Genomic DNA, 58,987 nt, shown 5'->3' with positions numbered 1-58,987 from the left:
GATGAAAAACGGAAGTGTTTTAAAGTACATGTACATAAATATTTACGAAAATCTGCGAATTCTGTATTTGTAGCTTTTTTGTTTTAATTTCTTACATTATGGGACATATCTTTCATTCGTAATCCACAATTTTTAATTAAAAAAAAAATTAATATAATTTTATAATGAACATTTTTTGAATATCGTACGTGACACATCGTATGTGACAGATTTTTCTCCTGAATTTTTTTAGGTTATAACATATATACTTTAATGGCTTTAATGATTTAATTAAGAAACTTTATTGCTTAAGCTATAAAATTCTTTATTCATAGTTTGGTCAATAATTAATCTAAGCCCATAAGTCTATAATTGATCTAAGGTGACTGGTTGTTTGGGGCTAGGTTAAATAATGTACCAATAATGTTCATGATTCAATAGAAGATCATGTACCAAAATTAATTATAATATCATTAAAATTGGGATATCATCGCTCTAAAGATTGACTTATGAAAATATTACTTTTTTCATAATGTATAAAATTAATGATGTATGTATTTTTTGAGCTTACAAGTTCAAATTTGTACAACATTTACAAAAGTTAGCAAAAATTAAAAATGTTACCCAATAAGAATGAATTACCAATTGTTTTTAACTCTAGCCAAGCCACACACCAGAAATTGTGTTGCCAACTCCGAAACATACAAAAAAAAAAAAATAAAATTATACAGTAAACGTTAGTATAGTTTTACGCGGAGTTTATGCGAAATGCATATAAAACTTAAATAAAAACAATTCCATTAAAATTTGTAAGTTATTATTCGAATTAAAGTTAAAGTGAATTTTAAATAAATATAGGGGAATAAAATTTAAGTTTGAGAACCGAAAGTAATCAAAAATATTTTGATTTTTTAATTAAAAAAAAACGTCTTTTTCAATTTTTTCAGAAAGTTACCGAAAAAATTTAAACATATTTGCTAGTTTTTATAGCATTACCCTAGTAAGTTTCTCTTGTAATTCCCCTTTTAAGCGGGATACTACCCTTTACCACAGTTATTATTGTCATTGGATTTTCAAACATTTTGTATAAAATTGTTTTTGGAAAATTTTTTTAAACGGACGATATTTTGGACGTATTTATGTAATACTAGAATACCCTGGGTGCTTCGCTACCCTAACTTAAATTAAATACATTCAAAATTTTGTTTACTTTTATAGAAAATTAAAATTGATTAAACATTTTTTTAATGTTTCAGTTTTATACGTTCAATATCACGTGATTAAATTCGCATTCATTAAGAAGGTTGTATTTTTAGTTTCATTCATTTAGCTTCCACATTATAGAAAATTTTGAAAGTAATGTTTGAAAAAAAGTACCATAAAATACCTCTAATAGATCATCATTTAATAAAAAATTTTTTGTTTCTGTGTTCAATATTATATACAATTCAAAAAATATAATTTTAATGAATGAAAAAGTACCAAATGTCCCTTTCAGTAGATTCATTTTAAATTTTATTTTCAATATATAAGTTCAATATCGTAAAAATTTCAAAAGGTACCATCGGAAAAACGAAAAAGTACAAAAATCTCTCTCAATAAATTCTCATTTAATAAGGACCGTGTGTTCCGGTTAACCATTATAAAGAATCTAAAAGGTACCATTTGAAGAATAGAAAAGTACCAAATAGTTCCCACTTACAGAATATTATTCAGTCAAGACCATGTATGTTAAAATTAATGTTTCTAGGTTGAATATTTTAGAAAATTAAAAAAGTACAATTTATGAGATAAAAAGTACTAAAAAGTTGTCTCTTAAAGAATCTTATGCAATGAGGACCGTGTAGTTTAATAATCATGTGATTTGAGTTCATATTAAAGAACATACAAAGAGTATCATTTGAAGGAAGAAAAAGTACCAAAGTGGAATAAATTTTACCTAAGTGGAAAGTACTAATAAAAAGATTACAATGTTTCCCTTTTTCGCTTAGAAAATATACTTTTTCGAGAATTAAGTTTACAAAATGTTCCGTATTTAAATCTATATATCACAGATAAAACTCAAACGATTCAAATCTGCATTCATTTGTTCCAGAAAAATAGTGCTTTCAAAAAGTACCAAACAATTTATTCGAATTTGGTCCTATATAGGCCTTAGTACTCGAATTCCAAAATAATTTGAATAAAATTAAATTTCCCGTTTTTTCACTTTTTGGTACTTTTTTCCCCAGTGAAACAGCAAAAATTTTATTACAATAAATATTACAGAGTTAGTCCGTAATTTAATAGGAATAATTCAATAAACCGAAAAAGTTTTCTTAATGTTTTAAAAAAAAGTACCATAAATACAGTTTTCTCCCTTTTACACCCAAAAAGGACTGAATTTTAAAAAAGTACGAAACAGGTGTCTCATAACTTTGGGAGATGTATCTAAAATATTTATAAAAATTTCATTATGTTAATTATTTCAAAAGTTATAATGGACCAAAAAAGGTACCAAAATCACCTTTGTTACACATTTTTACCCCTTATAAGTACGAATTTCAAAAAAGTACCAGACACCCATCTGCTCATTTTAAGAGTAGATAAAGGTGTATTTAAAATTTTTCTTGTATCACTAATATTGTGTAAGATAATTAAGAAAACCTGTTTTACCCGTTTTTTCCCCTTTCTACCCGTACAAATGTACAAATTTCCAAAAATCCCTCCTTAGTGGATCTACATAACCGTAAGCACATCTACTGTCAAAATTTCATGATTCTAGGTTCAGCCGTTCGGGCTCTGCGATGATGAATCAGTCAGTCAGTAACGCTACTCTTTTATATTTATATAGATGAACTAAAAAAGGTAATTGACTGACCTTTTAATTCTGGAAATATTACAAATTTGTTATCGGTCCTATTATTCTCCTAAAAATTACATTTGATTAATTTAATTTTTGGTATAGTTGTGTTTATTGGGTAATTTTCTACAAATTAATTTTCAAATTTAAATTTTTACAACGATTAAAAATTTCATACAGACTTTTAAATATCTATAGCAATAACGCAATTCTTTAAATTATATCTTACAAATATCATAATGAGTGATGATGCTAAAGATATAAGCAATATTTTTAAAACCCATCAAATAATCCCCGATGTTATAGCAATACCACCAACAGAACTTTTAAAGGTAACTAATAATGGCGAATAACACAAGAAAAGTTCTATTTAAAAATGTCCATTTACTTTAAGGTAACTTATCCAAACGGTGTTATTGTCGATAAAGGCAATAAACTAACACCCACCCAAGTTAAAGAAACGCCCACTGTAGAATGGACCCACGAAAGTAATCAGTTTTATACACTAACATTTACTGATCCTGATGCGCCTAGTCGCAAAAATCCACAATTTCGTGAATATCAACATTGGATTGTTGTCAATATACCGGGTAATGATCTTAATAAAGGTGAAATTTTAACGGCATATGTTGGATCTGGACCTCCTCAAGGTACGGGTTTACATCGTTATGTATTTTTACTTTTTAAACAAACGGGAAAAATACAATTTAAAGAAAATCATATACCCAAGAATAGTGGTATAAATCGTGGAAAATTTTGTGTAATGAAATTTGCAAAAAAATATAAATTGGGTGAGCCGTTGGCAGGAAATTTCTATCAGGCTGAGTGGGATGATTATGTGCCAACAGTGCATCGTCAGTTGTCGGGAAAAAAGGGTTGAAGATATACATATGTATGTACCAAAATTTTTACATCGGAATTTGTTACCATCGGAACAGTTTGTGTAGAAGAGTTCTTGAGTCGGTGCTAGTTCTATGGAACTGTTTGGAACCAGTTCTTTCATCAAAAAATTCATTTTGAAAAAAATAGGGTAAAACAAGTTATAGTGCTATATTCGGCTGTGCCGAATCTTAAATACCCTCCACCAGCAAGCTATTTTTAATTAAACCCCATTTAACTATCTAATTTTTAGATAACTTGGCAAAATTGTTCTTTCCGTATTGATATGCATATGTCAATCTAATTTTAATTAAGTCCAGAAAAATTTATATTAATAGACCAGTTCGAAAACATTTTAATATATTGATTTATCTATACATAGAACATATTCATGTCGAATTTTATCCGGATATAATCATTTAATAACGAATTAAGTAGCATTAAGTGATTTTCAGAAGTAAACCTTATATGATAGCTAAGACAACTTATGGACCGATCCGGAAAAAAATTCCATAGAATGATTTGTATGCTCACAAAACATATTCAATTCGTACTTTATTATTCAAAGAAATATATGCGTTTAAGTGATTTTCGTAAGTGGACCTTATATGGGAGCCTATCCGGAAAAAATTCGTAGAGTGATTCATATAAAGACAAAACATATTTGTGCATTTAAGTGATTTTCGGAAATAAGCCTTATATGGGAACTATGACCAATAATTTACCGATCGGGGAAAAAAGTGGTAGATTGATTTATATGTACACAAAACATATTCAAGTTGAATTTTATCCTTATAGCTTTAGAATTTTATGAAATATATGCGTTTAAGTGATTTTCGGAAATGGACCTTATATGGGAGCTATGACCCATTATGGGTCTATCCGGAAAAAATTTCGTAGAGTGACAAAACATAATTGTGTAGAATTTTGCCTTTAAGTGATTTTCGGAAGTAGGTCTTATATGGGAGCTATAACCAATAATTGACCGATCCGTAAAAAATTTGATAGAATGATTTGTATGTATATAAAACATATTTGTGTTGAATTTTATCCCTACAGCTTTTGAATTCAATGAAATATATGCGTTTAAGTGATTTTCGGAAGTGGATCTTAATGGGATCTATGACCAATTATGGGCGTATCCGGAAAAAAATTTCATAGAGTGATTAATATTTAGACAAACCTTATTTGTGTCGAATTTTATCAAGATAACTTTATTTGACAATGATATATGTATGTGCTTTTAAAAAATCGGTAAAAAATTTTGTAGAATGATTTGTATGTACACAAAACATATTTAACTCGAATTTTATCACAATAGCTTTATTTATCAATGAAATATGTGCGTTTAGGCGATTTTCCGAAGTGGACCTTATATGGGAGCTATGACCAATTGTGGACCGACTGAGATCTACGTTGATATTATGATTTCTTTTCATATTATATTTGCATGTACACAATTTTGTGTTGATACCGATATATTTGAGGGAGTTATTAACGATAAACTAATATCCGGGAATATATACCTTTGTATGGGGGCTATGGGAAATATTGAATCGATTGTAAAGATTTTGAACATAATTAATCACTGCTTTAAAAAAATAATGTGTGACAAAATTCATCGAAATATCTTTGGCAGTTTCTGAGAAAACTTATTAAGAATTAGGAAAAAAACAAAATTTTTTTCAAGGTAGTCTGAAATTTTTACTCAGAACTTTTTACGTTGTGAACCGATTTTGCTGATTTTCAATACCAAACTGCTTAGGATAATAGTAAATATTTTGGGTGAATTTTGTTGATTTCCTTTGCTTAGCTTTAACGTGAGCGTGTTTTAGGCAGACGGACAGAAATGAATATTTCTTGTTGTTCCACATGGAACAAACTTATATATACCCTCTATCACCACTGATGTGTTAGAAATATACTTTATAAACAAAACACTTTTCATATTCAACATATATATTTTAGTTAACTTTGAAATAATTTTTATATTGTTTTCTGGGAACTTCAAAAATTTTCTTCACACAACTTTTAGAACTTGTTCAATATAGTTTATTGTTAAATAAAATATTATTATTTTATATAAAAAGAAAATCTGTCTTAAATTTATTAAGAGGATTTCCATCAGGTTATGGGCCCAGACAGAACGTTTGGGAAAAACTACTATTGAAATATTATAATAAAACAAAATTTTGTGCAAGAATCTCAAGATGGCATCGTCGTCTCTGTATCAGATAGAAAAGCTCGACGAGAAGAATTATGAGGCGTGGAAAATTCACATGAGAAGTATCCTGATTCATGCTGGAACATGGAAATATGTAAATGGTGATGAACAAATTGATACAAAATGGGGTCCAGATAAAATACTGGAATGGGGAACCAATGATGAAAAGGCATTGGCAACCATCATGTTAAGTGTGAAGTCTTCGCAACTTAATTATATTAAAAATATAACAAAATCTAAAGATGCTTGGGATAAACTTAAAGAAGTTTATGAACCTAGTGGCCCAATGCAGAAAGTTTCCTTATACAAAAAGCTGCTAAATGTAAACATGAAGGACAGTAAAGATATGGCCGAATACTTAAATAATTTTTGCGATATTACGGAAAAATTAGCTGATGTTGGAATCCGTATACAAGATGAATTACTTGTCATCATTCTACTATCAAGTCTACCCAAAGAATACGAAAATTTTGTTGTAGCAATGGAAACGAGAGATTCTCTACCAGCATTAGGCACACTAAAACTCAAACTATTGGAAGAACATGAACGCCGAAATCAACAAAATGGTCAATCAACAGTACAGCAAGCTTTCAGTGCAACTAAAAGCGAAGGTGGAAACAAGAATTGGAAAAACAAAGAAGCTGCAAAGGTAACAAAAGGAAATTGTTTTATATGTGGTAAAAAGGGTCACTACGCAAACAAATGTAAAACAAAACGTGATCAACAAAAGTCTTACAGCCTTATTGCAATGGCGAAATCTGAACAAGTAAGTAGTCCAAAGTCCTGGTACATTGATAGTGGAGCTACAAGTCACATGTGTGCAAATCGAAACTTATTTACAAAATTAGATGAATGTAATGACAACATTATGTTAGCAAATAATAAATCAGTTGTTGCCAAAGGAATTGGAACTGTCAATATTTTTGTTAATAATAGTATAATTGAACTAAAAGATGTTTTGTATTCTCCAGATTTGAATGGTAATTTTTTATCTGTCAGCAAAGTGGTTAAGTATGGTGGTAAAATCAAGTTTAATCAACATGGTGCAGTTTTTACTGATGAAAACAATGATTATATTTTGAAAGCCAGAATAGAAGACAACCTATTTGTATTTAATGTTGAAAAACCTGAGGAGAAAGCATGTGCATTAAATTCAAGCAATGAAGTTTGGCATCGAAGGTATGGACATCTTAACTATCAAAGTCTCTATGATTTATCCAAGAAAAATATGATAAATGGTATGGATATAAATAAAGAATCGGGTGAACCATGTAAAACCTGTATGGTAAGCAAAATTCATGCAGCTAAATTTCCAAAACACTCGGAGAGTAAATCTGGTGAGTTATTAGAGTTGATACACTCGGACGTTTGTGGTCCTATGAATATAGATTCAATTGGGGGATCAAAATATTTCCTGACATTCATAGATGACAAATCCAGGAAAATTTTTGTATATTTTCTCAAATACAAAAGCGAAGTTTTTGAAAAATTTAAATTATTTAAAGAAATGGCAGAGCGACAAACTAATCGTAAAATAAAATTCCTCCGCAGTGACAATGGTGGAGAATACCTTAGCAAAGAATTTAGCCAGTATTTAGAACAATGTGGAATACAACGACAGCTCACTGTACCCTATACGCCGCAGCAAAATGGTGTGGCTGAAAGAGCTAATCGAACTATAGTAGAAATGGCTCGATGTATGTTAGTTGAGTCGGGACTTAGTCAAAATCTTTGGGCTGAAGCAGTAGCAACAGCAGTATATTTACGTAACAGATCTCCCTCAAAAAGTCTAAATGACAAAACTCCATATGAAATTTGGAGCGGTCGTAAACCAAACGTCAAACATTTAAAAGTTTTTGGTTCTAATGTGGTTGTTTTAAATAAAAAGAAGGGTAAATTTGATCCCAAAGGTTCACATATGGTGATGGTTGGATATTCTCGTGTATCTAAAGCATACCGATTATATGATATGGAAAATCGTGAAGTTATTGAACGTCGCAACATTTTGTTTGATGAGCAAAATCTATCTGGTGAAATAATCAATAACAACAATGAAAGTTTTATGAATTTTGAAGAAATTTTAAATAGTAAAAATAATGATACTAATAAAGAAGTGCGACAAACGAATAATGAAGAAATGCAACAAACGCAGAATATAGAAGAGCCAGAAATTAATGTCAGTTCTGATGAAGAAGACTTGTTATATTTTGAAGCGGAAAATAGCGACAGTTCTTCTATTGAAGAAGTTATAACAACAAACGATTCACTTAAACGTGGCCCTGGTAGACCAAAAATTTCTCGAAATGGTAAACCAGGAAGGCCAAGGAAGATTCCTCAAGTACTGAATAATGTGGTGGAGGATGTAGTTCCAAGTACATACCAAGATGCATTATCCAGTCCAAATAATAAAAAATGGATAGAAGCTATGGAAAAGGAAATTCATTCATTACAACAAAAGGGAACTTGGTCGTTAGAAGATTTGCCAAAAGGTCAAAAAGCAATTAAGAACAAATGGGTATATACGTTGAAGAAAAATAGTGAAGGTAAAATCGAACGATATAAAGCAAGATTAGTGGCTAAAGGATGTAGCCAAAAGTATGGATTAAACTACAAAGAAACGTTTTCCCCTGTTATAAGACATGAAACAATAAGAATGGTTTTGGCATTAGCAGTTGAACACAATATGCACCTACACCAATTAGATGTTGTTACAGCATACTTAAATGGAGACTTACACGATGTTATTTACATGCAACAACCAGAGGGTTTTGAAGATAAGAATTCACCGAATAAAGTTTTACATTTGCATAAGTCTTTATACGGCTTAAAGCAAGCTGGTAGAGAATGGAACTTTAAATTAAATGATGTTTTATGCAAAATCGGATTTAATAGTTGCAAAAACGAGCCCTGTTTATATAAAAAGATAACTAATAATAATCTAATTATTGTTGCAGTTTATGTGGACGATATTATTGTTGGATGTACGGATCAAAATGAAATCTTAACTTTTAAATCAGAAATAGCCAAAGAATTTGATGTCACCGATAAAGGATTATTGGAACATTTTTTGGGCATCAAGTTCAAACGAGATGGTGAAACCGGAAATATTGAGATCAGCCAAGAAATATATATTAAAGATTTGCTGAAGGAGTACAATATGGAAAACTGTAAGCCATCATCAGTACCATTAGATCCCAATTATCAAATTAAATGTGATGAAAATACTGAAAAAGTTGATAGTACTTTATACCAATCACTTATTGGAGCTTTATTATATCTAGGACTAACTACAAGGCCAGATATATTACATTCCGTATCAAAGTTAGCTCAAAGAAACGCAAATCCACATGTAGAACATTTTAAAGCGGCGAAAAATATACTACGTTATTTGAAAGGTACGCAAAGTCTAAAATTGAAATTTTGTAAAAGTGGCAGCAAATTGGTTGGATATGCAGATGCGGATTGGGGTGGATGCACCACTGATAGAAAATCATATTCGGGATACATATTCTACTTAGGAAATTGTCCAATATCCTGGGAATCTAAAAAGCAATCAACAACAGCCTTAAGCAGCACTGAAGCTGAATACATGTCAGTATCAAATGCGTCGAAAGAAGCAGTATACTTGAGAAGGTTGCTACAAGAACTTGGTTTTTCAAATGAAGAAAGTGTCGAATTAAACGTCGATAATCAAGGGGCCTTAAAATTAGCAACAAATCCAGTATTTCATAATCGTAGCAAGCATATAGATATCAAACATCATCACATTAGAGAAGTTGTCAATAATAATGAAGTTAGTTTGAAATATTGTCCAACAGAAGATATGGTTGCAGATATTTTTACGAAAAATTTGGTCAAAGCAAAACATAATAAATTTGTTGAATTGTTAAATTTGAAATATTAATTTTAATTTGTAAAAATATACATGTTGAGGAGGAGTGTTAGAAATATACTTTATAAACAAAACACTTTTCATATTCAACATATATATTTTAGTTAACTTTGAAATAATTTTTATATTGTTTTCTGGGAACTTCAAAAATTTTCTTCACACAACTTTTAGAACTTGTTCAATATAGTTTATTGTTAAATAAAATATTATTATTTTATATAAAAAGAAAATCTGTCTTAAATTTATTAAGAGGATTTCCATCATGATGCTCCACCACCATATAAAAATTGGAAAGATTGGAGGTCTTAGTTCTTTTCTTGGCGATATTTGTTTAAAGTTGTAAATATTGTGGACAATTTTGAGATAGAATTGATGAATTATAATTGCCTAAATTATATATAGAAATGTTACCATTCAATATTTTGAATCTCTCTCGATATTAAATATTTTTCAACTAAGATTTTCTGTTATAAGATTTTTCACAAACGATATATATAAATTATTAATCTTTTAATTTTACATTGTAACACATCAAACACTTAGTAAATACGGAATATATAGTTTGTATTCTTAGAAATTTTAATTATTAGTAATTTATTTTAAATTTAACATTCTGGTTTTAGTATAAGGCATATATTATTTAAATAAATCGTTTTAATTCTTAATTTAAACCCAATCTAGCCAATAGTACATCTGAGAAAGCGTCATATTGTGCCAAATAAAAATTACCAGCCACAGGCGCACCTAAGCCATATTTTGTGGAAAAAATTTTAGTAGAAAAATTAGGCCTACCCTCAAGACTGTTGGCGTCGACATATTTTTCATCAAATTTCAAACTTCTCGGCTGTTTAAATAATAAATAAACATAACGATGAAAACCTGAACCTTTACTTGGCCCAGAACCTTGATAGCCATATAGTAAATCTCCTTCGCCAACATTATTCTCTGGTATATTAACAATTAACCAATGACGCCATTCCTTTAAAGAAGTATCCTCACGTGATGGTGCGTCCACTTCGGTAAATAGTAGTGTGTAAAAAGAACCCTTTTCAGCAGACCATTCTACCAGGGGTGGATTTTGTACTTGTGTGGGTGTTAACTCTTCACCCATATTTGCCATAACACCACAGTCAAAGGAGACCTAATGAATTTTAATTAAAAATTTATTGATTGTATATTTTTTAAGTTTAAAATTTGTACCTTTAATAATTCTTGGGGTCCTTCATCTAAAAGATCTGGTATGACTTCATGCCTTTTCATTGCCTTTATTATTTCGGAATCCTCTGCTAATACTAATTTTAGAATGTAAAATAATTTTAGTAAGATAACAGATTTCATGGTTTTAATGTTGTTGTTGCTAATATTTTCAAACTTGAAATGATTAATAACGTTTCATATTCTTGATTTAAATATATTTTGAGCAAGCTTTTTAAAACTTAAGTTAGCTAAAGCTTATTGGTTTCATAGGCAGAATTTTGAAAGTTTTATAATTGATAAGATAAATTAATATTAATTTGTCTAAGGTATGTAGATGACCGTTAACATTTTGAAATCTTAATAGATAAAAATGTTTACAATCTTTGAACAGTCTTAGTTAGTTAGTTAGTTAGTTAGTTAGTTAGTAGTTAGTTAGTTAGTTAGTTAGTTAGTAGTTAGTTAGTTAGTTAGTTAGTTAGTTAGTTAGTTAGTTAGTTAGTTAGTTAGTTAGGTAGTTAGTTAGTAGTTTTAGTTAGTTAGTTAGTTAGTTAGTTAGTTAGTTAGTTAGTTAGTTAGTTAGTTAGTTAGTTAGTTAGTTAGTTAGTTAGTAGTTAGTTAGTTAGTTAGTTAGTAGTAGTTAGTTAGTTAGTTAGTTAGTTAGTTAGTTAGTTAGTTAGTTAGTTAGTTAGTTAGTTAGTTAGTTAGTTAGTTAGTTAGTTAGTTAGTAGTTAGTTAGTTAGTTAGTTAGTTAGTTAGTTAGTTAGTTAGTTAGTTAGTTAGTTAGTTAGTTAGTTAGTTAGTTAGTTAGTTAGTTAGTTAGTTAGTTAGTTAGTTAGTTAGTTAGTTAGTTAGTTAGTTAGTTAGTTAGTTAGTAGTTAGTTAGTTAGTTAGTTAGTTAGTTAGTTAGTTAGTTAGTTAGTTAGTTAGTTAGTTAGTTAGTTAGTTAGTTAGTTAGTTAGTTAGTTAGTTAGTTAGTTAGTTAGTTAGTTAGTTAGTTAGTTAGTTAGTTAGTTAGTTAGTTAGTTAGTTAGTTAGTTAGTTAGTTAGTTAGTTAGTTAGTTAGTTAGTTAGTAGTTAGTTAGTTAGTAGTTAGTTAGTTAGTTAGTTAGTTAGTTAGTTAGTTAGTTAGTTAGTTAGTTAGTTAGTTAGTTAGTAGTTAGTTAGTTAGTTAGTTAGTTAGTTAGTTAGTTAGTTAGTTAGTTAGTTAGTTAGTAGTTAGTTAGTTAGTTAGTTAGTTAGTTAGTTAGTTAGTTAGTTAGTTAGTTAGTTAGTTAGTTAGTTAGTTAGTTAGTTAGTTAGTTAGTTAGTTAGTTAGTTAGTTAGTTAGTTAGTTAGTTAGTTAGTTAGTTAGTTAGTTAGTTAGTTAGTTAGTAGTTAGTTAGTTAGTTAGTTAGTTAGTTAGTTAGTTAGTTAGTTAGTTAGTTAGTTAGTTAGTTAGTTAGTTAGTTAGTTAGTTAGTTAGTTAGTTAGTTAGTTAGTTAGTTAGTTAGTTAGTTAGTTAGTTAGTTAGTTAGTTAGTTAGTTAGTTAGTTAGTTAGTTAGTTAGTTAGTTAGTTAGTTAGTTAGTTAGTTAGTTAGTTAGTTAGTTAGTTAGTTAGTTAGTTAGTTAGTTAGTTAGTTAGTTAGTTAGTAGTTAGTTAGTTAGTTAGTTAGTTAGTTAGTTAGTTAGTTAGTTAGTTAGTTAGTTAGTTAGTTAGTAGTTAGTTAGTTAGTTAGTTAGTTAGTTAGTTAGTTAGTTAGTTAGTTAGTTAGTTAGTTAGTTAGTTAGTTAGTTAGTTAGTTAGTTAGTTAGTTAGTTAGTTAGTTAGTTAGTTAGTTAGTTAGTTAGTTAGTTAGTTAGTTAGTTAGTTAGTAGTTAGTTAGTTAGTTAGTTAGTTAGTTAGTTAGTTAGTTAGTTAGTTAGTTAGTTAGTAGTTAGTTAGTTAGTTAGTTAGTTAGTTAGTTAGTTAGTTAGTTAGTTAGTTAGTTAGTTAGTTAGTTAGTTAGTTAGTTAGTTAGTTAGTAGTTAGTTAGTTAGTTAGTTAGTTAGTTAGTTAGTTAGTTAGTTAGTTAGTAGTTAGTTAGTTAGTTAGTTAGTTAGTTAGTTAGTTAGTTAGTTAGTTAGTTAGTTAGTTAGTTAGTTAGTTAGTTAGTTAGTTAGTTAGTTAGTTAGTAGTTAGTTAGTTAGTTAGTAGTTAGTAGTTAGTTAGTTAGTTAGTTAGTTAGTTAGTTAGTTAGTAGTTAGTTAGTTAGTTAGTAGTTAGTTAGTTAGTTAGTTAGTTAGTTAGTTAGTTAGTTAGTAGTAGTTAGTTAGTTAGTTAGTTAGTTAGTAGTTAGTTAGTTAGTTAGAAATACGCATAGGCCTATATCGTTGCTGTTGTGCGCTCCTTAACCAGTGCGTCATGTGGGAATCCAACCCACCACCTTTGGTCTACCAGACTAGAACAGTAACAACTAAACTACCGGAGGCCACTTGTGAATAAAAACGTTTGGAAATTAAAATTAAAAATTTGGACAAACAAAATTACATTCTTTGGTTTAATGTCTTCCTATAAAGGCCAATTTCCAAAAAAATCCTCCCTCCATAAAAGAAAAATTCCTAGCATACACGATAAGAGTAAGATTTTTTGATTTCTTATTATTTGATATATTGTCAACCGCAAAAATTCCACTCCCATTTTAAAATTTAATCAATTTAAAAACGAAATTATATGTGCCCAATACAATTTTAAATAGTAACTCTTCAAAGCATTCAAGTAGAAAGAAAATGTCTATAATTGAAAAGAGTTCTATGATGTGTGCATTAAAAAATTGCATTTATCGTCTTGTTGAGTGTTATTTGGGCAAAACTGAATGTTTAATCACTATTATCAAGCAAATTTACAACGATAATGAAGTCATTTTCTCAAATAAGTTTAACCACTAGCACGAACATGAGCGGCCAGAGGTGGGCAAGTCAAAAATGACCATACGCATATATTATAAAAATGAAAATATATGTTTTGTATCAAATAATCTTATAAGTACTAGATAGACTCATTATCAGTAAAGTTTATTTTATTTTCTTTTAATTTATAAAATTAAATTTGAACAATTTTATTTATACACCAGAAAAATTAGGCAAAAAAAAAAAAATGAGCAATCTGGGGAATTTCAGATAGCTAAATAAAAATTGGCACATAGCTTCTCCTTAGCATAATTAGTAAGCGATTAAAAGACACCGAAAATAACTTGTGCGCTAAGCGATATATTGGAGGTCAAAGGTTACAAAAATCACTATTTGGCTTGCTTAACTCTTTCACGTATACGGGACACCGGTGTCCCAAGATATTTCTTTTTTCTATTTTTCTCGATTTAGAGTGTAATTTTGAGTTCACACTTATAGTGAATGGTTATTTCCAAAGAAAAATAAGTTATTTTTTAGAATTTTATGTTGCTACATGCTAAAATGGATAATATCCTGCGATATCCTTCGAAAACACTTTTCCCATTTTTCATCAAAAATTATCAATACACGTCAAAATAAAGCGTGTGTTGAAGTCATATCCGTAAAAAGTCGGTTTAGTTTTGTGCGTGAAAGGGTTAATATGCGTCGTACGCATTATAATGTTATTATAATTTCTATAGAGAATATAATTTTCTACATTTAGGTTGAAGAATACCTTTGCGTATTATTAGTCGTTTTTGAGCTATAGTGCATTCCATTGCACTAATATTTTTTAATCTTAATATAGATTGTACTAATAACAAATTTGTCATAATTTTTACGCTATTCATAACCAGTTAATATATGCTTATACGCTGTTACACGTTTTATCTCAAACTCGCACTCTGACCCATAGTGCAATTTCCGCCTGTGGTAAGGGATGTAACAGAAATGTATATTTTACTAATACTAGAAAAAAATATACTTAATAACTATTCTAAGGAGAAGCTATGTACCAATTTTCATTTAGCTATCTAAAATTCCGCGGCAAAACCATTATTTTCCTGGGGTATTAGTACATTGCCGAAAGTCTTCGTGGTCCCCAATTTTAATTGAGTTGTGTAGTAAGTACCTTATTTTAAATAATTAATACCGTTGATATTTTATTTACATGGTTTTTGTTCTGAAAAACGTATTGTATTTCTTAACAATGTAAATCATTTTGCACTTAAACATGCAATATTTGCTGCATATATCGCTCATTTACTACAAGATTGGCCTAACTCTGTTTTTTTTTAACTAAATACTAAAAAATATGAGCCTTTCTAAAGTATTTCATATGCATATGTATGTAGTTTTATTTATATATCCACTATTTCTCCCAGCACCCATATAACCGGACACTTTGAATGGTGAATTGGTACTAAATAAACTACTATATTTACAAAAAAAACCCTATGTGGTTTTCAAAACGATCGTTTCCAATACAAAATGACTTAAACCTACATAATTGACTTACAAACAATAATATCACGATTACATTCTGCATAAACAACCGTTAAATAAATATAAACAGCACCATTATAAATTGGCCTATATTTGAACTAAAACTAAATCCCACAATTTTTCAAATCTCATGATTTGTTTAAAAGTTTTTTTTTTTTTAATAAATACTATAACGTACCCTGAGCGCTTCTCAATATTTAGATTACAAATATATAAAAGACTAGCTATACCCAGTGTAATTCGCTACCCTCATCGTAATGGAATAAAATAAATATTATTATTGTAAATGTATATACATATACAAATCTGCAATATCAAAAAGTCTCCTTTTATATAAGTTTGATTTAATGATTCTAGTCTCAATATTACAGACAATTTAAAAAAAAAACAGCTGAAGAACGAAAAAGTACCAGGCAGTGCCTTTTTATAGATTTTAATTAAATCAGGATGATGCATTTTTGATTTTCAACCAGAAATTCCTCTCAATCAGGAAGCATGTCCAACTTTATGCTTTTAGGTTCAATATTATAGAAAATTCGAAAAGTATTAGTAAAAGAAAAAAGTACTAGAAAGTAACCTTTTTAAATTTTCGTTCAATCAGGATACTGCGTGTTTAATTTTATGTTTATATATTCAATATTTTAGAAAACTCAAAAAATTCCAGATGAAGTACCAAAAGACCTCTATTATTTAATTTCATGTTTCTAAGTTCAATATTATAGAAAATTCAGTCCCTGATTGTTTAGTTTTATGTTTTTAGGTTCATTATAATAGAAAATTCAAATAGTACCAGTTGAAGAACGAAAAAGCACCAAAAATACCGTTTTATATGTTCTCACTTACTCCGGGCCCTACATGTTTAATTTCATGTCTATAGGTTCAATATTATAGAATATTCAAAAAGTACCTTTTAAAGAACGAAAAATTCTCGTTTTATATTTTATCACTTACTCAGGGCCCTACATGCTTAATTTTCTGTTTCTAGGTTCAATAAAGTCCCCTTTTATAGGTTATCACTTAATCCAGGCTGTACATGCTTAATTTAATGTTTCTAGGTTCAATATTATAAAAATTCAAAAAATACCAGTCGAAGAACGAAAAAGTACTAAAAAGTCCCCTTTTATAGATTATAATTTACTCCGGGCTCTACATGTTTATTTTAATATTTTTAGGTTTAATTTTATAGAAAATTCAAAAAGTACCAGTCGAATTACTATAAAGTTTCAAAAAGTCCCCTTTTATAGATTCTCATTTTCTCCAGGCTCTAAGTGCTTAATTGCATGTTTCTAGGTTCAAATTTTGTAGAAAACTCAAAAAGTAGCAGTCAAAGAACGAAAAAGTCCAAAAAGTGTCCTTTTATAGATTCTTATTTACTCCAGGCTCTACGTGCATAATTTCTTGTTTCTAGGTTCAATTTAATAGAAAACTCAAAAAGTACCTCTTGAAGATCGAAAAAATACCAAAAAGTCTCCTTTTACAGTTCCTCACTTAATCCGGGCTCTACATGCTTAATTTCACGTTTCTAGGTTCAATAATATTCAAAAACTTAAAATGTACCTTTTGAAGAACCAAAAAGTACCAAAAAGTCACCTTTTATAGGTTCTCACTTAATCCGGGCTCTACATGCTTAATTTCATATTTCTACGTTAAATTTTATAGAAAACTCAAAAAGTACCAGTCGAAGGACGAAAAAGTACCAAAAAGTGTCCTTTTATAGATTCTTATTTACTCCGGGCTTTACATGCTTAATTTCATGTTTCTAGGTTTAATTTTAAAGAAAACTCAAAAAAGTACCTTTGTAGAATGAAAAAGTACCAAAAAGTCCCTTTATTATTAATTTCATGTTTCGATTTTAATATCATAGAAAACTCAAAAAGTACCAGTTGGAGAATGAAAAAGTACCAAAAAATATCACTTGGTACCGGTGTTCCAAATAACACCCCATTAGCATATTTAATGTTTATAGATCTAAAAATGTTATATATAAATTGGATCGTTGTGTTTGAATAAAATCAAATTTCCCGTTTATAACCCACTTGGTACTTTTTCCTCCCAATTAACGAAATAAAAATTCTGTTCCATAAAGTTGCAACATCGTATTAGGAGCCCGTTATTATGTATTCATATGTATAAGTTAATAAACCAAAAACAATGTTTTATGAAAAAAGTACCAAAAATAGGTACAATTTTCACCCAGTAACGTTAGAATTTTATATATATAGATAAAAATATGTAAATACTTTATAGAAAATTTAAATTTATTACATATTTGTGTTTTGTGTGGCTTTTAAAGAAAAATTAATGAAGTATTACTTGTGGAATAGAAAAAGTACTAAATATCTCTTTTTATAGATTCCTATTAACCAAGGCCATGTATGCTAAATTTTAAATTTCTTGGTTCAATATTATAGAAATTTAAAAAAGTATCATTTATAGAACCAATAAGTTGCTTCTTAGATATTTTAATTCACACAATACCTTACATGCTAAATTATATGTTTCAAGGTTCAAAATTACAGAAAATACAAATGAGAGGAAAAAAAGTAGGCTCTTATAGATTCAAATTCAATTGCTACATTTTGTTACACATTTTCAGAACTTATGAAAACCGGTTTTTTACCGTTTTTTCCTTTATACACCAAAATATTCGATATTCTAAAAATCTCTCCTTAGTGGACCTGTAATTCTAGGTTATGCGATAATGATGAATCAGTCAATAACGCATTTCTTTTAAACATACATCTGTTTAATACGAATATGTAGGTAGATTAAAATCGTCGTAAAATATTCTTTGTCGTTTTTCTTAAAACGATCTGCTTTAAGTTGTGACAGTCTTGTAGTAAATGAGCGAAATGTATTTCGTTCTTTTAAAATATTTAAAAATGTGTTTTTTCTATTAATTAATGTAATTAACATCAAATCTATTTCTACTCTTTTTCAATTAATTAATGAACTGCTAAATTTGTTTGACAAAAAGTTGCCGCATTTCCAATTATAAACTAATTTGTGAAAAAAACAAATAAATGGAATGAAATTTTTTGACCAAAATCGTAACAAATTCGTTCGAAATCAAATCTATCGAAATTGTTATATTTTTATCATTCTTTTAGATATCTTAACCTAAAGCGGAAACAACCATTAATTTAGAAAAACTAATTTTTTAAATACACACATTTCGAATTTATTTTACGACTAAATATTGTCCTTCGAAGTTTTTGCCGTAAAATAATGGCGACATCGCTCTTTTTATTTATTAGTATTTTCAAGATTTAGACTAAGATATCTTGAAGAAGTAAGCAGATAAGTACTTATGAGGAATTTCATGTCAAGTGACCCAACTTTTAAAACCGATGTCTTTCGATCGGTAAGAAATTTTCAGCAATGTTAGTCCTTTTAGACAGTAGTTTAGACACAAGATGGGTCGAGAACTCTCTAAGTTAAAAATTTAAAATCAAAGTTTTAAATTTTTGCAAAACATGTGTTTCTTCTCTATTATGTAACTTATTGCCTATTGTTCATAGCAAAATTTGTTCCAAATACTTTAGATAGCTATTTCTTAAATCTTAAGGAAAAAATATTTAAAAACATTTTTTTTTAAATTAAAATTAGTTTTGAATTTTATTCCCTTTTTTATTTTTGGCTCAAAAGATAGCATAGATCATTTCCTTTAAGATATGTACCAAATTTAAAGTTTTGCAAATCGAAAGATACGAGAAAAATATATATATTTTTTTTGAAAAACGGCCTCAGTTCCCTACCATCTAGTGAAAATCTTTTGAGCTTATCACTCGAAAAACAATTAAAATTAAATTTTTATTAGATTATTTCTGGTCCGCAAAACGACATTTAGTGCATATAAATTCCAAAATAATCTAGAAAATTCGAAAATGGACCAAACCAAATGCCAAAAAATTGGCAAATTGTAAACTAATGCAAATTTGTTCCAAATATGTTTTGGAATTAGTATGAAGCATTGAAGCAGTGCCAAAGATCTAGTTTCTTGAATAATCCTAAAGAAGTACTTCGGAATCACAATACTATATCACAGAATGGGTTTTAGAATTTGGTTGCCATTTTAAGAACCTCAAGTGGTTCTGTTTAGGCCTGTTCCAGTGTTAATTTTCTAATCTTAATAATCTAAGATTTATGACAGGGTTGTTTCAAATCAGGCATGGGGGGTAATGACTACGTAAAGGAATTCATTATATAGTCAATTACAATTACTTGTTATGTGTAATTGACCAAATAGCCAATAACAATTACTTGTAATTGTAATTGAAGTTTTGCCCATTACAAATAGCCAATAACAATTACTTGTAATTGTAATTAGAGTTTTGCCAATTACAATTACTTGTAAATATAATTGAAGTTTCCAATTAAAATTACTTGTAATTGTAATTTAGGTATTACTAATTACAAATTACATGTAATTATAAAGAACAAAATTCACAATTACAAGTAATTGTAATTGGAAATACTTCAATTACAATTGCAAGTAACTGTAATTGGCAAAACTTCAATTACAAGTTGTAATTGGCAAAACATAAATTACAATTACAAGTAACTGCAATTGGTAAAGCTTCAATTACAATTACTACTTAATTGTAATTAAAAATGTAGTCATTACCCCCAAAGCCTGTTTCAAATACATTTCCATACTACAGTTTTCAAAACATATTGGTGTAGCGGATTGTATAGCCGGGCTCAACGAATTATACTTTCTTAACTGTTTTAATTCTATATTCTTACTGATATAAACCAGACTGCAAATAACTGTTATTTATATGAATAAACGTTATAGTTTCCTATTTAACGTATGCTAATTATAATAACAATGTTTATGATATAATAAAAATAATATATTCGCATTAATAAAGTTATATTTTGTTTATAACAATTATTTATGTCCAACTAGTGTATTTTTGCATAGCCAATATCAGCATGTTCATAAATTAATTGTAATATTGAAAAATATCTTTAATTTCTAGCCACTTTAATAGCAACTTTATGTGAACTTGCTTCTCTGGTTTTAAGAACTAGTAAGGAATAGTATGGATATTTAGTATTTAAACGTGTATGTATGCAAATAAATGTTTGTCATATTAAAAATAACCTTGATTATAAAAATCATAAAAAAACAAGCAAATGTCGACCCATTTTTACTTTCATCTTTTACTCGACTCATTAAAAAATCATTAAGACATATATCCAAGTCTACACAAATAATAGATCTACTCTGTATACAAGATAAATTGTTTAAATTTAAATATATTTATTTATTTAATAAAATTTGTTTCTTTCGGGTTTGGTTTTATGCACAACTTAAAGTTGTTGGTATTTATTTTTTTGTTTATTGATTTGTTTTTTTTTTCTGTTAATCATAAGATTTATTAACATTACAATAAATTTTAATCTACCGGTTGTTTGTTGGTGCAAAGATGGTGTCAACTATTAAAAAAAACAAAAAAACTAGTTTAATTTGTGAAGACTTATAATAAATACATGGGATTACGAAAACGAATTTTCACAAAACAAGTCATTTAAAGACCCAATTGTTTGTACAATTCCAAAACGTAGTCATCATATTGGGCCTGATAGAAATTGCCCGCGATCGGTGCTCCCAAATTATATTTCTTAATAAAATTCTTAGTAGAGAATTTCTCTCGTCCAGCTGCTTGGGTTTTTGTTAAATGTTTCTCATCAAATTCCAATTTTTTGGGTTGTTTGAACAACAAAAATGTATAACGGTGCAAACCAGAATCTTTTGGTGGTCCCGAGCCCACATATTCGGATAAAACCTCACCTTTACTCAAATTATCACCGGGTATATTGCCCACTAACCAGTGATGCCATTCACGAATAGTGGGTTCTTTACGTGAAGGAGCATCAGGATCGGTCATAATTAATGTGTAATAGGTGCCTGCCTCTGCTTGCCATTCAATTTTTGGTTGATTTTTCACTTGGGTGGGTGTTAACTCAACACCCTTATCGGCCTGTATGCCATTATCATAAGTAATCTGCAAGTAATATTTCTATTAGTTTCAAACAACTTTCAAACTTTGTATAAACTCATACCTTAAGAAAATCTTTTGGTCCTTCCTCAATAACATCAGGTATAACTTCTAAATGTTTCATGAATTTGGTAATTTCCGAATCTTTTGCCTTAACGGCGACCAAGCCAAGTAGGCATAATACTAATACCACTTTAAAGGTCATGTTTTATTACAGTTTCTTGTTTTTTATGCAATAGCTGTTTTATTATTGTTTATATTAATTTGTATGAGATCTTTATTGTTTAAATGTTAAATATTGACTGAAATCTTAATTGATTAAAATCTCAGTTTTAATATATAAATGACAACTATAAAGGTATTTATCTGCATAATTATCTCAATTTTAGTTTAAGCTTATAATAAAGCTTTGAATTTTGTATTATAGCAACTTGATATTAAGTTGGACTTTATAAATAATATTTTTACCAATAGCTTTTTGATTTGAGCTATATCCGGTTTAAAGTAAAGTTTTTGATTTTGGATAGGAGCTTTTAAATAAAACTTTATTTTTTTGTTTTAAAATAAATTGAATAAAAAGACAAAGATATTTTTTTAAATATTTCGTATTTATTATTTGTTTTTTTTTTTATTATTTTTTAATTGCATTTTTAATAAATTAAATAAATATTAACTTAACTTTGTTTTTGATTTTTTTTTTGGTTTTTGGGATGTCATTTGGTCGCGATGAAATAAAATTAGAAAAAGGAAATCGTAAAGAATAGAATACAGAAAGATAGTCTTAGAGATAGAAATAAAAAGAGAAAGAAATAGATAGAAAAAAGATAGAATAGTATAGAAGAGAATAAAAGAAAGGATTTTGGTAAAGGGGTAGACTAGAAAAACTGAAAATAATGACTTGTATGGCCTCTCCTTTTCAAAGAGATTTGAGGTGAAAATATATAAATAATTAAATTAATTTTTTCTTTTTTTTTAACAACTAATGAAAAAAATAAATAAGCATTTAAATGTTACTACTTTTTTCTCAGAATTTTGAATGTCCTTGCTGAGCACGTTTTGGTTTCTAGAATTGTCCTGGTTTGTTTAACTATCGTAAGGGCACAAAGTGTTTTCTTTTCAACCACTTAGTGATTAAACTAAAAGAAAAGAAAGCTGGATAGAGATTTACGATAAAACTCTAACCTTCGCTTTCCCACTTGATATGTTGTAGGGTAGGTGATGATAGAGGGAGGAGGATATTTAAGAGGAGCTGCTGTAGCTGCCGGAAGAACCAGTGCTGCTGGAGCCAGAGTAGGAAGAGCTGCTGCTGGGATGATAAGAACTGTAGGCCATGTATTGGGCATCAGAACGGGCATAAGGACCGCCGCTCATGGGTTCCCAGCTGCTGGGATCGTAAGAGGAGGCAGTAGAGCTGGGTACACCGTATTCAGCAGCGGGCATGGGTGGCATCATTGGCATCATGGTCATTTTCATACCGCCCAATTTTTGGATCAAATTGTAGATGAGGAAACCCAAAACCAATTTAATAGCGATTTTAGACAAGATCAAAGCCTTGAAAGCTTTAAGTCCAATCAAAGACATTAAGATGGGCATAACAACCTTCAATTTGAGTTTCATGAGCAACAACAAGGGCAAGAAGAGTTTGTCCTTCTTCTTATCACCACGGGCTTAAAAAGAGAAAAAGTAAAAGTTAGAGAGTAAGACTTAAAATCATTGTCTTAATTTTAACTCACCTTCAGATTGGGGAATTTCCAAATCGAAACCACGATCAGCACGGTAGGACAATACGGAGTTGGCGAATACAGTTTCGGGCAATGTTACACGGATTTCATTGGTGTTCAAGATGCGGGCAACACGATCGGTAATAACTTTGTCGATAACATCATCATTGAAGGCACGGCCGCTAACATCTTCTTCAACACCGGTAACAGTATCCAAATAGGTCAATACCTTCTCCTTCAAGCAATGCATGGCATTGCTATTGAAACAATTATCCACAATATTCGAGATGAGTTCGTCGGAGGTGTGAATGCGTGGCTCGGCCACAGAGTTATCAATGGCGGCAGCATTGAGGGGAGCAGAAGCGGCCAGCAATAAACAGCCTACGGCCAAAAAGGATGTAAAACGAAAAGCCATTTTTAACAAATATTTTTTAGTTTAATTAATTATAAAACCAGGTTTATTCCTTAAACTGTATTGTGCTACTGGTGTTCACAATGGAATTGATATGAAAACAATGATATCAATTTCAACAAATACTGATGATTTTATACTGCCGCTCCCCCATACAATAAAACGCCACCACATACCCCATGCACACAAAACGACCTAAAAGAAGCGAAAACAATAACAACAACTGTTAGTACACTTTGCTCAAGAGCGTCAAAACCAAAAAGACCATACGGGAAATTACAAATACTTATTTTCCTATCACAAAATGAATGACCCAAGTCTCAGTATATTTGACTCTATAGTTAATAGAGTCTAGTCTGTAGTATTATTTTGTGTTCATATTGGGAGTATTATGATCAACAACAACAATTTCTATAAAAATTAATAATTTTTAAAATTTAATAACAAAAAAAAAAAAAAAAAACTAATTTTTGGTAATGGCCTAAACTGTAGTAAGCTTTCTTTCGTACCTAAACTCAATTGTATGCCAAATATTGAAATTACTACCAACCAACTAACTAAGTAAGCAAGCCAATTCAAATCAATCGATTTCATCATAACCAACGATCGACCAACCGACAATGTTTTACGACAACTTCCCTCCCCAGCAATTGCATTTCAATCCAAAAAAAGGCAAAGCAAAAACACTCTCACGCATGCGTTGAATGTCGACTTTTTCCACTATGAACCGCTATTCATTCAATTCAACTTTTGATTTTACAATGTTGAGGTTTTTGTTATTGTGTCCATTGTTAAAGTATTAATTAGTATGCAAAACTCAATACTCTTACGATGTTCAATTACAAGTGACAATAATAAACACAATAAACTAAAATATAGTAAATAAAACAAATACACATAAATATGTTTAAAGACAGACGGACAGACAGACATACATACATACATATATTCATACGTAAAAGACACTCTGCCAAACTGCAACTAAACAACAATTTCATATTTGAACGTTAAAAAATTTCATTTTAATTTGTTTTTGTTATAGGTGCCAAAAATTAAAACAAAAAAACTTTTTCTCTTTCACCTCCTCCCCCTCCTAACTTGATAAAAATAACCAAAAATTTGTTTTTATTTCGTAAAAGAATTTTACAACAAATATTTAACAATATTTACCAAGTAAATTCAAATTTTAATATCCGTTTTAGGTTTTTTGGTAAAATTAGTAGACAACCAGACACGTTATTCGATCGTAATTCATGTTGGCAAATCCATAATTTCCTCCTCTTCGACCGCCACCTTCTTTCATTTATTCTTTTTAACCATATTTGTTATACAACTTTCATTACTTTATGTAGTTAAAACATTTATTTTAATTTTTTTATTAATATTTTTAGCTTTTTTAAATTCCTAACCGTTTTCAGACTTACACATATATATACATACATAAATTATTATACATACATATGTATATGAACGTGTTTCAGTGTTCAGCAGACACCTTACGGTCGCTATACTTAATATAAAAATCGATTTGTATTACACAAAGATAGTGTAGGCAAATCTGTTTACATGTAAAACACAAGGTCGTTGTTCCAAAAATAGATTTATTTCGTATTGCATTGATGTCGTACTATTTATTTGAGCCTTGACATATCTGTTATAAGGCAAGTAATAAGTTATTTAAAATAGTTTCAGGACTTTTATATTTCTTTCTAACGAGTTTTTTTTACAAATGGGCCCAAACCCATTTACCCATTTACTGACTAGAATTTCCGGTTCAAAGATAGTACTCTGCTAATAGCAGACTGCTATAAATGGTGGTATTCTACAGGAACTGGCTAGCAGTGAATTCAATGGGCATCTTTCCAATTTTGAGATGACATCTTTAGAACCATAATTATGTTATTGTCAAGGCTGGTCTTGGAGTTCTGATAGGTACAATAAGATTGTGATCTACACAATCGCTTCCAAGGAAAAAAAAACAATAGAGTGCATGAGAAGGAGTTCTGCAATTTTTTTCACCAGTACTAGCTTACTGCCGTCCCAGGGACGAGGAAAACTTTACATTACGTTCTTTAGAATGTAATGCCAATATCTAGAGCACCACACCTCCGCAGAACTCTTTCTTAGGGACTCGTGCTCATGCTTGCCTTGGAGTCCATGTCGTTACCTAAAAGAATTGGAAATATTGGTCATAGGCCCACCAAAGTATATATATAAATATATATATATATATATATATATATATATATATATATATATATATATATATATATATATATATATATATATATATATATATATATATATATATATATAAACAGTTTAGCGGGCATATCTGCTTTTAAAGTTCGAGTATAGCGATGAAATTCGACATAAATAAGTTTCATTTGAGCAAAAAACCCCCTATTGAATTTTATGTGTATCGGTCCATAATTGACCCTACCCCTCATGCAAGGTCCCCTCCAGAAAATTACTTTAACGCTCATTATTGGCGTAAATATACTAGTATAGCAAAGAAATTTGACATAATCTAGTTTCTTACGATCCAAAACCTTGCTATAAAATTTTGTGTGTATCGGTCCATAATTGACCCTATCCCCGCCATATAAGGTCCCCTTCAGCAAATGACTATAATGCCCATTATTGGCTTAACAATACGAATATAGCAATGAAAATCGACACACACATAAGTTTCATGATTTCCAAAATCTGTTTACCAAATTTTATATGGATCGCTCTATAATTGATCCTACCCCCCATATAAGGTCCCCTTCAGAAAATTACTTTAACGTTCATTACTGGCTTAAAAGTACGAATATAGCGAAGAAATTCGACTCAAGTACGCAAAAATCTCTTAACCAAATTTAATGAAGATCGGTCCATAATTGACCATAGGATCGGTCCCCTTTAGAAAATTACTTTAACGATATATGCTGGCTTGCAAATACGTTTACAGTTATGACATTTTATATAAGAAATATTTATAGTAACGAAAATCTTTCTTTAAAAATGTTTATACTTAGCAACAAAATTATTCCGAATTTGATGAGGATTGATTTAAAACTGACCCTACCCGGCATATAAGATCCCTTTCAGAAAGTTTCTTTTACGCTCATGACTGAATTAAAAATACAAGTAGAGCGATGAGATTCGAAACGATCCGAAGCTTTTTATAAAATTTTACGACAATCGGTCCATAATTGACCCAACTACCCATATATGTACATTAGGATGTCCCGTTGACCACTTTTTTGAAGGAATACCTTTCAAACTATGCGTATAAATGTACTAAATACTATATAAAAAACTATTTTTTTCAAAATGATGGAATTTTTGAGACCCAAACTGATATCAAGATTTTCATTCCTTTTAATTATAATTATAAAGTTCATCAGGGTCATCAAGGCTAGTATAGAACTTGGTTTTGCAGCTTTTTGTCGAGATACGAGTATATTAAACATAATTATGAACTTAAAAGCCCTATTTGGCGGCTTCAGTTGTATGGGGCCTAGATGAAATAATGGACCGATGTTAACTATTTTCAATAGGCTTCGTCTACAGTACCATAAAAGATCATGTGTCAAATTTCATTAGATTATCTCCAAAATTGCGACTTGTAGTGTGATTACAAGGCTTACAAGCTCTATTCGGGGGTTCAGTTGTATGGGGGCTAGGTGAAATAATGGACCGATGTTAACCATTTTTAATAGGCTTCGTCTACGGTACAATAGAAGATCATGTGCAAATTTCATTGAATTATCTGCAAAATTGCGACCTGTAGTTTGATTACAATGTTTACAAGCCCTATTCGGGGGTACAGTTGTATGGGGGCCAGGTGAAATAATGGACCGATCTTAACCGATCAATAGGCTTCGTCCCTGGGGCAATAGAATATCATGTACCAAATTTCATTGAATTATCTTCAAAATTGCGACCTGCAGTCTGATTACAAGGTTTACATGGACGGACAGACGGACGGACGGACATAGCTAAATCGACTCAGAAAATGATTCTGGGTATAGGACAAATATTTTTGTGAGTTACAAACATCAGCACAAACCCAATATACCCTCCCCACTAAAGTGGTGTAGGGTATAAATAGGAACAAGCTAAGAAAGCTACAGATTTCTCACTAACAGATATTTTTGTTGATGTATATAAATAAATTCATGTATGTATAATACACACTAGTATATACATACATACATAGTTGTAACACTTTTCAAATATATACATAGTAGCATGCATTATAATTCTTGATTGCCCAATAATTTCTTTGAAATATATTTGTATGAATGTCGAGTATTGCTCAGACACCATATTTGTCAACGTATATGTTAATAGAATACGGGTAAATGGGTTATGATTGAAACAATTTGTCGTTTATTAAAAATTGTGTTAAAACATGAAAGTGAAATTATTTGCAAAGTGTTAATAGAACATGAAAATGTCAGAAGTGGAATTAATTAAATTATGTTTAAATATTCTGTAAATTGATGGGGAAAATGATTAGTGCCTGATGTTTTATTTAAGAAATATAAAAATTAAAAAAAAAACTGAAATTAAAAATTTTAGAGATTATTAAGTATTTTTCCATGCTTATGATTTAAACATCTATAAAGAGATGGGTTTCATTTCACATTTTATATTGGTTCGATAAAGTCATAATTAGGACTATTGGAGTCAATTTCTAATCATATTGTGGATCAAAATGTTTAAGAAGCAATAAATATTATCTTCATCGACATTTGATAGGACCTTTAAAATCATTTGTTTATATCCGTGAATTCTTATTGGACCACCCAGGATGTTCAGCGTTCTGCTTTCATGAAACCCTTCACAGATATTTTCTAAATCTAGCAGGAAGTTATATCTGACGGGATAAGTGCTTGAGGTTCCGAACATTTTTGGACGGACATACAACTGGACAAGAGCTTAGATTATGGATCTTCCCAGTATCCAATCCTTACAGAATTGTAATCTAGAAATCTTAATTTTAAGTAAAAATTCCTTAAAAATTTAAATTAATTCCAAGAACTTTTTAAACTTTAATTATTTTCTTTTTAATTATAATTGAATTTCAGATTTTAATCCTTAGAAACGTAATATTAAATTAATACATATTTTATTAGGTAATAGCCAACATATTGTTATTGATTGATTGATTACAATCAATTTAAAATACAAACAACAATATGTTTTTAATTTACATATTTACTTAAACTTTGTCTGAACTCTATCAATAAATGAACGAGTATTATTTTATGTATTTAGATCATAAACACTATTGTTAGGAAGCAAACGTGCATAAACAATTGTTTAAATTAAAGTAAACAAATATGTACTGTACATATTTATATGTATGTATTTTTAAATACAATAGTTGTTCCAAAAACAAATTTAACAATGTGTTTTTTATCATCGGTTTTACTTCGAATTGTAATTCATTTAAATTTATTATGCAATATAATCTGAAACGGAAATGAGCAAAAAAATAATATTTGCAGACCACAAAAAATACATATCTGGTATTTATTTATACCAGGAACAGAAAGCAATTCTTAAAATTTAAAACAACAAAATCAAACACAACAAGGATTAAGACTAAAATGTAACTGAATATACCATTTTTTCTCTAAAGATGCATTATCGGTTAAAATAATTTACATATTTAAGTTTTATTTAAAAAACTTAATTTTAATTACACAAGTATAAAAATAGCTAATTCCTATGTATTTCTACCTTCTGAGTTCAAAAATCGTTATTCGAATTTTCGGTTAGCTCAAGTTTTTGAGATATTGCAATTTTTGTATAGACATTGTTTACGGCACTTTTTGGAAGTTTTTACTTAATTTTGCAGAACTGGAACTAAATTTCAAAGTTTAACAACATGGAAATCTACACAAAATTATCTTTCTAAAGAGTATAATCATTATGACAGTTATTGCAGTATAACTAGATTGCCTTGAAAATTGAGCCTTTTTTGTAATAAATACAATAATTTAGTCTAAATTCATTTGATTTTTTCCATAAAGTACTACCAAAACAAACCACTAATACCATTTTTTGCTTAAAAAATGAAAATCGTTAAATACGCAGTAAAATATTTCGGATTGAATTCAACATTTGTTTGTTATTTTTACATACTAATGAATTCAAAATATTACACAATTCACAATCGGTGCCGTAACGTTGTATGTCGTAAGTTTTCACTATTCTTTTGTTTTTGTGTCAAAAAAAATTTGTCTGAGAAATATTAATGACATATGATGATACAACAATACTATACTGATAGTGAATTGGATAAATGCGATGTCCTTTCTTTTAAAATATGTAGTTGTTGATGTTTGTAAGTAGAGTTGCCAGCCTGGCGGGACTTGGCTGGATTGTCCAGCTTTTTTGATGCTTGACCAGTTTCAAGCTAAAATTTAATTTGTCCAGCTAAATAGAATTTTTTTAGTGCACTGCAATAACTTGGTCAATAATTTCCATGTTATCTTTGTCAAATCATGTTAGCCAACACTGTTTGTACATTTGTTATAAACTAAGTTATGATTTCCCTCTTCTATCATCACTGACAACATGTCTCAACACTTGAACAGCTGATGTCGTAATAAATATTATTGCGAGCGATAGTCAATTTCTTTACGTACAGCTTACGTACTTATGATTTTTAAAATTTAAAACTTCAAAAATGGCGCTTTTTCACATCTTTTGCTCTTAAAAACTAATTTAACGAACTGATCGGGGAAAACTTAAAATGTATTCGTACTCTATGGACTATAACTAAACGGAATTGATATATGAGAACCCCTGCACAAAACCAAAATTAACATTTTATCAGTATTTTTTTATGTCCAGCTTTTTAAAACCCAATGTCCAGCTTTTTGCGAATCGGAATCTGGCAACCCTATTTGTAAGTGCTTGTCATGATGTTTGTCAGGATATTATTGCTTCTAAAGTTTCATATTTGTATATGTATATTAGAGGGATTCAAGCTTGTATGAAGGAAAAAAATTTTGTCTGACAGGCCGTCCTAGTTCTATGGGTTGGAAAACTACGTCATATAAAAACTAACGTTAACAGGTGCCACAACGGCTCTGAAGTTTCCAAGTGCATTTACAAGGGGAAAATATCGGTTTTTTCAGTTTTTTGTCAAATTTGGCCATTAAGTAATAAATTTTGAACTTTGTAAAGGAATCGTAATGTACACAGAGTAAGCATTTAGGAAAGATATAAAACACACAAATAGCTTGAAAACTTTAAGAGTTATTGCAAATTCCCCAGGCCATTAACGTGTCTCACAACACATAAATTCGAAATGTGACAAAAAATTTACTTTTTTTTTGGGATATATTCGAAAAAAACATTTTGTTACTTAAAATATATCTATAATTACTCGAATATTAGTTTTTGCCCTTATAAGATAACGCTAACTTGTTCTTAGCTATGGTCAAAAAAGATTGATTTTTTCAACGGCCGTTTCAAATCTCCAATTTCATTATTTTTAAACTTTGTTAAATATATTTCAAAATTTTTAGGAGATCTCATGGGGATTTATGGTCAATAGATAAGGCTATTAAACGGTAAAAATATTATATAAATATTTCTTACAGTTTAGCTGTACCTGAACTCCTATCAGCCTAATTTTTTGTATGATATAGTTTTACATCCCAAAAAACAATTCTAGTGGGGGGACGGGCAAAATTCGCAACTTCGTTTTTTTGGAGCACTCTAATGTATATGTTTTATGTAAGAAGAACAAATATTGTTAAAAGTAAAAAAAACACATTAACCAAAAATCACGAATTTATTTCAAAATATTTCACTAAATTTTTAACGAATTTCCAATTGTTATTTAAATATGTTGTTATTGTTATGTGTTCGTTTACCTTAAATTAAAGTTATAAGGATAAAACAATAAAAGTACAACTTTCAACTTCGCTGCAGGACATCCAAGGTGTTCTCCAATAACTGTCAGCATGATTATACTCTAATGATAGATTATTTTATGTAGATTACCATGTTGTTAAATAACTCCTTGAATATTGATCCGGTTCTGAGAAATTACCAAAATATCTCGGAAACTAGAGCTAACCGTAATTTTTCATAACAATTTTTGAACTCAGCGGGTGGAAATACATAGGAATCAGCTATTTTTATTTAAAGGGCATGTGTTGTCTAGTGTTATTTTTCTTTGAGTTTTATATATTGGGTAATTTAAAAAAATATCGAACAAAAAAGTAGGATTTTGAACATGACCCTCTCCGATTTCGGTGAAATTCGGTCCACACATTCTTCATGTAAGTACGGAATTTAGATTTTATTGAGGTTCAAAGTTCATATTTTTTAGGATTTTTATCAACAAGCATTAAATTTTCATCAACATCAGAAAGGGTAAGGTATAAAACCTGTTCGAAAAATTTTGAAATGCCCCTTTCCTAAGAAAATCATAATTTTTTGTAGCCCAGGAAAATAAGGGTTTTGCTTCGGAATTTAAGTTAACTAAATGAAAATTGGCACATAGCTTCTTCTTAGCATTAAGGGATTAAAAGTCACCGAAAATATCGTGTGCGCTAAGCGAGATATTGCAGGTCAAAGGTTACAAACATCTGTTTTTAGCGAATATATTTCACTTATTATGCGTCGCACGCGTTTTGATGTTATTATAATTGCTATAGAGAATTGAATTTCCTACATTTTGGTTGAAGAATACTTTTGCGTATCATTAGTTGTTTTCGAGCTATAAGCATTATTTTTCCATTGCACTAATATTTTCAAATCTTGTTGTTGGCGGTTGTCTATATTAGAGGTAGTTGAAGTCGTAGTCTGATTTCTATGAAACTTAGTTTCCTGTAGATTATTTTAATTGAGAAATATTTTCGCATAACATTGGTTGTTTTCGAGCTACAGTGCATTATTTTGTAATTGCGATGACATTTTCAAATCTTAATATTTTTAAGTCCAAAACAGATAACGTTGCATTTTTTATTTCCAATACTAGCTAAAAATGCATAAAATGCATAATTCTGTTACATCACTTATCACAGCACCACTATTTGGCCCATAGTGCAATGTCCGTCTATCCAAAATTTTTGATTATGAAGTTATAAATATAATTCGAAAAACAGTAGTCGATATAATCTACAAAGTAAGGAAAATATTTCCACTAAATTTCGAAAAAATTATGACAAATTTAATTTAATTTAAGTTTTGAAAATATTAGTGTAATGGAAAAATAATGCACTATAGCTCGAAAAAAGCTAAAGATACAAAACAATATTCTTCAACAAAAATGTAGGAAATTCAATTCTTTGCTTTTATTTCTTATGAAATAAGATGTATATACTCCATTATAAACAACTTTATGAAACATTTAAGACAATACTATATACGGCATATGTCTGAACAATAAAACCTCGGGTGGGAACTTCATATGGGGATCCAATTATGATATAATCCTCACAGAATTAAATGGAGTTAAAAATATTTTTTAAATCAGTCCAGCTCACGACAAGACCGAAAATACATATATTCATATCTTGGAAATCATAATTTAACAAACATTTGTATCATCACATACACAGTAAGTCGGTCTAATGCACGTGCTTGGTAATTGTTTCAAAAGAAATAAATATTTAAAATGTAACAGCTTTAAATTTTCCATAAAATTATCTAAATTCTATAGAAAATAATATTCCTTTGTTTTTACAAGTGATACATTTAATTCAACAATAGAATTTTTTTATTGTTAAAAATTAATAAAAATATAATATACTTAAAACTAATAAACACATGTAAGAAATTATAAGTGAGCGAGTCTGATCATATACTACTCTACACCAACCAATGTATACAAGCATACACATGTATGTACATTAGACTGATCGGATCTTATATGGGGAGAAAAAATTTCAGAATCTTGTTCGTCTTGATTTTGTAATATTTTACAAAATATGTTCTAATTCTTTACTGTTATACATTTTGAACAAAATATTTACAGAATATTATTATAATATTTCGATATGTTTTAATGAGAATTCCCAAATATTGCAAAATTTGAGCTTTACGCCTTATGTTTATATATATATAACTTCAGGGACATATTTTATATTATCATACATACAGACATAATATTCCGTAAATATTTGATTTAAAATGTATAATAGTAAAGAATTAGGACATATCTTCTAAAATATTACAAAAAAAAATAGTTTTTAGCGAAATTCGCAGAATTCAAATCGCAAGTACAGCTAAACTATAAGAGGTATTGACCTAATTTTGTCACTGTTTTATTTATAATCTATTGACCATAAATCCCCCTTTGATAATTAAAAAACAGGTTCACGATATCTTTTAAGGACAAAAACTTATATTCAAGTAAATATAGATATATTTTATGCAATAAAATAGTTTTATTAGAATATCTTCCAAAATTGGTTAAATTTTTTTTCACATTTCCTAATCTGAGATCTGGGGAAATTTTAATAACATTTGCATTTTTCAACCTATTATTGTGTTTTACATCTTTTGGAGACAGAATCTGTTGTAACTCTGTTTGACTTAAAGTAACATGAATTATGTATCTATATATATAAAAATTAATGTGTGTTTATTTGTTTGTGGGTTTGTTTGTTTGAAGTCTATAGACGGCTAAACGGCTGGACCGATTTTCTTGAAATTTTAACAGTACTTTCCTGTATATCTGGAAGAAACTATAGGCTACTTTTTATTTTAAAATTTCAAGTAGGCGAGGTGCCACGCTTACTTATTAAATAACTATTAATAGTCATATATCTTGGAAACTGGTACAATTAGAGCTCTTAAATTTTGCACGGACAACTTTAACATCAATAAGAATATTTTTGGATAAAATGGGCGGAATGACTATGGTGGAAATGACATATTAAGAAAATATTAAATCAGTATATCTCGGAAAATGTAACAGTTAGAGCCCTCAAATTTGGTCGGAGCCACATAAGTCTCAATATGATTAGTTAGGATAAAAAGCGGGCGGACTAGCAGCAGTGGCGTGGCACCTCCCATATTAATTAAATACACAAATTCGTTTATCTTGGAAACTATTAAAGTTAAAAGCACCTCCCATATGAATTAAATACAACAAAATATTTGATCTAAGAAACTAATAGAACTAGATTCCTAAAATTTTTCAAAAAGGACTTTAATATTCATCTGAACATTTTGGGGAAAAAAAGCGGACTTTCATCAGGGAGTGGCTTGGGACCCCCATATGAATTATATAGAAACATTTTTATATCTGAGATACTGTAGAAGCTGAATCTTCAAATTTTACATGAAGAACTTTGACATTCATGTGAACATTTAGAGAAAAATTGGCCGACTTTCAAGGGGGGGATTGGCCCCTCCCATATGAATTAAATTCGGAAAAATTGGCGAACTTGCAATAATTTGAGTGGCATCTCCCATGTGTAAGTGAGTTTTTTTGCTTTTAGGTTAGTAAAGAACACTGGGTATAGGTAGTATAATATAAATTTTGAAGTACAATATAAGCTTTGTTTTGAGGTACTAAGCGTGTTTCTATTATTTACCGTTCTGGAATTAAAGCTTCATACGTTAGCTTTTTGGCGAAAAATTTGAATTTTTCTAAATTTTGAGCGACGAGCGGCGCATGTTAACGTATTTTAATAGAGCTCAAATTTCAGCTATCTCAATATCTGGAAAGGGGAATCATTTTGTGGGGTTAAGAGGAACAAGTTTCCAACATCGACTTTTTGCGGTCATTCTAGTGTACATACATAAGGCGGCTATCGCTATACATACATATATTTATAAGAATTCGAAATATATAAAAATCTTTAATGGCGTTGGAAAATTATTATTGTGGAAATTACAATGTTTAAAAATGTTTATTAATTAAAAATCTCCTTATTTTATAATTTGTTTCTCATTTGGAAAAAATTTTTTTATACTTGCCAATCAATTATATCAGAAACTTTGCACAAATCTTTATTGAGAATTTACGTGTAATTTTATTTAATTACAAACTAAAGTAGTACAACCAACGATAGTAAGAAAATATTCATAATTATCGCTAATTAAAGTATTATATGGTGTACTAATTCCGAAAACCATATCACCCATCAATTTTCAACATTTTCATCATTTAGATGTCGTGACAATATTCTTGTTGTCCAAATATTCGGCGTATTTGAAGTTTTTTATTGCCTATTTAAAGCGTTTCCCAGCAAATTATCAATCTGTAAAATTATCAGCATACCTTAAGGCAATAATATTTTAATGCATTATTTAAATACGAGTATGTGCAGTGATTTCAAATGTTAACAATTACATTCACCATTTATGGGGAATGTATGTAGTAACCCAGCAAAATAAAACGAAGTACTTCCAAAAGAATAACATTTAACACCACTTAAAAAAAAAGAGCATTAAAATTACTTCATGTGAATGACTTCAGAAGTAGTGAAATCCCTCCTATGACTAGCCTGTGTTTATCATCAAAATCATCACTTCTTCAGGTCTCTTTCAGTACATACTTCCATGGAGTAAATTCTACTTCTTTTTCGCTTATTCTCATATCATTAAATGTGTTTAACATATACATACATAAGTGTACATATACATACATATGTACATTAGAGTGATTCAAACTTGTATGAAGGAAAAACAATTTTGTCTGACAGGCCCCTCTAGAATTGTTCTATGGGTTGTAAAACTATGTCATACAAAAATTTAGGCTGATTGGATAACGTTAACAAGTTTTTTTTTTTGCTGGGAATTGTTCTAATATCATTAAATGTGTTTAACATATACATACATAAGTGTAGATATACATACATATGTACATTAGAGTGATTCAAACTTGTATAAAGGAAAACAAATTTTGTCTGAAAGGCCGTCCCCCCTCTAGAATTGTTCTATGGGTTGTAAAACTATGTCATACAAAAATTTAGGCTGATTGGATAACGTTAACAGGTGCCGCAACGGCTCTGAAGTTTCCAAGTGCATTTACAAGGGAAAAATATCGATTTTTTTCAGTTTTTGCTCAAATTTGACCATTTAGTAATAAATTTTGAATTTTATTGTAAAGGAATCGTAATGTGACCAGAGTAAGCATTTTGGATAGATATAAAACACAAAAATTGCTTGAAAACTTTAAAAGTTATAGCAAATTCTCCAGGCCATTAAAATTCAAAAAAGCATGAGGAATGCGTTGAAAAGATATTTGTATTAAAATAAAAGAAGATAGAGGCTATAGTTTTATCTGAGATACCGTACGTCTTACCTTAGAATGAACAATAGTCTATATATGTAGATCTTGATCGGCTGCCATGCCCCCTTTTCTAAGATTATATAAGATCTTTATTCCCTTTTATTTATAAAACAATTAAACAGGCCACAGTTGAAAAATTTTTTTACATAATTTATAATTTTTACTAATCCCAATATTATTTAATGTGCTGATTCTGAAAATGTCAATAAAATAGTCCTATCAACCAGCAATTTACGCGTATGTAAATTAATGTTGTTGCTATTAAACAGACAATAAAATTAGAAATCTGCAAAATTGTAAAAAATAGTGTGAACACAAAGAGTTCACACTATTTTTTCTTAAATGTGTTTTATATCTACATTCTATATTTTCATATTCAAAAACCTATATATTTTACAAAAATTACCTTAAAATCAACATATTTTTTTATAGTTTTCTCATTTTTAATAAAATTGTTCTTACTACTTTGGACACAAAACCAGCAAAGTATTTAAAATCCCATAATTGCTTTCGAGATATCGTCCATAATGATACCAATTTGTTTAATTATACCCTACATCACTTTAGTGGGGAGGGTATATTGGATTTGTGCTGATGTTTGTAACGCTCAATAATATTGGTCCTATATCTACCTTAAAGTATACCAATCGGCTTAGTATCATTTTCTGAGTCGATTTAGTTATGTCCGTCCGTCCATGTAAACCTTGTAATCAAACTACTACAGGTCGCAATTTTGAAGATAATTCAATGAAATTTGGCACATGACTTTCTATGATAGCGGAGACGAAAATGGTTAACATCGGTCCATTATTTCACCTAGCCCCCATACAACTGAACCCGCCGAATAGGGCTCTTAAGTTCATAATTATGTTTAATATACTCGTATCTAGACTAAAAGCTGCTAACTGTGAATATAGTCCCTCGATAATTTTTTTGGGAATATCATTCGAATACTCATTATTATAATCAAATACATTTCCAACTTTAAAATTGTAAATTTATTCAAATATAACAGTTCCTTTATAATTTAATTCAATTTAGTAATACCTTAAAGTATGTTATATAATGTAACACCTAGTAATGCCATAAAGTATACAATGAAGTATAACTCCTAACACAGTGTTACTTATAGTATGAGAATGTTACATATAAAATAGCGTGTATGTTACTGAAATATGTATGGAAATCAAGATCTGAAATGAAAGAAAGACTGAAAGAAAGAAAGACTGAAAGAAAGAAAGAAAGAAAGAAAGAAAGAAAGAAAGAGAAAAAGATATAAAGGAAAAACAAATTTCTACGGAGTTTTTTTCAATACAAAATTTCCTGTATTTTGCACAGACATAGAAAAATCGATTCAAAATGTTGTAAAGAACAAGAATATATCCCTCCGGAAAGACCCGAGTCATATTAGATTCAAGATTGTCAACTTAGCGTGAGCTGTATCAATCGACATTTTTCCCAAAGTAATAACTATCTGCTATAGTCGAACCGTTGTCATTTCGAAATGTTATTAATTGTCAGTAGGGGCTCCCATTCGGTCTGGGTTCCTGGGCTCGTACCTTATAATACAACATACACATACGTATCTAAGTAATTACTAGTAATTATATTTGGTGTACTTTTTGTCGATTTAGCGGTATCTCTGAATGTTTAATAAAATCAATTTTCTGAAGAACCTAGATATCCTCCAGAGTAATTTAATAATTTTTTCAGACATAATTTTAAGAAGTTAGCTAATTCGGTCCATAAATAATGGAGAAAGGAGACGGAATTCTTATCATTTCTACGCTATTTGTTTACCATGATTCTTCCAGAATTTTAAATAAATATCGTTTGTTATTTCTATATGTATAGATAATATAGTAAATTTTTATACCCACCATCAAAAACGATGGGGATATATTGATTTTGTCATTCCGTTTGTAACACAACGAAATATTGGTTATAGACCCACAAAAGTATATATATTTGGGGTCCTTATTAAATTTTAAGACGATCTAGCCATGTCCGTCTGTCTGTTGAAAGCACGTTAGAGTCCGAAGGTTAAAATTTTCCACAAATATAAGGTTTGTTTGGTATTGAAAATGGACAATATCGGTCCATGTTTTCGGATAGCCTCATATAAGTGGACCGGCGAAAAAACAGCTTTAAGGAGCATATATGTTTTAAAACTACGAGTATACCGATGAACTTCGACATTAATAAGTTTCATATGAGCCAAAATCTTCCTATTAAATTTTATGAGGATCGGTTCATAATTGACCCTACCCCCCATATAAGGTCCCCTTCAGAAAATGTCTTTAACGCTTGTTACAGGCTTAAAATACGATGAAATTTGCGATGAAATTTGACACACATAAGTTTCATGTGAGCCGAAATCTCTCTACCAAATTTTATGTGAATCGGTTCATAATTGACCTTACCTACCATATAAGGACCCCTTCAGAAAATTACTTAAATGCTCTGGCTTAAAAATACCAGCATGGCGATGCAATTTGACATTAATAAGTTTTGTATGAGTCAAAATGTCCCTACCAAATTTTATGATCAGTAATTGACCATATCCCCCATATAAGGTCCCCTTCAGAAAATTACTATAATGCTCATTAATGGCTTAAAAAAACGAATGTAGCGATGAAATTCGACTCAAGTAAGTTCCTTACGAGCCAAAATCTCTTAACGAACCGAAATCTTTGTTTCTTCAATAGAATTCAATGAAGACTAAAATTTTATGTAAAAAACTAATAATCTTAAATAATGGTCCACTTTCTTTTCGTACACACTGTAAATGCAAACTTTTACTCTATTACACAAACACTAACGCTAATAAAACATAGTTACGTGTTGAAATGCGTTAATTTCACACAGATACACATGGTTAGAAATATTTATTTATAATACCAGGGAGAAATTAAAATATAATGAATCGTGAAATGATTCCAATTAGGACGTGCGTGGATGTGTGAATATTGTCATTGACTCATAAAGTCAATACGTCAAACGTAAATTGATATTTTATTGGACCATGTCAATAGATTAATCGTTTTGTGGTCGTTAACTAAATATTGCTAAGGCTTTAAGGGTGAAAATCTTAATTAAGTAATTATACCTAAATATAAAGGTAGAGAAATTTGATGTTTTTTAGTATATTTTATTGAAAAAGAGAAAAATGTATAAATTGTATGTTTATTAATTTGTTTTATACTCATTAACCTCAAATTAAGTGAATATTTTGTTTATTAATTAGTGAGGTATATACTTCCCTATATAAAATCTGTATACATAAAATATCGGTGGTAATATTCAAATGTATTACCATAGATATTTTATGTATACCGATATTAAGGGATATTTTTTTCAAAACATCAGATAATTGACATAAAAACTGTATTATTACTAATTTTAAAAATAAATTTGACAGTTACCAGCTGCCAACGAATGATCACCGAAATGCAATTTAATATCACATCTATATTTAAACGGATTATTTTAGCTTGTCAGCTAGTTCTATGTGGGATATTGTTCTAATATTTTTTATTAAATTTTTTGCTGATGCCAAATTTCCAGTTTGTAATTTTTTATTAAAAACATCTTGTTATTTTTTTTTAATAAATATCAAATTTTTATTCTTTTGCTTTCTTTTTTTCATGTTTTTTTTGGGTTTTTTACAATAAATAAATTATTAAAATTACAAAAATAAATAAATTAAACTCAACTAAGTGTAAACAAAAGTTGCATATAAAAACTTCACATTTTTATAAATAAAAATTATAAAAATATATTCTTTGGAATTGACCCGGCCTAAATATATGAGTTCTGAAGTCAACAAAGTGAAATGGAAAAGGATCAACTAATAAATTGGAAAAGAAACAACTAGAAGGTGGTAATTTAAATTTCCGCTTCTATAAATTTCATTCCAATTTAAAATCAATCATTTGCCAGAAATGAATGAACATGAACGGAAAAAACAATGACCTAGAGATGTCATCTGTTGTTGAACCTTTTTTCCATAATTTAAAATTTGTTCTTTTTGGCCAGTTACTCGTATACTTAAACTTGTTAGAGGTTGTCGTTGTTGTTTTAAGAAGCTTTTACATATTCTTTTGTTCTTGTTTTGTTTTCCTTGTTATGTATAACGGAGTAGGAAAGGGGAAAGTAGGGAGGTAAGGTAGGGGGCTTTATGTTGTTTTTTTTGGTATGTTACTAAAACTTAATTGTAAGCACTGTAGGCCAAGTTTTGGGCGGAGGGATTTGATTCGAATTGTTCTACGCTGGCAATAGAACTGACAGAACGTCCATCCCATGGACCATGGGAGGTGATGTGGGCAGAGTGATGGTGTTCAGCGGCAATCTAAAAATATAAACATTGACTCAGTAAAAGTGGTAAATGCAATGCAAACGTTTAACTAAAAGGAAAGGTTTAGGTGATGAATATAGAGCAGGAGTGAAGAATTAAATGAGCGTCAAAACATTTTGGAAGAGTAAATAAATTGATGTAGATTTTCAGACTGATGATTAAAGGTGGGGGTAGGGATTTAGCAGGCAAATCTTACCCTTGATTTATGTATGCTTTAGTCTTTGGTATGTTTATAATAACGTTTAAAATTACAATCTCTCACTTATGTTTTAACGCCATTTCTCCACTTTAGCTCTCTTCGCTTTATTTATCACCCTTCTAACATCCAAATATTGCCTAAAAATAGACATAGTTTTTTGTTTGTTTAATTGTTGTACAACTTACCTTCTTGCACAATTGGAAAATGGCCAAACCAACCGAAACAATGAAAGAGAAGAAACCCAAACCCAAAGCGTTCAAAGCCTTAATCTTCAAGATACCAATAGCCATGGGGATGATGGTGATAGCCTTCAACAAGATCAAGACCATAATGGGCATGGCCATTTTACGCAAACGATGTTTCTTGCCTTTAAAATGAATTGAAATGATATGATATGATAAACAATTGATGGGAAATGCGACAAACGAGAACAGAAATACAAGTTATTAGTTATTATTAGTGTTAGTTCATTATAGGACAAAGTCTAGCATGCAACACACCCTTCTTGAAGATGTTTCCCTTCTTACCCTTGCCTTCGACGACACCCTCACCCGCAAATTTGACATTAAGACTTAATTCATCGTTTTTCAAATTACGGGATGAGACAGTGACTTTGGCATCAGCCATAGGCAAGTCCATGGTAACGTCATGACCTTGGATATAGTTTTCAATAGCATCAAAGAAGTCACCACTGCTGGATCTACCTTCAACCGATGTAGGAGCTTGATAACCATTTGATTTAACCTCAACATTGGAGATCTGAAGATCATAAATGATATTAAAATTATTTTCAAACTATTTAAAATTTATCTCAGCTTTCACTCACCTTGAAATCTTCTTTAGTCATAACGGTATCCAAAAATCTCATAGCTCTTACTTTCACGCAGGCCATGCTGTCACTGCCACTTTCACATTTGGCATTTTCTTCATCGATCATGCTCTCCATGTTGATGGCATGACAGATGGTGGAGAAGCCCAATAGGGCAATGAGGACTAAGTGTTTGGAGGAAACCATTGTGTGTATTAAATCCCTTCGTTTCACTACTTTTCTCTACTCTGTCTCTGTTAATTTTGCTCCAAGACCCGTGCTTGTGGTCTGTATGAATTAACAATTGCAAATAATAATTAAATTTCTATTGTTCACGTTTTTTATACTAAGCATTAACCAAAAAACTATAGTATACAATATACAAAAAAGTTTTTTGAAAAAAAAATCAATCGATTTCAATAACAACAAATTACACTAAAATACAACATTGTCAATGGTGGATGAGTACTTAAGCGCAGAGGTAGTGTGTGGCCGGCCAATTGAAATGACAGACATAACCCTGTATAAAATCATGCAACAACAGCAACAATAGCAGCAATTACAACAATAATGATTACACCTGCAATATCTGCCTTTTTCAAATAACTAACTCACTCACACGATCGTTCGTTTGCTCGCTACGGCTACTCTATTTGCCAGCCATTGTCCATCGTTGGTATTTCTTTTGAGAAATTGTCTCAAAAAAGAGAGTCAGCCAATTGTTATTGGTTTTTAAGCCTTTTTTTTTAATGACCAAAGTACCTAAAAATGTAAAAAAAAATATTTAAATTCATTCATGTTTTTCTTTTGTTTGTCTTATTTAAGTCGTTTGAGCAGTTGCCTCTTTTAGTTTTGTTTTTGTCATCCTATTTAGATTTTTCTCACGTTTCATTATTATTGATGTGTACAAAATGTTATTTTGAACAAATTAACCGGTAGCTATATTAAAAAAAAATAAAGTTTTACTTTTGTTACGAATATGGTATAATACTTAATAGTTAATTATTGATAATATTTTTTTATAGATTCATTAATGTGGAAAAGACAAATAAGGAAATATCTTTTAGCTGGTGAAATAGCAGACAAATATGTTTTACAAAAGGGAGAGAAGCATTTGAGATTCGATATAAATAATAACAGCTTTAGCTTTTGATTAGATTAAGAAGTTTATTTTGTAAATCCCCTATAATGTAACAGCTATGCAGGTATATCTTCAATCTCCAGTGTCTTTGTTTCTCTAGCATATTTCGTTGTAGTTTTAAAAAGACTTTCGATTCTAGAGAAATTATATAATCAGAAAATTAGACCTGTAAGTAAGGCTCTAACAAATCTTTCAAAGTGTGCAATTGGTCCTGTAGTTAACAAAATCTATAAATTTAAAAAATATAAAAATAAAGCGTTACATATGCTCTAAAAACTCGAAATATGCTATTAAAATCAAATCATTCAAAAATTTGATCTTAAGGTAAATATATGACTCCATATGTAGCACCATAAAAATATTTGCATATTTTGCACACCCTGATGAGAAGAATGGAGAAGAATCTAAATCAACCTAGCAAAAACTACCATAACCATGTTAGGAGTTTAAATGATAACTTTTACTTAGCATTTTAAGTCAAAACGTTAACACTGGAACGTCATTGGAGGCAAGTACTTACCACAAACGCTTACAAGTAATTAAAAAATTCAGTGAATGTTAATCGTATAAAAAACGTATACATTTAGAATGTAATTATATAACACATTATTAATAAGACGTGTCAGACGTGTGTGTGTCTGTCCAATGGGCTACATTTTTAAAAATTAAATTATGTTTGTCTGTTAAAGCAGGCTAGTGGCCCCACAGAATTTACTTACTTAATACCTGGCGAAATTCGTCATAAAAAAGTTCCATCCATAACCCAGTGGATATTAAATATCCTATTCCGAATATATTTCTGACGTCTACATTAATTTGGAATAATAATAATATTCAGCACATATCAAATATATGAGAAGACCTTCTGAAATGCATATTAATTTCGCGGGTCATAAGATGATATAAGATTCAGCATATCCGAATATTGTTTTCTTTCGAATCGAAATAGGGAGTAACGCAGGTGTCTGCTTTCTTAGAAATTTACCATATGTACTACAGAGCTGACTTGGATCTTCGGGATACGATTGCGTCATTTAAGCTTACAAAATAGTTGTTAGCTTCATTATGACAGGATGATACCAAATTAGGAATACAATCTGGTGAGATTAACGTTTCATCGACTCGCTATGACGTATAATATAAGAGTACCTGGAGAATTCAATCCGACGAGATATATGGTTTCACTCAAGTTAGATAACAAAGAATAACTACCCAGCAAAAAAGTGAGGAAAAATATGAAGAATTGTCACTAAAACAACATACTGGAAGTACTTCCAATTTCCTCATTATTATCTATAGGTTTATATTTAAAGGAATTCTTGGAATGTATATGCGAATAATGTGTAATCGCATTTTTAGAAGTGAGATGTCGCTTATAAATTATGACTTTCATTATTTTTGTTGCATATGGTTTCATTAGTCGACTAAATACAAATAATTGGCTAATACTAAGGAATGCGCTAGATACATTTTTCTGACACAAATTCGGGGTTTTGAGACAAATTTACGAATAAATAAGTTTTCGAAATGTATTTGCACTTTGTTTGAAGTCGAGGTGCCACGCCCACATATACAATCCATAAATTTTTCTTGGTAAATTTTTACATTCTGTCATTAGTCATTTTTATTTTCATTAAGGCATTTTGGCCATTTAAAAATTCAGCGATAAACCATCTAAATTTAATAAATTTATTGACTTTATGCAATTCTAAGATGACTGAGCTTGGTTTTTTAAAGCACAGAGTCAAATACAAAGCCCAAAAGTGGAATAAATTTTTCAGAAGAAAACTATTTTAATAACTTTCATTGAGAAAATAAGCTCGACTTGTAATCCCTCATATTTCTGAAAAATAAATCAACTGGGAAAATTCAAAAAACATAAAATCGTAAATAACTTCATATTTAGCCGAAAATAGTGTGAAAATAATCTCGATTTATGATCACTCATATTTCTTACCAAAGAGCATAACTCCAATTTGTCTGTTTTTCATGTAAAATTTGAAGATTCTGGCTTTGGTGGTTTCTCAGATATACGAATTTTTATATTAAATTCATATGGGGGCTCTAAGGCCAACAGATAAAAGTCCGCCCTTTTCTCTCCAAAATGTTCAGATGAATAATAAAATTGTTTGTGCAAAATTTGAAGAATTTAGTTCTATTAGTTTCCCAGATGGGAGATGCCGCTTCCCTCTTTAATAGTCAGCCAATTTATTAACCAAAATCAGGCCCTCTGCTGCTAGTCCGCCTATTTTTTGTGTTAAATAATCATATTAACACTAAATATTTTCTTAATATGGGCGTGTCTCCTCGCCTATAGCATATTGCTGACATACAGGAATACTCTGTCAAAATTTCAAATTTCGGTTCAGCCGTTTCGAAGTTTATAAACTTCAAATATACAAACACACATTCATTTTTATATACATAATTTATATAGATTAGATAGGTAATGTTTTAATCGTCACCTTGTACGGTTAATTAAGTTAGAATATAATCCCAGCAAAAACTTAGTAATGGCTTTCTGTTGTAACCACTTACCTATTAACCTACGCTTTTCAAATTCATTTGTATTTTTCTCCGTGAAGGGTTAAAAGTTGATTTTTGATACGATTTACATTGACTAATTTTTCTAATTACTTGTAAGCGATTGCGGTAAGTACTTGACTCCAATGACATCACCGTATTAAAATAATGACTTGACTTAAAGTGATTGATTAACAAATGTTTATTTTATAAACGGTTTATAAATCATATTTTGAATGGAAATTTTGTTTTATAAACCTTTTATAAAATAAAATATTATTTATGAATATGGCGACTATTGTATAAACAAATTTTAAGCATTTTAACATCATCAGGAAAAAAGTATTTCGCGGTATTACTCTGGGTTAACACGATTAATAGCCTCCTAAGGACCCTAACCAAGAAAGGACCTGTCTGCTATACAGACAATGTCGTAATACTTTTAAAGGGAAATAATCCAAATTACTTATGTAGAAGAGCTGAAGAGGCTCTGAATACGGCCTTGAGCCGAGAGGCCTCAATGTTAACTCGGCAAAAACGGAAATCTGACTTTTCACAAGAAAGACAAAAATTTCTACGTATACTGAACCTTGCTTCCTGGGCAAGAAGATACCAGTGACAGACAAAGTTAAGTACTTAGGTGTAATCCTCGAGGATCAACAAGGCACATCGGTGCTGGGCGATATGTAGGAGAACTATAGGCATGAAATGCCTACTATGACAAATTGGCCAATTCTAGCTTATATTTTAACTATCTGGTAGACTGCTTAAGACAAAAAGCGGAATATCAAACTACTACAGGCTATAAGTGGTGCCATTTGTACTACTTCAATCAAGACTCTGGAAACGTTGCCGAATGGCTCTTTACTTTAGGCGAACTGACCAAAAGCGGTTATAGGACACATCATCAATGTATACTGAACATATTGGAAGGTTATACACAATCATCGGGCGTGCCTGATCATATACCAGACACAGAATATGTTGGAAACTTTGAAACGCTGATCCCAGATAGAATGTCTTGGTCAAGCGGAATATTAAAGCAAATACCAGTAGGAATCCGTTGTTACACTCATGGCTCTAAATTGGGGGACAAAGTTGGGCTGTGGTTCTATATTGAATACCAAGAAACAGAAATATACCACCGTTTACCAAATCTTAACACAAGTTTCCAGACAGAAGTACGAGCAATAACGGAATGCGTAAATTGCATTAGAATAAATATGGCGCCCACAGCGCTTAATATATTTACCGACAGCAATATCAGGAGATAGAATTAAATCTAAGACCGTTTTGGATTGTAAGAAAGCTTTAACTGAATACTCTCCCAGAGGTAAGGTTTACACCAGCCCACTCGGGAGTAGTCGGCAACGAAAGGGCGAATGTAATAGCTTTAAAGGGAAGGGAGCTCGAGGCAGTTAACTCGACGCAACAAAAGATGAACTAAAAACAAGTAAGAAAGTATAGTCGGGCGTGGCCGACCATATGATACCCTACACCAGTTATGAATATTAAATGTGATTTATTTTTCATAATAAAGCATTTATCTTCAATATTCCCTTGTTCCGATACATTTAAGCAATTTATGGATGAAAAACTAATTTTCTGAAAGAGGCTTTATATGGGGGCTAGGGGCAAATATGGACCAAGCCCGATAAAATTTTGTGAATATATATTTATATTTACATAATATTTTATTGTGCTGAATTTCATCGCGATATTTGTGTTTATAAGTTAATTTGGGACATTCAAGTAATTTTCTGAAGGGGACTTTGTATGGGAGCTAGGGTCAAATGGGGCCCGATCTTTATGAAATTTGGCAGGGTTATCAAGACTTCTATAAAACTTAGTTGTGCCGTATTTTATCGATATATCTGTATATTTAACATAATTATGAGCTCAGAAGCCCTTTTTGGGCGGTTCTGTTGTATGGGGGCTAGGTGAAATAATGGACCGATTTTAACCATTTTCAATAGGCTTCGTCCCTGGGTCAAATAAAATGTGTGTGCCAAATTTCATCCAATTATATTGAAAATTGCAACCTGTAGCTTGCGCACAAGGTTTACATGGACAGCCAGCCAGCCAGCCAGACGGACGGACATAGCTTAATCGACTCAGAAAACGATTCTAAGCCGATTGGTATACTTTAAGGTGGGTCTAGGACGAATATTTTTATATGTTACAAACATCAGCACAAATCCAATATACCCTCCCCACTAAAGTGGTGTAGGGTATAAAAATATGGGTGAGAAATTCCCATAAGGCTTCTTGGAAAAATGGAACAGTGGGTAGAAGTTAAATCCAAGTATCTTGGAAGTGATGTTATTCCGGAAATGACATTCCCGACTAACACTGATTGGTTGGTTCTTAGGAATTACGTTCAGGAAACTGAGTTTCTGAACACTGAAAAATAATTCATTTTTTTTTCATGATAAGGAACGCACAACAGGCCCGATAGTGGGCTAGGTGTATTTCTTCGGATTTGATGTAGTATACATCCTCCTATCAACCTAACACCATACTTTATAATTAAAGTTTTAACTGGGTTGTTTTGAAAAATCGATTGATGATCTCGTTTTTAAAATTCAATAGTATGTTTAAACTTTACACCATCAATATGACCAATATGATTGCAACAGGATGTCCATAAGTTTATAACTATAATAAATATTATTCATGCTACATTTGCAATCATATTGATTGAACACAAATAAATTTTCAACACCTATTATTTTAATTTAATACATTTATTCAATATGAATAATTTGTATTAAACTGCAATAATCCCTAAATAATTACGGAAAATTTCATAATTATGATAATATTTATATATAAGTAGATTTATATATAAAAATACATACATATGTATGTACATATGTGAAATTATTGTAAATAGGGATATTAAATAAATACATATGTTACGTATATAAATATGTAAACAATTTTACATATTATTTTCGCATAAGTAATTTATTTGTAATAACTTACATAATTCTGAACATTATTAAAAGTTATAAGCACATTATGCAATTTATAAAAAATAAAATATTTTTAAAAATTCATAAGTACAAGTAGTGCAATATTGTTATATGACATTTTATAAAAACAAACAAATAACAACAAAGTATTATTACAAAATTTTGCGTTTCTTTTAATGTCAATATGGATGGTCAGTTATTGATAAAAACTCAATCACGTTTATACGCACATTTAAGCCAAAAATAAACATACTACTACTAACTAACCACCCCACCAACGATTCCTACAATTGCACTGCAAAAGAAAGTAACATTAACGCGCTACACAAAAGCATAACGAAAGTTTTGAAAATTCAAATTCAGACAACGCAAAAATATCATAGTGTAATCCAATTGTTTGTATTGTATTTTACAACGTGCGCCAAACAGTAACGAGTAACAAACGAATTTAAATTTTGGTTTTCAATAAAATATTCACCTAAAATTATGAATTTTTAAAGTTAATTTTAGATATATTTTTTTTTATTTCTTTACCAATCATTTATGTTGAACAATGTTCGTTTGAAGAAGAAATTTCACCAATTGCTTAAGTTGTTGATTTGAATTGTATCTTTTTTCACGTTAAATTTTCATTAAAAATTCCATGTGCATTTTGTTTGTGTTTGGGTTTTAAAATAATAATGCGCTCCCTCGTTTGGCAGCCCTTTTGTTTTTTTTATGTAATCCGAATAGCCGAATTAGTTTTAAATTAAAAATAGTAAAATACTGGGCTAATTCTTAAATTTGTATATATCATTTTTTATATTATAAGGAATATTACTCAGCAAAACATGGTAATGAATTAGACTTCAACAACTTACTTTTGAATAACTACTACATACCGTCTGCATTATTTAGAAGGGGTCTAGTAATGACTTACAAATAATACATTATGTAAGTACTTATTTTTTGTTTTCGAACTTTGTTTGTAACACAAAAGAAGAAAATATATTTTTTTTTTTTTTTGTGAAAATTATCCAATAGGGTCCATTTTTTTCTCAGAAACAAATTTCAAATACTTTTAAGGGCTAATTTTGTTTTTCGCTTTTTTAATACTGGACTATATATATGGGCAATTTCGTGTCAAGTGACCCAACTAAAAAAATCGATTTGGATGAAATTGGATCGTAGGCCAGACACAAATGTTCAGCTCTATCGGTCAAGAACTGCCGGAGTTAGAGGGGGTCAAAGTTGGACATTTTGGTCAAATGAGTGTAACTTTTAACCTATTGGTCAAAGGAGTTTAGATAGCTATTTCTTCACTGTTTACAAAAAAATTGTATTTATTTTTTTTATTCGTTTTTTTTTTTTTAAATGGGCCTTTTTTTGGCTCAAAAGAAAGCTCATACATTTAAGAGCTTCATAGTTGCTTATGCGAATGGAAGGGGTATCTAGTCAAAAAATAATTTTTTAACTCAAGAATAAGATTATTTTTCAATATTAGGCACTTCAATTGCCCCTACTTTTTTCAAAATGGACGTGTTTGTTGTTTTTTTGCTCAAAAGAAAGCTTAGACCATTTCTTTTGAGAGCTTTGTAGTCACTTAGTGGGATGCTGTAAATCTTAAAATTTATTTGAGGCTGTAATAATGAATCAAAGTTCAGTAGAACGAAACCTCATTTGTTAAAATTAGATAACACGTTCCAAAGTTATTCAGTCTTCAACATTTATAATTTTTCACAAAAATACCCGACATGCCCATGTTTAGACACCAATAAATTATGAACCGGATAAGTTATGGATCCAATTTATACGTTCTATAAACCACATTTATGTGTAAAATCTATGCTTATATATTGTTATAACTAAATCCAAATTGACACCAAAATGTTTATAATTTTTCAATAACATCCGTTGTCAAAGTATGCATGGATAGTTGTAAAATCAACAACAAAAATATAAAAAATACACGACGATATGAAATCAACAAAAAATGTGTTACCAAAGTGACAACACTATGTTGTCAAACAGAATGTTGCATTACAGAAATGACAACGATTCGTTGTCGAAATCACAACGTTACATTGTCGAAATGACACAAAGCGTAATCGAAATGACAAACATAGATATCTCTAGATGTTTTATGAATAATTTTGGACAGCAAGATCAATAACGCTCTTTACCTTATCTACTTCATTTCTAATTAAAAAATGTAACAATTCATCTATATAAAACTAACATAAAATTTTAATACCGTACATTCGGGTAGTTGTGCTTCAAATGAAATTTGTAATTTCTATCACTTAAGCTCCCTCTTTCTTATCTCACACCCTGTGGCATTTTCTAACATCCCTTGAATATTTAATTTCAAGGTGCGTAAATTTTAAATACGATTTTTATTTCTAGATAAAATAGTATGTATGTAAGTTTGTACAAGTATTTGCAGTTTAATTATATTTAATTGTGTTTTTGCAGACATGCATTATCATGTTGAGCTGAATACAATATGAAAAAATGTAAATATAGAAAATAAAATGAAAATTGTTGCACGCACCATGTGGAGATGGATGTCTTGTACACAGAAAGAAGAAGAAAATTAAAAATTATATACATTGATTAATAGGCAATCATCTTAGAACACCAATTAATGTATAAAATGTCAAATTTTGATTTATTTAAAAAATTAATTGGTTTTTCATAGTAAATATTGAAATTTTAGAATTTACGAGAATTTTTGAACTTATCTTATGCTGCTCTCATCAGTCCTTCCCTTTTGTTTTATAAGGGGCCATATATTTACCTTTAAAATTTAATGTTTGGCACTTCTTGTTTTTATTTCATTACTAATGATTTCAAATGCCAACTATGAACTGTATGAGTGACACCTTATTTGGCTCGGTTTTATAATTGTTTGGTTTTTTTTTTTGTTGAAAACTTTCACTTAAAGTGATTTTTCATTATTATGAATTGAAAACTTTGTATTAAGTTAAAACTTTGTTTCTAGTTATTTGTTTGCATGTATGTATTTTGTTATGGCTTCCGGTGATAATAGATTATTGATTTTGAAAAAAAGTGTTTTATGTTAACTATGAAAGAAAACAACTGGTCAAACTTATAAGGAAAGCATTACTCTTTATAAATTCTATAGTGCAACAATTGACGTTTTTGGACTAAAGTTAGTAATGCATATTTTAGCAAAAAATTTAAGTAATTGGGTTAATATACAAATAAAAAGAAAAAAAATTTTCCTTTACGTTGGTGTTGTCACTGAAATCATGCTTTCGATAGATCGTTTCTTTGTTGTCACTCTAATTTGTATTTAAGATAGAATTTTATGGATTTAACACTGTAAAGTTAAAATAGAAGTCAATTACAGTCATTGCATTGATTTCGTATTGCATATCGAAAACACTACAAAAAAAAAAAAAAAAAAAATCAAAGCACAATCTGCTAACAGAATTACTTTACTTTAACATATCGGAAAAAAAAAATAAAGAAAAGATTTAGGGAATTGTAAGATGTCAGAAATTATAAATTATCGAATAAGAAAGAATTATCCAGGAGAAACTTACATTGGAAAGTAAGGAGTTGAAAAGCTAATTAAACCTGATTTCACTACTTCTTCATTAGCATTTTAAGTCATTATTTTAACACGGTGATGTCATTGGATGCAAGTACTTCCACGCTCGCTTATAAATAGGGAGTTAAAAAAATACTTGCAATTTCTCTTACAAAGAAGTTGTTTAGTAAGTTGTTTTATTTTTTGATAATAAAAGAAGCCAGCTAGAATACGAAGCAGGGACTTCGGTTTGTTAGTCAAATGTTCTACTCACAGCACCACTGCTTAGCTATTTTATTGCGCGTCAAATAATGGTTTTCACATACAAATTTAATTTTGTTTTCTTTTTTGTAAAACGCAATTCTTAACACGCAAATTATAAGAAAGTCATTAGTATAGTGCTTCTAAGTAATTCAAGCGGTAAGTAGTAATCATTGAAAAGTAAATGGCTATGGAAGTACAACCCATTACCGAGTTTTTGCTGGGTAACGATTGTTACGATCGTTTTTACGTTTTTACTACGAAACTCTAATTCGATTTCGAAACACAGCAAATATAGAGGATCAAACATGACATGACATTTCTAGAAAGATCGGTAAATAAAATATGAAGATCTTAAAAGATCAGTAAAACAAATCTAAATATTTTAGGAAGAACTTAAATTTGTTTATAATTGAAATTCATTAGAAATATTAGTAAAAAAAAAATTGACGAACAACAAGACTCTAGAAAGATCTGTAAATAAAATATGAAGATCAGTAAATAAATTTTAGATACATATACATATATGTATATATATTATGGTGAACATGAATTAGTAATTTTCATGCAAATTCATAAAATACTTTTGTTTGAAAATTAAACGAAAAGTCAGAATATTTCAATTCTTTAATTTTTAAATCGGCCTCTCGAAAAAAAACTCTTTGGAACAAACATAATATTCACATTATTTTTATTCTTTAAATAACAAGTTTTTTTTTTTTTTTGTAATTATTCTTTTCAATTACAATTAAAATAAATAAATAAATATTTACAATAAATTAAATATCAATCATAATGATCGCATTTGTACAACTAAAATAAACAACACGTTGTCAATTCAATCCCATTGCAAAAGATTGAAATGGCATTTTATGTTCGCGTTCCTTTTAAACAAATCTTTGGAAATTTGCTCTGTTTTGTTTTTTTTTTTTTTGTTTTTGGTCAACTTAAGACTAAAATAATAAATAAGTTTTCGTATCAAACACAGAGTGAGGGTAATGGGGTAAGCGTCGTCGTTTTAGGTGTCGTTTAACGTCTGTTTTGACCAGCAAAAGCCATATCTTGAGCATCGCCATGATTCTCTTGCGAAGAAGAACGGGCCCAGCCATGAGGATCCCAAGCGGGAGCAGCATGTTCCAAATGTTCGATATGTTCAACATGATGAGGAATTTCCAAATGATGATCCAAGTGATGATCCAAATGATGATCGAGATGATGATCAACATGATGTTCGAAATGATGGGGAACAATATGTTCGATGTGGTGAGGAACAATGTGTTCAACATGATGAGGTACAATATGTTCGATATGTTCATGATGGGGATAGTGAACAACTTCGTAGTTAACAATCTATTGAAAAAGAACAAGAAAAATTTAGCTAAAGATCAATTTATCTTCCTCTAGCATCATATAAACCTACTTTAGGTTTGGCAATTTTGAAAACTACCAAAGCACCAGATAAAACCAAAGAGAGGAGACCCAAAGTCATGGCCTTCCAGGTTTTCAAAGCAATCAAGGCAAGAGCAAGTGGCACCAAAACAGCTGTCTTCAATTTAAGACCAATCAAGAAGGGTAAAACAGCTTTGCGCATAAAACCACGACCTAAAAACACAACACTTGTTATACAAATTTAACTTAAAGTTTAATTTTTCACTACACTTACCTTGTTCACGTTCAGCCAATGGTACAACAGCACCTTTAGTCAAGGCATTGTTCAACAAGAAATCGGGAACCATGGAACGAGCTTCAGCAGATTGGAAGTATTCGGGAGCCTTAATGCGTAAAGCATGTGTAGCCAAGAAGTTATCAATTTCATCGAACATTCTTTCTTGAACATCCATGGAACGTTGTTGAGTACCCTCGGCAATTTTACCAGTACGTACAATTGACAACTTATCAGTAATGGCAATTTCATCTTGTCTCAAAGCTTCGTTGAACCATCTCATAGCTTTGGGCTTCACACAGCTGGTGCTGAAATCCTTAAGACATGTATGGTACATATCAAAAGCTAAATCGGTTGCAGATTGTTGAGGAGCTTGGGCCAAAGCTCCAGTGGCTGCTAAAGCCACCACAAACAGAACAGCAAATCTATTCATCCTTCCTTTCTTTTAAAAATCCTCTTTTAATTAAAGTGTTAAATGCAGTTTATGTGATGGCGTATCTAGTTGTGTGTTGGTGTACCCTCGGACTGGCCAACTGAATATGTAAATATTTATTGTGGTAACTGTGGTTTTTATACGACCATTTCTTTATCAATAATAATTAAATTGTTTCTTTTGTTTTCGGTTTCTTTTCTATATGCTCACAATTGTTATTGTTGAGCTATTGTTTGAGTGCATGTGAGGGATTTGAAACAAATCGATTTTGATTTGTATTGTCAATTTGCCTTAACTGACTTTTCTTTCTTTGGCTGTTAAAATTTGGCTTGAATTTTCGTTCATATGTATTAATTCTCTCTCCCACTCTGATGTCCAGTAGTGTGTCTCTCTGTTTTGATTTTTGTTTAAAAATATTTTTGGTAGTTGTTTTTGTACCGTTATACAATAATTTCACTTGATCGTGTTTGGCTTAAGAATTACTTCATTCGCATGTTTGTGTTTCAAATTCATGTTGTACGTACAGCGAAATACATACTCTACAGAATTTTAAGTTAACCTAGGTACGAAATTTATTTATGATCAATTTAGGTTTGGTGAAGTAGGTATTTAAATATTTGTGTTTATTTGGTAAAAGAGAGTTTTGAAACTTTAAAAGAGTTGTAGTCGACTTTTTAGTGCTTTAATACTTGAAATGAGAAACGATCGTAAGTTTTCCCTAATACAAGAAGAAGGTTGCAAGCGAACCATATTGGACCAATTGAATCATATGAATATGGATACGATATGTAGTCGGCAGGACATTGTTCAGAGATATAGTTAGGACATTAGTGAGTAGGTCCTTGTCGATATATGTATGTATGTATCACAACCCTAAAATATGAGATTCACTAAAATACGGAATCTATTGAATGCAATGTCTGATATTTTATTGGGACCAGCATCCAAGGAATAGTAAGGTTGCATTGCATGAGTTGTTGAAACTAGGAAAATAATTTAAGGAGGATAATGATGTTTTATAGTAGCTATGCCCTACATTCTGACGATACAGCTGACGAATGTTGGAACTAGGAAAATAATTTAAGGGGGACATTGTTCAGAGATATAGTTAGGACATTAGTGAGTAGGTCCTTGTCGATATATGTATGTATGTATCACAACCCTAAAATATGAGATTCACTAAAATACGGAATCTATTGAATGCAATGTATGACATTTTTTTGGGACCAGCATCCAAGGAATAGTAAGGTTGCATTGCATGAGTTGTTGGAACTAGGAAAATAATTTAAGGAGGATAATGATGTTTTATAGTAGCTATGCCCTACATTCCGACGATACAGCTGACGAATGTTGGAACTAGGAAAATAATTTAAAGAGGATAATGATGTTTTATAGTAGCTATGCCCTACATTCTGACGATACAGCCGACGAATGAATTTTATCTAGAAGGTGTTTTTCAGTCCTATCAACCGCAAGTATGTGTGCTTTTGACGAAAAACGTGTATTGTGTAAATATTTAAGGGCATTTAGAACAAGTTTCCCAATCTTAGAGGAACACATATAGAACAAGCGAATAGAACAGCGAATCAATAGAGTTAGAAATAGGTTTCGGATTTCGTCTGGTCCTTGTTATTGGAGAGGTTCCTTCGGTCTATTCGTGGATTAATTCCTAACTTGCGGGAAGAGATTGTTGGTTAAAAGACTGATACACGGTAAAGTCTATAATTCGGGAAAGTTCGGTGTTGTTGCCGAGTCAATAGATACCCCACAGAGGAGTGACTGTGTGACTAAGCGATGGAAATGACGTGGTGGCAAGTATATATGATAAGGGATGGATGTAGTAGTATGTGGGCCTCACTCAACCGTATACCTAAAGATTTAAATGTGTCGGATGTTTTTCTCAATGATTGTGTTGGTTGAATGGTGACGGATGAAAAGTGTCCTATATCATTGAATATTCCGGGTACCAGACTATCACAGTGTGAGTAAGAATAAGTCCTTGGCTTATTTCGGTCTATCGATTACGTCTCTAGGTGATGTTGCCAAATCAACAGGGGCCATCTCATCTGTGTCGTTGTAAGCGAAAGTGATATTTTTGCATCTCGGAATTTAAGCAATGATAAGAGATTTGATAGCTTGAGCAATGTGCTTGTACATGGACCGGCAGAATCAGGTACAAAATTGCACAAAGTGGCGATGGGAAGTCTAATAAGCTCATCCCGTGGTTGTAAAAGTACCGTGGATGTAAACGAAAGTGATGTTTTTGCATCTCGGAAGTTAAGCAACGGGACAGCAATGGTAGGAGATTTTATAGCTTGATCAATGTGTTTGTACAAGGACCTTTAGAACCAGGGGCGATGGTAAGTCGTCTAATAAGCTCATCCTGTACCTTGAAATAAGGCAAATATGGCAGGTGACGTAAGTATTTAGTTTTCGGTCGGATATATGTAAGTGTCATCGTAATATATGCGGGTTCGCCACGGCATCGAAGAAATATTGGTGGCATAGTTACTGATATTCTTTCGAGCAAGCACGAATTTCTGGCGAATATCTCAGCTAAAATGTGATCTTTATCAACCGCGTCACTTTTAGAATGATTTGATTTTAGGAGCAGAAAAAGACTTAGCACGAAGGCGTTGCTCGTGTAGAACATTTTCACAACATAGCACTTTAATACATGTAGACCTCACTTTTTGAGTAGCGCATCAGTTTGGGGCATTATTTTTATTTCGTCAGACAGTTTCCTCTCTGAATCTTATTACAATTTTGAACTGATCTCAGTCAGCAAACGGAAAATGTGAAAAAAATGGTGCCAGTGATTTGCAAGAATATTCACTTCATACTTGTTAGAATAAGTCCAATAGGCTGCAAAATCTGCATATTTTATGTTAAATAAATGCCTCGATAAACTAAATATACTTATCATCTTATTACACATACCCTACATATACAATTTTTACTTCAAGGGTATTTATAATTTGAAGTTTAAATTGTTTCATAAAAATGTCTCTTTCTCTGGCAACTTATTTAATCCGTCATTCAAGCCAATATTTTCCTCTTTTGTCACGATCTCGCACATTTTCGTAAATTAAATATCTGGAATGTTGCAGCTTTTTTAACACATACTTTTTGTTGTATATTTCGTGGACATTGTCAAGTTCATTTAAAGACAGCGAAATTGTAATTTAAAAATTTGTCACTCAACTGTAATCATTGACTTCTGTTTGATATGAGTACAATTTAAAGCAAAGATTTTACAATTTTAATTTTACTAACAAAGTCTTTCTTAATTTTTAAATATTTATGTATGTACTTAATACTGCATTATTACGAACATCATTTAGAAAACTTCAGTTATGTTCATTATGAATGAAATTAACAATTTTAACAGAAAAATAATCTCTCAAAATATCTTCCATTTTTGTATTTGATGAATTTATAATTGCATTCTAACACATGGTTGTTACAATTAAGAAAATTGCAACTGAGTTTTACTGTACATTATAACATACAACCTATTTTCAATTCTCATTTATACATTTTGCGAAATTCATCTGGATTGCTAAAATTTTGTAGATTTGAGCAAGTTACGACGGATTTCATATTTGCATCCAATTAGAACTTTTGATCATGTTTCATCAGCCCACAAAATAAAACCAATTCCTAAGCACATTTGTATAAGTATTTTTGTATTCGAATGCTGGTATTCTTAACAAGTTAAATTGCTGTCTTGTATGTAGTGATAAAGTACAATGTGAAAATACCCTACTTTAAATAAAACTCTCTTTCATCACTTTTTGCCAGTTCAAGGTCAATTAACAACATTATAGGGGCGTGGTCAAAAGTAATTTATCAATCATTTATCTTTCCCTTACAAAATGTATGCCACAAATACCATAAATGATTATAATGAAAATGAAACTTTATTTATTTATTTATATATATTTGTTTTATTTTCCTTTTATGTGCTTATTTAGAAGTTCATTGATAAAGTATAATAGAAAATAAATCGAAATAGCAAACTAAAAATATGTTATGTGCGTAAAATGTCTATCAAACATTTGTTTGGCCAATATGTGTATTTATGAGAACATACTACATACCTCATTTTCCCAACATGGTTGTGTGCGTGTTCATTTGAACACACTACTCCTACCACTCACTGTCGCTTCTTAGATTTCCATACTCGTTGGAATACCAAACATGAATATGTAGATTTAGTTTATTGGTATTTTGTGGGCTCTT

The 58,987-nt window shown here is 30.3% G+C and overlaps 6 protein-coding genes across 9 annotated transcripts; 1 reads left to right on the top strand and 5 right to left on the bottom strand.

Moving 5' to 3' along the window:
• Positions 1-3,060: 3,060 nt before the first annotated feature.
• LOC119605837 (phosphatidylethanolamine-binding protein homolog F40A3.3-like) lies at positions 3,061-40,369 on the top strand. The gene is made up of 3 exons (XM_037959163.1): positions 3,061-3,153; positions 3,216-3,471; positions 40,263-40,369. Exons 1-3 carry the CDS (start codon positions 3,061-3,063, stop codon positions 40,367-40,369), a joined length of 456 nt encoding a protein of 151 aa, XP_037815091.1.
• Positions 10,371-11,177, bottom strand: LOC119605633 (protein D3-like). Its single transcript, XM_037958857.1, has 2 exons — positions 11,017-11,177; positions 10,371-10,957 (listed from the first exon to the last, which is right to left on the bottom strand). The coding sequence occupies exons 1-2, from the start codon at positions 11,152-11,154 to the stop codon at positions 10,478-10,480; spliced, it is 618 nt and encodes a 205-aa protein (XP_037814785.1). The 5' UTR covers positions 11,155-11,177; the 3' UTR covers positions 10,371-10,477.
• Positions 20,677-21,769, bottom strand: LOC119605626 (protein D2-like). The gene is made up of 2 exons (XM_037958845.1): positions 21,500-21,769; positions 20,677-21,441 (listed from the first exon to the last, which is right to left on the bottom strand). Exons 1-2 carry the CDS (start codon positions 21,638-21,640, stop codon positions 20,965-20,967), a joined length of 618 nt encoding a protein of 205 aa, XP_037814773.1. The 5' UTR covers positions 21,641-21,769; the 3' UTR covers positions 20,677-20,964.
• Positions 22,126-23,676, bottom strand: LOC119605616. The gene is made up of 2 exons (XM_037958834.1): positions 23,169-23,676; positions 22,126-23,102 (listed from the first exon to the last, which is right to left on the bottom strand). Exons 1-2 carry the CDS (start codon positions 23,569-23,571, stop codon positions 22,675-22,677), a joined length of 831 nt encoding a protein of 276 aa, XP_037814762.1. The 5' UTR covers positions 23,572-23,676; the 3' UTR covers positions 22,126-22,674.
• Positions 40,370-40,477: 108 nt separating the features above from the next.
• On the bottom strand, positions 40,478-42,520 carry LOC119605433. 4 transcript variants are annotated; one of them, XR_005231592.1, is made up of 5 exons: positions 42,224-42,514; positions 41,925-42,156; positions 41,583-41,764; positions 41,395-41,534; positions 40,478-41,192 (listed from the first exon to the last, which is right to left on the bottom strand). XR_005231592.1 is itself a non-coding variant. In XM_037958543.1 (4 exons), the coding sequence occupies exons 1-4, from the start codon at positions 42,410-42,412 to the stop codon at positions 41,052-41,054; spliced, it is 771 nt and encodes a 256-aa protein (XP_037814471.1). In that variant the 5' UTR covers positions 42,413-42,520; the 3' UTR covers positions 40,906-41,051. The 4 variants fall into 4 exon arrangements, 2 of the variants coding, with proteins under 2 accessions (XP_037814471.1, XP_037814480.1); XR_005231591.1 differs by having other exon boundaries at positions 40,906-41,192; positions 41,898-42,156; positions 42,224-42,520; XM_037958543.1 differs by lacking the exon at positions 41,395-41,534 and having other exon boundaries at positions 40,906-41,192; positions 41,898-42,156; positions 42,224-42,520.
• Positions 42,521-53,324: 10,804 nt separating this feature from the next.
• On the bottom strand, positions 53,325-54,853 carry LOC119605599. Its single transcript, XM_037958811.1, has 3 exons — positions 54,310-54,853; positions 54,067-54,248; positions 53,325-53,996 (listed from the first exon to the last, which is right to left on the bottom strand). Exons 1-3 carry the CDS (start codon positions 54,740-54,742, stop codon positions 53,676-53,678), a joined length of 936 nt encoding a protein of 311 aa, XP_037814739.1. The 5' UTR covers positions 54,743-54,853; the 3' UTR covers positions 53,325-53,675.
• Positions 54,854-58,987: the final 4,134 nt, after the last annotated feature.

Source organism: Lucilia sericata, unplaced genomic scaffold (assembly GCF_015586225.1).
Source record: "Lucilia sericata isolate MDLA Ls3-8-SP2 unplaced genomic scaffold, ASM1558622v1 Contig000015F_arrow, whole genome shotgun sequence".
Lineage (NCBI taxonomy): Eukaryota > Metazoa > Arthropoda > Insecta > Diptera > Calliphoridae > Lucilia > Lucilia sericata.
This window is presented reverse-complemented; position numbering and strand designations above follow the sequence as displayed.

Excerpts from the sequence above, each read along its gene's own strand:
- LOC119605837 (XM_037959163.1), top strand. The coding sequence starts at position 3,061 with ATGAGTGATGATGCTAAAGATATAAGCAATATTTTTAAAACCCATCAA. Across the intron at positions 3,154-3,215 it reads CACCAACAGAACTTTTAAAG|GTAACTTATCCAAACGGTGT; the intron begins GTAACTAATAAT and ends ATTTACTTTAAG. Across the intron at positions 3,472-40,262 it reads TGGATCTGGACCTCCTCAAG|TTACCAGCTGCCAACGAATG; the intron begins GTACGGGTTTAC and ends TAAATTTGACAG.
- LOC119605633 (XM_037958857.1), bottom strand. The coding sequence starts at position 11,154 with ATGAAATCTGTTATCTTACTAAAATTATTTTACATTCTAAAATTAGTA. Across the intron at positions 10,958-11,016 it reads GACCCCAAGAATTATTAAAG|GTCTCCTTTGACTGTGGTGT; the intron begins GTACAAATTTTA and ends AAAATTCATTAG.
- LOC119605626 (XM_037958845.1), bottom strand. The coding sequence starts at position 21,640 with ATGACCTTTAAAGTGGTATTAGTATTATGCCTACTTGGCTTGGTCGCC. Across the intron at positions 21,442-21,499 it reads GACCAAAAGATTTTCTTAAG|ATTACTTATGATAATGGCAT; the intron begins GTATGAGTTTAT and ends TATTACTTGCAG.
- LOC119605616 (XM_037958834.1), bottom strand. The coding sequence starts at position 23,571 with ATGGCTTTTCGTTTTACATCCTTTTTGGCCGTAGGCTGTTTATTGCTG. Across the intron at positions 23,103-23,168 it reads GGAAATTCCCCAATCTGAAG|CCCGTGGTGATAAGAAGAAG; the intron begins GTGAGTTAAAAT and ends TCTCTTTTTAAG.
- LOC119605433 (XM_037958543.1), bottom strand. The coding sequence starts at position 42,412 with ATGGTTTCCTCCAAACACTTAGTCCTCATTGCCCTATTGGGCTTCTCC. Across the intron at positions 42,157-42,223 it reads TGACTAAAGAAGATTTCAAG|ATCTCCAATGTTGAGGTTAA; the intron begins GTGAGTGAAAGC and ends TATGATCTTCAG. Across the intron at positions 41,193-41,582 it reads TTTTCCAATTGTGCAAGAAG|ATTGCCGCTGAACACCATCA; the intron begins GTAAGTTGTACA and ends TTATATTTTTAG.
- LOC119605599 (XM_037958811.1), bottom strand. The coding sequence starts at position 54,742 with ATGAATAGATTTGCTGTTCTGTTTGTGGTGGCTTTAGCAGCCACTGGA. Across the intron at positions 54,249-54,309 it reads ATTGGCTGAACGTGAACAAG|GTCGTGGTTTTATGCGCAAA; the intron begins GTAAGTGTAGTG and ends TTGTGTTTTTAG. Across the intron at positions 53,997-54,066 it reads TCAAAATTGCCAAACCTAAA|ATTGTTAACTACGAAGTTGT; the intron begins GTAGGTTTATAT and ends CTTTTTCAATAG.